Raw genomic sequence first — 69,374 nt, 5'->3', positions numbered from 1 at the left:
CCTCCTCTACATGAAAAACTGTTCCGCTTGTCCTTGTAGTTACACTTTCCTTGGACTTCCTGCCTGGGATGCCTTTTCCGTACTCTCGGCCTAACTAAATCCTGTTCATCTGCAAGGCTCCACTGAAGTCCTGCCTCATCTATCATTTTTAAACAGTTCTGCTTTGATCTGTCTCAGTGACTCACATTTTTTGCCTGCTCTCTCTACCTAGACCAAATGTCAAAATTCTGCCCGAACAGTGAAGTCTGGGTCAAAGATCAAGTGTTCCAGAACCTGAGAGCAGATCTTCCCTGGGATGGTGTTCAGGGCTTCTCATCAAGGAAGGTGTCAGCTGGCCAGTGAGAGAGTATTCAGATTCAATAGCAATTCATGGAATGGACTTGTCAAGAATCAAGATTGAGAAAACAGTCACTAATTTTCCACAGAGTGATTTCTGCACAGAGCAACCCATTTTCCTACTGAGTTTTTTTATTACACAGTTTCATAAGTTCTGGGATTTCCTTTACCTGTCCACAAGCAATATGCCTCTAACATATCTGCTCTACAAATGATATTTAATTTTAAATTTTTAAAAGTTTGCTACTTTTTAGTATTATCATTATATGATACATTTTTCCTTATCCATTCCCCATTTCTCTCCCCCCTTATTGACTTCCCCTGTATCATTAATTTAGTATAGCTCTTAATATACAAGATATGTTCATTATTGTGGGCATGGACAATGGCAGAGAGTCCAGCATCCTATTGTCAAGATATTCTAAAAAGCTTCAGTCGGAATCCATCTTTATCTGCAGTACTACATTGTATCCTCACATCTAGATAAGACAGTCTCCATTATACAGTTAATATACATCCCCTTAAATGAAAGCCACAATACAAAATCAGCAACCAGAAGAAAAAGATATTTAAGATGCCATGAAGTTAAATAGCATGCTACTGAATGACTAATGTGCCACTGAAGAAATGAAACAAAAAAATCAAGAACCTTTTTGAATAAAATGATGCTTCTGTAGGATCTATGAGTCATGAAGAGTCTAATGAGAAGCAAATGTTTTGAGAAGATGAAACTAATAACAACAAAAAAGCAAAATCCATGAGATATAGTTTCTGCTGATCTTTGCTAGTAAAACGCGTCTTCTGTAGGCATCAAATAGATGTGTTTCGTTTTTTAATCCAATCTACGAATCTATGATAGTGGATGGATGAGTTTAAACCACTTATATTCAGGGTTAATACAAATAAGTGTTAATTTGGTTCTGTCATTTTAGCAATGGGTTGTTCATTGATTTTGTCTTCTGTTGTTAATTTAGTGGGATGTTCTTCACATTTGCCTTTGGTTTTGGTGGGCGCTCTTTTCTCTCTGTTGGGAGAACTTCTTTAAGTAGCATTTGTAAGACAGGTTTGGAAGAGCCATATTTTCTTCAACTTTTTCTTTAAAAGATTTATTCATTTTTATTTGAAGGCTGATGTACAGAGAGGAAGAGAGGCGGAGAGGAACATCTTCCGCCTGATGATTCAAGCAGCTCCAAGCAGCTGCAATGGCTAGAGCTGAGTCAATTCGAGGCCAGGAGCCAGGAGCTTCTTTCAGGTCTTTAAAGTGGGTGCAGCTCCCAAATTTTAGGCAGTCCTCAACTGCACTCCCAGGGCACAGGCACAAAGCTGGATGGGAAGTGGGGCTGCCGGGATTAGAACTGGCGCCCATTCAACTTTTCTTTACTGTGGAAGAATTTCATTTCATTTTCAAAGACAAAGGAAAGTTTCTCTGGGTGCATTATCCAGGACCGACAATTTTTTACTTTCAGAATCTGGAAGATGTCACTCCATTCTCTTCTGGCCTGTAGTTTCCTGTGAGACATCTCCTGTGAGTTTAATTGGCATTCCTTTAGATGTCAGTTGATTTTTTCATGTGCACATGTAAGGATATTTCCTTATGCTCGATTGAAGAGAGTTTAATTATCATGTGTCTTGCTAAAGATCACTTTGGAAAGAACGTTGGGAGTTCTGTATCCCTCCTGGATGTTGTTTCCCAATTCTTTCTCCAGATTAAGAACATCTCCCTTATTATTTCATTGTATACATTTGTAAACCCAGCTTCTATTTCTGCACCTTCCAAGACTCCCATAACTCTTATATTTGGCCTTTTAATAGTGTCTTTCAATTCTTGAATACTTTTTTTTGTTTGTTTGATCCAGCTCTGCCTCCAGTTTTTTCTTTGTTTCCCCCTGGTGACAAGAAATATCTTTTAATTTTGAGATTGTTTCTTCTACCTCCTTCGCTCTATTTTGGAGACTCTCCACTGTATTTTTAATTTGCTCCACTGTATTCGTCAATTCTGATATATCAGCTTTCATTTGATTCATTTCCAGTGTGACATAGTCCTTAAATTCCTTGCATGCCTGCTTTATGTTCTTCTAGTGGATGATAAGAAGCTTTATAACCAGTGTTTTGAATTCTGTATCTCCCATTTTCTCAATGTCTTCCTCAGTGAGCTCTGAAGTTGGCAAAGGGTTTTGCTCCTTTGCAGGGGAGTCTTCAGTATTATTTACTGTGCCTTTTCTCTTCTTTTGCTCTTGGTGATTGTACTTCAGGTTATCAGATTCTTCCTTGGGGCAGGTTTCTAAGCTCTGCCACCCACATGTATACAGTTTGATTTTATTTATTGCAGCTGGTACATGGCTCTTTGTTTGCAGTCACTTGTGCCACTCTGTCCAGTGAGTTCCAGGTCTGGGTCCTTATGTTCGATTTCCACCATGTTCTCTGTCATTCCAGCTGCTAGCCCACCAGTCTCTACCTTCTGAAATGATACCTGCTGAGGCTGCACTCTTGTCTGTGCAACTTTTCTCCCAATTCTGGTTAGAGTATGTCCCAGGATTAGGGAGACACCAGGTGTAGAATATAGCTAGATTGTTGGTGGTTGTGATCTTGGCAGAATCTGTTGGCCATGAAATCTGAGGGTCACATGGACCTGTTTTAACCTATTTGACATTATAGTTGGTATTATATTCTCTTGGGACCAGTGAAATGCAATGAGCTCAGTATGTTCTGCCTGAGCTCAACACATGCATAGCTCACGGCTGTCCCTGCAGTCTTAAATTCATTGCCACAGCATACAAAATGGCACCTGATGTGCCACTACTAGCATTCCTAATCTGTTGGTCATCAGGTCTGAGGGGTACCAGGAACTATCTTGGATGGAAAATGTAGGTTGCCAGGTTGTTGGAGTTCATTATACCAGATATGAGTTCAGCTCCAGCACAGTTCATGCCCAGTCCTATCTCATAACCCTTGCCTTCTTAAGCAAAATCGCACCCAATACAGCTCTAGGTAGAAGGCTAAGTTGTAAAACCAACCTGTTTCTGTTCTGCCCATTTGGGACCTACTGCTATGTCTCTGCTCCTGGTCAAATCTAAGAGACCAACAGGACCAGCAGTGCTTTGTCCTGGTTGATTCCTAGCTACCAGGTAACATCCCTTTCCACATTTTTGCTAATGGAATTCCTGTTGCCAGTGGAGTTCAGATTTGAGTTCTCTGAATTTTCCTGGGTTATCAGTGACTGCAACACCACAGCATTGTTTTTGCTGCTTTCCTGTGTCTGTAAGTCTCTGGGTATTCCGCTGCTGTTGTTCTGTCCTCTCCTATATCCTGGAATGTGCCCGCTATGCTTAACACTGGCTAACATTTCTGCTTCTGTTTAAACGTGTTCATACCCTATTCTGTCATCTTGATATCCTTATAAATGATATTTAAAGCTGTTCTTTTAACACAGAAAAGGAATAACACCCATCAAAAGCAAAGGCAAATGTGAAGAACATCCCAGTAAAATGACAACAGAGGACTAAATTAATGAACAACCCATTGCTAATGTGACAGGACTGAATTAACACCTGTTCATATCAACCTGAATATAAATGGCTTAAACTCATCAATCAAATATTGTAGATTAGTGGACCGAATCAAAAAGTCAAACCCATCTATCTACTGACTACAAGAGAGACATCTCACCAACAAGATCAGTGGAACTATATCTCATGGAATTTGATGCCTTTTTTTCACTTTCACTTTTTCAAAACAGTTTTTTTCTCATATTAAATTCTTCACTGAATGATATGTTATACAATAGAATCATTTTCTTCAAGAAGGTTCTTGATGTTTTTTACTTCCTCAGTGAAACAGTACTGAAGCAGTATGTTATTTAGACTCGCGGCATTATAAATTTCTATTTTTCTTCCCGACTCAGATTTAAAGGGCATCAGCGGTATTAGCTCAGTCATAGGAAAAGAAGAAATGTGCGTCTTTGATGTCATGAGTCACTGAGTGATGTAGAGAGGTGTCTGCTATTCGCATTCCGCAGATATTGTATGCCTACCGCGTGGCAAGTCCCACGTGCTCCAAGAAGTCACAACAGTGAGCAATCATTTAATTTGTGCAGTAAAGGAAGACCACATGTAATGGCACGCATTATAAAGCATTGATTTTGTGTTCAGCTATCTAGTATGGTAAAATATGCTTCAGGGAAAGCGCTTTTGCTACGTTTTCTTTCTGTTCTCCTGTGAGGATGTTTGTAGGACAAAGTCATAAATGTAGAATGTTGGGTGGCAGGGCATGTTCATTTAAACACTGATAGATGGGGCTTGATTCCCCCACGACGGCTCTCCGCCACCTGTGTGCAGGAACAGCTGCCCCTGCTCGGCACGCCAGCCCCAAGCTTGTGCCAACTCGCCTTCAGTGAAGAACGGTGACAGTGGAATTGAATAGTGCTGCTTGTACTTTCTCATGGTGTTCCTGTAAATCTCAAAAGTGATGCTGTGTCTCTTTTTCCAGTCACTGATTTTATTTTTCTTTGAAAGTGTTTTTCTTTTCAGGAGTTGATCATGTTTACATGCAGGTACCATAAGCTTATAGGAAAATGTTTGTTATGAAAAACACCTCTGCATGAATTTAATGTTTTTGCACCGAAACAAACACAACCTGTACTTGAAGTTTTCTGTGAAGTTTCCGAGGAAGCTGCATGCTAATGAAATTAGATATTTCTCTAACATATGTTGCTAGTATCCCTCTAGTGGCTGATACAAAATCTAAATGTGAAACATAATCTTTGACACTGTAACACCTATTGCATGTGTAAAACATTTTTTTAAAAATAATGCAATCTGCGAGGTGAGTTGGGAATCCTGAGGCATGAAGGTGATGAACTTGGCCTGAAGCTATCCATCCATCAAATGAGGAAGCTAGCTGACCCAGGCTGGTGGTCTCCAGGACTCTGAGTGGTTCTATTCTTACAGCTACATTTATTTTTGTACTTTTTTTCTGATAATACCCCTCTTTCAGGCTCCTTTTACATATCTATCATAGGTTAGGAATGAGGTTATTTGCATGATGTGCTGATGTAGTAAAGTAAATGTCATTTCCAAGGTCTGTGAGGGGCTGCACTGCCAGGTCCCATGGTTGTAGTCTGTAGCTTAAAAAAATCAGCTTAGAATCCATCTTGTGTAATAGTAATGGTCATTTAATTAAAGCACGTGAATTAATATCAATTTCTATTTTAAAAAACAAAAAGCCGGAATAAACAGAAAAGCACCCAAGAGTGGGATTATTTGAAATGTCAGGTGAATTCGGATTCTCTGGTTGAAGTTCTGAGCTGAAACACAGGAAGTTACGGGTTGAGCCTGCCACCTAGTGCTAATACTGTGCAACTGCAGAAGCTAGCCATCTGTCTCAGCTATTCCAAGAATTCAGCTGTGTTAGGGTTTATTCCAATCATTTCATCCCCAAAACCAAGCCCATTGTACTGACTGGCCATGTCTCAATATTTATAGAGAATATCATTTGTCTAAACTGATTGCATCATAATGCAGAAGCTCTTTAGCTCAGCATTCCTAACTGTTTGTGAGCTAGGGCCATAGGCTCCATATGAGGCATCTCTGTAGCGCCCACACATGCTAGGCACACTCATTGCTCCGGCTTGTGGAGTGCCCTTTGCATTTCTTTCTACAGAACAAATCTCCATGACCTTGGAAAACCTGAGTGAAGCATTGTGCATGACCCTGTTTCCTGGCCTCCCCACAGCCTTTAGATGGGGTTATTTGGAGGAGGAATGCAATGTTTCTTCTTGCTGTTGAATCCCAGTTCCTGGGGCTGAGCACCTCACTAGAAAGCTGGCAGTCCTTTTTCTCAAAGGTTCTGAATCACATTTGAAAACAACAGAGGCATGGATTTAAAGTAGTAGTTTGGATGCTCATAATTTGTATGGGTGTAACTGGGTTTAATTCCTGGTTCTGGTTTCTGGTTGTAGGTTTTGTTAACAAGATCCTAGGAGCACAAGAGAGGCCTCTGGTAATTTGGTTCCATATGGCAAACCTTGATTGATTTCTCAGTGAATGGGACCAAGGGGGTGTACACATGCTCTCTTCTTACTTTCTGGAGTGACTGTCAACTGTCTTGAGGAAGGAGGTTGATCTAGAAGGCTTGCTGCCTCAATCTTTTATTGAAATGCTTGGGAATTGAAATGACCTGAATTGATGTGGCACAAATGTTGATAGCTACGTCTTGTGTTGATGTCCAAGACCCTAATGTCTAATGATCAGGAAGCAAAGGTTTGAACCAAGTACAGAAGTGATTGTTTCTGTCTCCAGGATGTCTTAAAACACACAGTCCAGTGACCTTGAGCCACTGCCCCACTGCAGACCTTGGTTCACAGGCCGTGGCCTTGGACTCGGACTTCTGCCTACCCACAGACCATTGCCTTCAGAGTTTGACCTCTGTGCTCTGGCACCAGCAGTCCGTGAACTCAAGATTCCAGACAGTGTGTCCTGCTCATTTTATCAAGTCGTGTTGAAGTCATGTTGCTGTTTTTTGTTTATTTACTTACAAATACCTGGTAACAAATGTGTTTGGTGTACTGCTGAGCTATATTCTATATTTCTTGACATCCTGTTGGACTTGAGGGAATAAGGGGACAGATTTCTGAGTCCAAAATGGTATGGAGAGATAAGAAAGAGTCAGCACCTACTTAAGCCTGCAAACTGCAAACATCTCCCAAACAAGTCCCTGTAGTCCAACCCCTACCAGGGCTGGGTCTCCGTGATCCTTTGGTCTCCTGAGGCTGGATGCATTTTACAATGTTTTTTCCTTCTTCTTTGACAGGAGTTTCTCGCTGGGGACTTTTCTTAGCGGTTCCTGGTGACCTGAAAGTCTTTTGCTCTGTATATTCCTCTCCCTCCTGGTACTGCTGCTGCCATCTGCATGACTAATCCCAAGGCAGAAGAAGGGGACATTCCTCTGATCTTCTTGGATAGTGCAATTCTTTTCAAAACACTCTAGTTTTTCAATCTTCTATGTGAGGTCACTGCACTTTCCAGCGTGGACCAAAGACCTGAATAAGATGAAGACGTTGCAGCAATCGACCACTTTTATATCGGCCAGAATGGTCTATTGCAACTCGGTGTCAGGAGCTTTCCATCTAAGGCCTGTCACAAGTCGTAGACTCCATTTCCAGAATCCCCTTTGCATACAACCTGAGGCGTGTCCGTTACCTGCAGATTTGGAAGGTGGAAGAGAAAGGACAACTGTCCTCCTGCAGACTTTCTCTGCCACATTCAAGGCTCCTTCCTTTGCTGCTGCAGACAGCTGTGAGCTTCCCTGAGCATGTCAGAATTCGACTTCATGACAAGCTCTTTGGACCCATTGTTGTCCCACAGACTAGGACACTGGGGTGCCTGCCCTGACACTTGTTCCCCCAGTGTTTCCCACAGGCTCTGTAAGGCTCTTATTCATAGAATGCATGAAAGTTTTGTTTTGCATCCTTTTTCTGTTGGAGGCAATGGGGTCTGTGGATGAACTTTATAGTTGGATTGTTCTCCAGCTCTAGGTGGTATCTGTCAGCTGGGACAGAACTTAGGATACTTACCTAAGTTCTATGCAGAATGAATTGTGTGGCATAGTTGAAACTGGGAGATCACATCAAGTTACAGTCGACATCCGAGGCATTCATGTTATGTGCTGTGTGGCACCTTGCTCTTCTTCCACACGGTCTCTGAGGCCACATGTCTGCCCTCACTCATTGTCTAGCTTGAATCGTTTCCCCTTGTTGGCTGGTTTGTTAGCAGGTGAAAGCAGAAGCAGCTTAAGGTCAGAGTCCAACTTGGCAGAGTATGATGTTTGTTTTGTTTTATTCAGCAAAGCAAGTAACAAGCCTGACAGAAGGTTGGGTACCTGGACTGCAGACTCCTCCTTTCATTGTGGAGGCTGAAAAAGTCACTTTGTACGGGCTGAGGCTGAGCTGTTGCAGTCACACAGCAATTTGCACACCAGCCACAGAACTGAGAGCAGGGAGAGTTTACATCAGTTACCTAAGACCAACATGCTGCTCAGACACAGGACCGGTATTTAATCCTGACCGACGCTACTGCCAGGTATGGTCTTTATCACTAACACATATTGATGGACAATTTCCTTGTTTATTTATCTCTCATGCCTTTCTGAACTACATGTTTGCATGTTCACTGTTCATGTGTCTTATGAAGGCCAAATATCAACTTCAATGTAATTCTAAGCTTGAAATGAATGGAATTCTAACTTAACCTTCCATAGCATTTTCTTTAAGGGTCATCACTTTAAAAGATATAATAAAATAAAAACAAAGCTAACACCATGACATTTTAGGCTAAGATTTTTCCTTTGGTGCTTATATCCCATCCCAGCTGTTCCATTTCCAGTCCAGTTATGGCCTGGAAAATAACCGATGATGCCTCAGATCCTTGACACCCTGCTCGCATGTGAAAGACCACGATGGAGAAGGCTCTTGGCTCCTGGTTTTGGATAAGCTCACCTCCTGTCATTGTAAACATTTAGGAAGTATACCAGAAGATGCAAGACCTTTGCATTTCTCCTTCTTTCTGTGTTCTCTCAAATAAAAATAAATAAATATTTAAAAGTAAAACGAAGTCAGATAACTTAGAAACTTATTTTAGTGTACATGGGTTTCATGTTTCATGTAAGACTGGAAGAATACAGTAAGTGGATGTGCGTATCATTGATCTTTCTGTCTCTTGGATCAGATAATGTAAACTCTATTGCACAGTGATCTACAAATACTAAGTACCTTTTATTCACAAAACAAAACCAAATATTTTGAACTCTGTGTACCAGAAAATGCTTGGCCATTTCTGTTAAGCTGTAAGAGTTTCACCTCCACAGGTTCTCCTGGCTTTTCCCTGAACTTTGTGTTCCTACACTCTGTGCTTTGTAACTCTTCAGACATTGACCTACTATCACAGTTTTGGCTTAGCTTTTTGTAGTGTTAGTTTTGAAATTCTTGGTATAAAGCTCTACCTCCCTAGAAGAAACCTTTGGACTCAGTCTCTGGTTTGCCATCCACACCACGGCTGTGCTCATGGATGGGAGCAGGGCCAATGTCTGTGCTGTTCACCACTGTCTACCTCCAACACAGTGCTGTAGCTTGGATAGAACTGAAGTCATGAACCATGCCCTTCTCTGTGTTTAATCAGGCAATGGTGCAGATAGTGACTGACAAGTAACTAGCTATGTCCTGTGGGTTGGCTGTGTGCCATGGAGGAGCACGAGGGTAGCCTTTTGAGGAGGCCTTCCTGTAAGCCAGTGAGCTCAGTGTCCCTGAGGAAGATCAGGCTTAGGGATACAAGTAGTCAAAGTATAAAAATATCAGAAAAGTAGGTACACTTTATTCTACAGGGCAAAATGAAAAAAGTTGCTATGAACATGAAAGAATTAAGTAAATGGATAGAAAGAGACGGCAGTGTGGGCTAGTGCTGTTGTAGTAAAAAGTATTTTGCTTATTTTTTTTGAAAGAGCTTCAGAGAGTGCGAGAGAGACAGAGTGAGGATGAGAATTCCTGTCCCCTGCTTCACTCTCCAGCTGGCCACAATGGCCAGGGCTAAGCCAGCCTGAAGTTAGGAAGCAGTCTCTCATATGGATCTCTTTATCTGGATCTCTCACATGGGTAACAGAGGTCCAAGCGCTTGGGCCATCCTTCACTGCTTCTCCTAGGCCATTGGCAGGGAGCTGGGTCAGAAGTGGAGCAGTTGGAGCATAAACCTGTGCCATTGTGAAATACCAGTATCACAGGATGCAGCCTGAGCAATGCTGGCCATTGTGGGTGTTTGATGCAGTGCCATGGTGCTGCCTGGGATGCCTGCATTGCATATCACATGCATGCTTTGAGTTCTGGGTGGCTGCTTTGAGTTTCTCTGTAGGAGATCTGAGTGGAGTTCTGGGATCTTGGCTTTACCATGGCATCATTCTCATTGTTGCAACCATTTTGGAAGTAGAGTAGCAAATAGACCAATGCGCTGTGACTCTCTGCCATTACATAACTTGAAAATAAAAAAGTAAAAATTCAAAAATAAACAAGAAGGCAACAGGGTTGTGGGTTGTGGATATAAGCCATTACTTTAGGTAGGGGAAGCCTCATTGGGTAGATGGCATTGGCATGGATTCTTTAGTGAGTTGAGGTAGCAGGCCTCGTGGAGCTCTTGGAAAAGGTGATCCAAGCAGAAAAAAGGATTGTAAAGTGTTCCTGATGTGATAACATTTTTGATAAGTTTGAAAAGTAACAAGAAAGCCAGTGCATCCAGAGCGCAGTCTGAAATAAGTAGAAGAGAGTTGAAAGTGAGCCTGGAGAAGCAGCATGTGTAGGGAGGTGAGAGGTGTGCAGGCAGACATTGGATCATCTAGGGTAAGTACTTCTATAGTAGTCAGTAGTCCTGTATGTAAATGTTCCGGTTGTCTTCCCATGATCACACAGTATGGCTGCACTTTGCAACCATTATACATCACATACGGCCAATACAAGATGAGAAGTGATAATGTCCCTTTTGAATAAATAGTCATTGTCTCGCTACACTGTGTTTCTTTGTGTCTTGGTATTTTGGTGTCAAAACATTTTGAAATCCATACATAGCTTATTCGCAAATACATCTTCTATGAACTATTTCAAGATTTTGGCTCTGCATGCATTTTAAAAGTTTACACATCAGAATAATACCTTTTTAATTTAAATTTTATTTCTTTTTATTATTATCATTATATGATACAGTCTCATAGATAGTGGGATTTTCCTTATCCTCTCCACAACTCCCTCCTCCGTAAGTGAGTTTCCCCGTATCATTACTGTAGTAGTTCTGCATATAGTCATATGTCCATCATTACAGCCATGGACATCCTACTGTCAAGATGTAGTAAGCATCCTACTGTCAAGATGTAGTAAGCAGTTTCACTGGGAATCCATCTTTATCTGGGGGTAGAGATGCAAACTGCATTGAATCTTCAGATCTGGATATGATAGTCTCCATTACATAGTCACCACAGATCCTCTTAAATGAAAAGCCACAATATGAAAACAACAACAGGAAGGAAAAAGTAATTCACAATGCCATGAAGTTAAACATAGCTGCTATATATGATAGTCGCCATTACACAGTTATCATACATCTTCCTGAATGAAAAGCCACACACACACACACACACACACACACACAAACATGAAGAAAAAAATAAATTAACAACACCATGAAGTTAAATCACATGCTACTAAATGACTAATAATGTGTTGCTGAAGAAATGAAAAAATCAAGAAGCTTCTTGAATAAAATGATCAATCAGACATTGAAGAATCTAATCAGAAGAAAGTATTTTGAAAGGATGAACATAACAAAAAAATTTTAAATCCATGATAGTTTTTACTGATCATTGTTGGTGAAATGTGGCTCCTGTAGGCAACAAATAGATGGGTTTCATTTTTAATCCATAATCCATGACGTTTGATTGATGATTTTAAGCAGATTGCATTTAGAGTTAATATGAATGGATAGCTCGGAATAAGTAGGAGCTATTTCTTTTCTCCATCAGGAGAGCATGTTTAAGTATCATTTGTGGGACAGGTTTGGAAGAGGCATAATCTTTTAATTTTTCTTTACTGTGAAAGAATTTCATTTCATTTTCAAAGACAAAACAAAATCTTGCTTGATATGTTATCCTAGGATCGACAATTTTTTACTTTCAGAATCTGGAAGATGTCACTCCATTCTCTTCTGGCCTGTAGTTTCCTGTGAGACATCTCCTGTGAGTTTAATTGACATTCCTTTAGATGTCAGTTGATTTTTTCATGTGCACATGTAAGGATATTTTCCTTATGCTCGATTGAAGAGAGTTTAATTATCATGTGTCTTGGTGAAGATCACTTTGGAAAGAGTGTTGGGAGTTCTGTGTCCCTCCTGGATGTTGTTTCCCAATTCTTTCTCCAGATTAAGGACATCTCCCTTATTATTTCATTGTATACATTTGTAAACCCAGCTTCTCTTTCTGCACCTTCCAAGACTCCCATAACTCTTATATTTGGCCTTTCAATAGTGTCTTTCAATTCTTGAATACCTTTTTTAGCTTGATCCAGCTCTGCCTCCAGTTTTTTGTTTGCTTCCCCCTGGTGACCAGAAATATCTTTTAATTTTGAGATTGTTTCTTCTGCCTCCTTCGTTCTATTTTGGAGACTCTCCACTGTATTTTTAATTTGCTCCACTGTATTTGTCAATTCTGATATATCAGCTTTCATCTGATTCATTTCCAGTGTGACATAGTCCTTAAATTCCTTGCATGCCTGCTTTATGTTCTTCTAGTGGATGACAAGAAGCTTTATAACTGTGTTTTGAATTCTGTATCTCCCATTTTCTCAATGTCTTCCTCAGTGAGCTCTGAGGTTGGCAAAGGGTTTTGCTCCTTTGCAGGGGAGTCTTCAGTATTATTTACTGTGCCTTTTCTCTTCTTTTGCTCTTGGTGATTGTACTTCAGGTTATCAGATTCTTCCTTGGGGTAGGTTTCTAAGCTCTGCCACCCACATGTATACAGTTTGATTTTATTTATTGCAGCTGGTACATGGCTCTTTGTTTGCAGTCACTTGTGCCACTCTGTCCAGTGAGTTCCAGGTCTGGGTCCTTATGTTCGATTTCCACCATGTTCTCTGTCATTCCAGCTGCTGGCCCACCAGTCTCTACCTTCTGAAATGATACCTGCTGAGGCTGCACTCTTGTCTATACAACTTTTCTCCCAATTCTGGTTAGAGTATGTCCCAGGATTAGGGAGACACCAGGTGTCGAATATAGCTAGATTGTTGGTGGTTGTGATCTTGGCAGAATCTGTTGGCTGCTAGGTCTGAGGATCACATGGACCTATTTTGACCTGTCTGGCGCCATAGTCAGTATTACCTTCCTGTGGGATCAATGCAATGCAATGAGCCTAGTGAGTTTTCTCCAAGCTCGGCACATGCACAGCTCACTGCTCTCCCTGCAGTCTTAAATTCTTTGTCACACCATACAAAATGGCACCTGATGTGCCACTACTAGAGTTCTTGATATGCTGGTCATCAGGTCTGAGGTCTACCCTGACCTATCTTGGGTGGACCCTGTAGGTTGCCAGGTTGTTACAGTTCACTGAGCCAGAAATGGGTTCGCTCCCAGCTCAGTGCATGTGCAATAGTGTCAAGTGCCCTTGCCTCCTTAAACAAAATGACACCCAATATGGCTCTAGAGGATGGACTACGTTGTGAAATCCACCCTGTTTCTGCTGCTCTGTCTCTGCTCCTGGTCATATCTAAGAGACCAGCAGGACCAGCAGTTCTTTGTCTGGGTTCACCTCCTGAGCTCCTGGTGAAAGTCTCTTCCTTCCTGATGCTGGTGTAATTCTGGCTGCCATTGGAGTTCAAATAGCCATTTGCTGAATGCCTCTGGGTTATCAGTCACTGAAACACCACACCATTGTGTCCACTGCTTTCCTGTGTCTGTCAGTCTCCGGGTATCCCTCTGCTGTTCTTCTGTCATCTCCTATTTCCTGGGATGTGTCCTCTTTGCTGACACTAGGTAATGTTTCTCTGTCCATTTAAAAATATCCTTATCCTATTTCGCCATCTTGATTCTCTACCAGAATGAACTTTTAATCACATTTTTCTGAGAAGTTTTTGAAGAAGTTTCAAAGGAGAAGAAGCCACTGCTTTAATGTTAAATGACAAATTATAATTCTTTATGCCTCCACAGTATTGACCTTGACGTCTGTACCTATTTGTTATGTGTGACCTACTGATATGTAATTCAGTCTAAAGAAAAAACAACTTCCCCATATCTGATGCACCTCAATATCTAATGCAACATGTCATTTCTCACCCCTGATATTCAGTGGTCTTGGCCTATCTTCAGCAAGAATCTCTCAAGTTGGTTTAGTCGTAACTGATGATCCTTCCAGCTAGGTGCCTTTAAGTCCCTGTTTGTCTTGTCTGCTTTTCTCAGGCTGAGGTCTCTTTCCCCTATTGGAGTTGTTCCCACGTAAAACCCAATTTCACCAGCTTAATTGCTGTTGAGCTTTGCTTTTCTTGGATAGAACTGTTCTTTGAAGGAGAACCATGCACCAAATCAACACCAGGTGCTAGGAACATCTTTAAGATTCCTGACACAAATTCAGGTTTCAGGAATCTGGTCCATCCTCTATTACTTTTCCATAAGGAGGGAGCTGGATAGAAAGTGGAGCAACAAGAACTATATCTGCTGCTTGTATGGAATAATGGTACTGAAAGATGGAGGATTAGCCTATTGAATCATGCTATAGACTCAAACATCCACACTTTTAAAGATGAGGAAACTGTGATGCATCATATAAAGTATTTTGGCCAATTTCCCATTGAGTCTCTTGTTTTGGTGATTTTATTGAGAAAAAAAATGACATGGAAAAGAATCCTGGACATGCTGGAAGTTCAGACTTGATGAGTTTCAATCATGGCTTGCTTTGCAGAAATGCAGCTTCTCAGAGGATTATAAGCAGGGGTACAATGGTGAGACTCATTCTTTTATCCAGAATAAAGGACCAGAACAACCTCCCATATACTAAAAAGCCACACAATCCTTGGAGACACAGTGTCCCAGCTAGCTGAGGCTAACTCCAGACATACATTCTCCTTTCTCTGTCCTTTGCTCTGTTTCCAATTCTCACAGTGTCAACAGCATTATGTTTCTTTTTATGTCTAACCAATAGCGAAGTAAAGGCCTATGGTGTTTTATATTTACTTGGTTCTGAGCTATTTCAACTAACTAGGTCTAAGCACTTTAACATGATCTTTTCAAGTGGCTGAAAGAAGCTTAACAGGGTCATACTGTTTGCTTGTTTGCATTAGGGGTTGAAGCAGAACATCATGAGCCATCAGTGTTTTTTGGTCCTCCCTATTATGGCTATTGACTGGCCTGAGAGATCATCACATGCAGTAGAACTGAGAGGACTCTGAGATTACTGATTATCTACTGGCAGTCTTTAAAAAATTATTTATTTTACTTGAAAGAGTGAAACTCTTCCATCTACTGGTTCACTCCCCAAATGATATCAAACCTCAAATGGCCTCCATGATAAGAGCTGCTTTGGTCTGAAGCTGGGAGCCCAAAGCTTTTCATGGGTTTGCCATGTGAGTGCAGGAGCCAAAGCACTTGGGCTATGTTCTGCTGCTTTCCCAGGCCATTAGCAGGGAGCTGAATTGGAAGTGGAGCATCTGGGAATTGAAACGGTGCCCATTTGGCTTCTCAGTGCCACGGGAATAGAATTTGCCAGCAATGCCACTGTGACAGCCCCAGACAAGATTAGCCACCAAAATCTTGTAATGTAGTTGTGAGAAAAGAACACACTTACTGCACAGTTCAGTGCCCTGAGTAAACTGACTCAACAGTGCTCACTTTCCTGCCAGTCAGTGGGAACTAATACTTGCTTTATCAAATATTCATTCTGAGGCTCAATTAAGGTGAAGCATGCAAAATGCTACTAAACCGGAGAGGCAACCTCAATAATCTCCGTGGCTGTATCCAAGTTCCACATTCCCACTTTCTTTTTTTTTTTTTTTTATTGTTGCTTACATTATATTATGTAGTACAGTTTTATAGGCGCTGGGGATCCCCCCCACCCCTCCCATACCCCTCCCCCCATGGTGGATTCCTCCACCTTGTTGCATAACCATAGTTCAAGTTCAGTTGAGATTCATTGCTTGCAAACACATGCCTAGCATAAAGTTCAGCGTCTTATTGTCCAGATAAGTTCAGTGGCCTCTTGGGGAGACCTTCTATGGTCTGAAGATAGGTCTAACAGAGTAAAGATCCAGTCAGTTAAAAGCCCCAACAAGGCCTCAGTATCATTATACAACATTATGGAATTAATTGACATAGTATTGGGTAAACAATATGTTAAAAATAATGCAAGTTCCATCCTTCGAAACATCTGGGTTGAGACAGTATCAATGACAGGTTCAAAAAATAACAAACCACCAAACAAAAAATTACAGGTTAAATCAAGGCAAACATGTGGTATCTAATCTTTTGGGATTCACTCATTTCCCTTAGCATTATAGTTTCCAGTTGTGCCCATTTAGCCACAAAGAACTGCATTTTTTTTTTTTTAATAGCTGAGTAGTATTCCATGGAGTAGATGAACCAAAGCTTTCTTATCCAATCTTCTGCTGATGGGCATTTCGGTTGCTTCCATGTTTTCGCAATTACTGATTGTGCTGCAATGAACATAGGGATGCATGTTGGTTTGTCGTAAAACAGGTGTTTTGGATATATTCCTAGGAGTGCTATTGCTGGGTCATATGGTATGCAGATTTTGAGTTGTTTGAGTGTTCTCCAGACTGATTTCCATAAAGGCTGTACCAATTTGCAGCTCCACCAGCAGTGGAGTAGGGTTCCCTTTTCCCCGCATCCTCGCCAGCAAGCGTCGTTGGTGTTCTTGTTTATGTGGGCCAATCTTACTGGTGTTAGGTGGTACCTCATCGATGTTTTAATTTGGATTTCCCTTATTGCTAGGGAGCTGGAACATTTTTTCATATGTTTGTTTGCCATTTGGACTTGTTCCTTTGTGAAATGTTTGCCCATTTCCCGTGCCCAATCCTTGAGTGGCTTGTTTGTTTTGGTTTTTTGGTTGTTTTGAAGTTCTTTGTATATCCTGGAAATTAGCCCCCTATCGCCTATATCGTGTGCAAAGATCTTCTCCCACTCTGTGGGTTGCTTTTTTACTTTGTTGATTGTTTCCCTTGCTGTACAGAAGCTTCTTAGTTTGATGAGGTCCCATTTGTTTATTCTGTTCTCAACTGCTATTGCTTTTGGTGTCCTTCTTAGAAAGTCGGTACCTACTCCTAGGTCTTGCAGGGTATTTCCTACATTTTCTTGCAAGAGTTTGAAGGTTTCTGGATGTAGGTTTAGGTCTTTTATCCATGTAGATTGGATCTTAGTGTATGGTGATAGATGTGGGTCTATCTTTTTGTTTCTACAGGCTATCAGCCAGTTGTCCCAACAACATTTACTAAAGAGTCCTTCCCACTTGCTTAAGCTGTCATTAGTCTTTTTGTCAAAGATTAATTGGCTGTATCTGTGTGGATTCCCTTTTGGTGCTTCTATTCTATTCCATTGATCTTCCTTTCTGTCTTTGTGCCAGTACCAGGCTGTTTTGATTACCACTGCTCTATAGTATGTCCAGAGGTCCGGGATTGTGATTCCCCCTGCTAATTTCTTATTTTTCAGGATGGTTCTAGCTATTCGTGGTTTTTTGTGTTTCCAGATGAACTTTTGAATCATTGTATCCAGTTCCGTGAAGAATGTTTTGGGCAATTTGATTGGAATTGCGTTGAAAATGTATATTGCTTGTGGTAGTATAGACATTTTAATGATATTGATTTTACCTATCCAGGAGCACGGGATGTTATTCCATCTTTTGAGGTTTTGTTCAATTTCCTTTTTAAATAGTTTGTAGTTTTCTTCGAATAGGTCTCCTACACTTTTGGTTAGATTTATTCCCAAATACTTCATACTTCTCTCTGCTATTTTGAATGGTATCCTGTTGGTTAGATCTTCTTCCATCTTGGTGTTATTTGCGTACACTATGGCTGTTGATTTTCGTTCGTTAATTTTGTACCCCGCCACTCTGCCAAACTCTCGTATAAGTTCTAGCAGTTTCTGTATTGAGTCTCCTGGTTTTTCTATGTATAGGATTATGTCATCTGCATATAGTGAAAGCTTGACTTCTTCGTTTCCTATACGTATGCCTTTGATTTCTTTTTCTTGTCTTATGGCCTCTGCAAGTACCTCTAGGACTATGTTGAATAGCAGTGGTGATAGTGGGCACCCTTGTCTTGTTCCAGATCTCAGTGGGAAGGGTTCTAGCTTTTCTCCATTCAGTATGATACTGGCGTTGGGTTTTTCATAAATTGCTTTAATTATGTTGTGGATTTTCCCATCTATGCCTACTTTGGCTAGAGTTTTTAGCATGAAGAGGTGTTGGATTTTGTCGAAAGCTTTTTCTGCATCTATTGAAACTATTATGTGGTTCTTGTTTTGCAGTTTTTGGATATGGTTTATAACATTTATGGATTTCCGAATGTTGAACCATCCCTGCATTCCAGGGATGAATCCTACTTGATCCGGATGAATGATCTGTCTGATGATTTTTTGAATTCTATTGGCTAGGATTTTGTTGAGAATTTTAGCATCAATGTTCATCAGAGAAATAGGTCTGTAGTTTTCCTTCTCTGATGGTTCTCTATCCGGTTTTGGGATTAAGGTGATGTTGGCTTCATAGAATGAGTTTGGGAGGGTTGCTTCCTCCTCTATTGTTTTGAAGAGCTTGTAGAGGATTGGGGTTAGTTCTGTTCGGAATGTTTTGTAGAATTCTGTAGTGAAGCCGTCTGGGCCTGGGCTTTTTTTCGTTGGGAGATCCTTGATGACTGTTTCAATCTCTACCTCGGTTATGGGTTTATTTAATTCTGCAGTTGCCTCCGGACTGAGTTTTGGTAAATGGTGGGAGTCCAAGAACTTTTCTATTTCTTGGTGGTCCTCAAATTTGTGGGAGTACAGTTCTTTGTAGTAATTTCTAATTATTTTCTTAATGATTGCAGTGTCTGTTGTTATGTTGCCTTTTTCATCTTTAATGCTGTTGATTCTCACTTTCTCTTGTTTTTTTTTTTGGTCAATCGGGCCAGTGGAGTGTCTATTTTGTTTATTTTCTCAAAAAACCAACTTTTTGATTTGTTGATTTTATGTATAGTTTTTTTGATTTCTATTTGGTTTATCTCCTCCCTTGTTTTGATGATTTCTTGTTTCCTATTGTGCGTGGGACTCTTCTGCTGCTGTTTTTCCAGATCCTGGAGGTGTGAGGTTAGTTCCTGTATTTGGCGTCTTTCTTGGGCCTTGACATGCGCTCCAATTGCGATGAATCTACCTCGTAGCACTGCTTTGGCGGTGTCCCACAAGTTTTGGAATGTTGTATCAGAGTTTTCATTGGTTTCCATGAATTTTTTGATCTCATCTTTAATTTCTTCTCTGACCCATTGTTCGTTTAATAGCATATTGTTCAATTTCCAAGAGTGCCTATACTTCCTGGGGAGTTTTGAGTTGTTGATTACCAGTTTCATCCCATGGTGGTCTGAGAGGGTACATGGTATGATACTAATGTTTTGGAAGTTGTTTAGATTCGCTTTATGTCCTATCATGTGGTCGATTCTGGAGAAGGTGCCATGCACCGCTGAGAAGAATGTATAGTCTGTGGCCTTAGGATAAAAAGTTCTATATATGTCTACTAAGTCCAGTTGTTCTATTGTTTGTGTGAGATCTGTTGTTTCTTTGTTGAGTTTTTGTTTCGTAGACCGGTCCATTGTTGTTAGAGGTGTGTTGAGATCGCCTACAAGAATTGTGCGGGTGTCTATGTCTTCCCTTAAGTCTGTAAGTAATTGCTTTACGTAACAAGGTGCATTAAGATTCGGTGCATAAACATTAATGATGGTGATTGCTTCTTGATGGATCATTCCTTTCACCAGTATAAAATGGCCTTCCCTGTCTCTTTTGATGTTAGTTAGAATGAAATCTATCTCGTCTGAAATTAGGATAGCTACCCCAGCTTTTTTTTCTCGTCTATTGGCATGGAATATCTTTTTCCATCCCTTCACTTTCAGTTTCTTTGCATCCTTTCTGGTTAGATGCGTTTCTTGTAGGCAACAGATGGTTGGGTCTTGTTTGATGATCCATTCTATTAATCTCTGTCTTTTGATTGGTGAATTTAGACCATTTGTGTTGAGAGTTAAAATTGAGAGGTTGCAATTTTGCCCTGCCATGTGATTGTGTTGTGTGTGTGTTGTTGCCTATGTAATTGTCTTGTTTGTGCGGCCTTTAGTTTGGAGACCTTCTTATTTGCCAACTTTGTTTGTGATTTGCCTCCTTTTTGTCCGGGACTAGCGCATTTCTAAGGAGACTTTGCAGAGCTGGTTTTGTATAGACATATTCTTCTAGTTTTTCTTTGCTATTGAAGTATCTGATTTCGTTCTCATATACAAATGAGATCTTTGCTGGGTAGATTATTTTTGGTTGACAGTTGTTTTGTTTCAGGACTTGGAAGATCTTTGTCCATTCTCTCCTTGCTTGTAGGGTCTCTTCGGAGAAGTCAGCAGTGATTCTGATGGGTTTTCCCCTGTATGTGATCTTTTCTCTACTTCGTACTTGTCTCAGGATTCCTTCTTTGTCTTCATTGGAGTAGAACTTGAGCACCGTGTGTCTGGGTGAAGATCTCTTTGGATCATGTCTGTTGGGAGTTCTCTGTCCATCCTGTATGCGGGGTGGATTTGTGTTCCAAGTGTTTTGGAAGTTTTCCTGTATAATTTCATCGAGCACTGCTTGCATCCCAGATTCTCTTTCTACTCCCTCGGGGAGGCCGATGATCCGAATATTCAATTTTCTAAGGTAATCCTTCATCTCTTGCATCATTTTATTAGTTTTGCTGAGGTTTGTCTCCAGCTGTTTGATTCGCTGGGCACTTTCATTTTGTGTGTCTTCTGTTTCAGAGATCCTTTCCTCTGCCGCATTTATTCTGTTGATGAGGCTTTCAATCTTATTATCTTGGGCGTCCAGTTTGGTTTTGATTTGTTGTATTTCGGTGATTATGCGGTTCTGGTAGTCTTCCAGCTTTGTGTCCACGTCTCTGAGAAATTTTAGCATTATTTTCATCAATTCCTTTGCTGGTAACACTTCCATGTCTTCATCTCGCATCGCCGATATTGATAATGGCTTTTGGCCCTTGTTTGGTGGGGTGCTGGCTCTTTCATCTGGAGCACAACTCTTTCTGGTGGTTTTTCCCATTGCGTTGGTGTATTCTGGTGGGGCAAATGGACCCGTGTGTTGAGGGGCTGTCAGGTGCTTTCCTGTAGAGATTGGAGCCTGCAGGCGTGGAGTTGCCGGGCGTGGTAATTTTCAAGGCACCGTTGGTGCGTTCTCAGGGCCCGGGGCTGTAGAGCACCACCTTGGGGGCCCAGTGGATTCCAGGCACACTCTGGGCACCTCTTCTACAGGTGTGACACCCCAGGGCGTGGAGGGATGGAGGCGCTCTCTGGGTGTGCCCCCTGTGCGGGAATCCCCAGGGCTTAGAAGGTTTTATGTGCTTTCTCCCTGCGTTCTCCATGTCAGGGACTGCAGGGTTTTTCAGAGCCCACCTGTTGCGTCTCCCACACACGGGACTGTGGGTGAGGCACTTTCCAGGCGTGGCTCTTGTGCAGTGAATCCACCACTCGTGGTGTGTGGGTGTTCAGAGCCCCTGCTCCCGTGTGGCTCCCCCACACAGGCCCTTAGCGGAGGAGTGACCCAGGCGCCCTGTTATAATGACTTCACGGCAGGTTCGCACAGTGTCAGTTTGGTGCAGGAGTTTTCAGGGCTCTCCTGGTGGGTCGCCCACGCTCAGAACTGCAGGGTGGGAGGCGAGAAGTGAGCAGTTCACTCTATGGGAGTGGTACCTGCGTGTCAGGGACACACAGCGCTACACTTCCCAAATCTGAGCTCTCCTGACACCTGACACCTGCGCTGCGGAGGTGCTGCTGCTGCAGGCGGGGCGCCCAGCCTGCTCGGTGCGGCGCGCACTCACCAGTGCGCTCGGTGGTTTCGTGCACTCACCAGGCAGGATGTGGGGGACTCCAGACCCTCGCCAGCTGCCTCTGCGCACCGAGCCGCACTGGTCCCCTCAGCGCAGGAACTTCCGAGGCGCCTTCCCGCGGCCCCCCTCAGCCACCAACACAACACCACTGTGCGTAGTTCCACACAGACCCAACAGTTTCGGCCGCCTGCTCCGCCTTCTCAGAGGCTGGAATCTCAGCAGGGGGCGAGAAATGCGGAGGCTGCCACGTCAACCCCGAGCTCACCAAACGTCCGGCTGCTGCAGTCTGCCTCCACCGCTGCCGAAGGCCTCCCGCCAGCGACGATCCCCCTGATCTCCCTGCCTCCGAGCTGGCCGCGTCTCCCGTCAGGCCGTTTTCAAAAGTGACTCAGCAGGTCTAGAGTGGGATGTCGGTTTCTCTGACTTTGCCCTGCTCCGTTCTCATTGTTCTTCCGAGTTGTGTGGATCTTTTTGGCTCCACACTGTCCCAGGGAGCTTCACGGACCTCTCCCTGCGGTTCCCTGCTGTTCCTCTTTGCTGCTTCTGTAGCGTTCTATCCCTCTCTCACTAGACGCTCCCTCACAGCCTTCCTCCTACGTCGGCCATCTTCGCTCTCCGGCTGTTGATTTTCGTTCGTTAATTTTGTACCCCGCCACTCTGCCAAACTCTCGTATAAGTTCTAGCAGTTTCTGTATTGAGTCTCCTGGTTTTTCTATGTATAGGATTATGTCATCTGCATATAGTGAAAGCTTGACTTCTTCGTTTCCTATACGTATGCCTTTGATTTCTTTTTCTTGTCTTATGGCCTCTGCAAGTACCTCTAGGACTATGTTGAATAGCAGTGGTGATAGTGGGCACCCTTGTCTTGTTCCAGATCTCAGTGGGAAGGGTTCTAGCTTTTCTCCATTCAGTATGATACTGGCGTTGGGTTTTTCATAAATTGCTTTAATTATGTTGTGGATTTTCCCATCTATGCCTACTTTGGCTAGAGTTTTTAGCATGAAGAGGTGTTGGATTTTGTCGAAAGCTTTTTCTGCATCTATTGAAACTATTATGTGGTTCTTGTTTTGCAGTTTTTGGATATGGTTTATAACATTTATGGATTTCCGAATGTTGAACCATCCCTGCATTCCAGGGATGAATCCTACTTGATCCGGATGAATGATCTGTCTGATGATTTTTTGAATTCTATTGGCTAGGATTTTGTTGAGAATTTTAGCATCAATGTTCATCAGAGAAATAGGTCTGTAGTTTTCCTTCTCTGATGGTTCTCTATCCGGTTTTGGGATTAAGGTGATGTTGGCTTCATAGAATGAGTTTGGGAGGGTTGCTTCCTCCTCTATTGTTTTGAAGAGCTTGTAGAGGATTGGGGTTAGTTCTGTTCGGAATGTTTTGTAGAATTCTGTAGTGAAGCCGTCTGGGCCTGGGCTTTTTTTCGTTGGGAGATCCTTGATGACTGTTTCAATCTCTACCTCGGTTATGGGTTTATTTAATTCTGCAGTTGCCTCCGGACTGAGTTTTGGTAAATGGTGGGAGTCCAAGAACTTTTCTATTTCTTGGTGGTCCTCAAATTTGTGGGAGTACAGTTCTTTGTAGTAATTTCTAATTATTTTCTTAATGATTGCAGTGTCTGTTGTTATGTTGCCTTTTTCATCTTTAATGCTGTTGATTCTCACTTTCTCTTGTTTTTTTTTTTTGGTCAATCGGGCCAGTGGAGTGTCTATTTTGTTTATTTTCTCAAAAAACCAACTTTTTGATTTGTTGATTTTATGTATAGTTTTTTTGATTTCTATTTGGTTTATCTCCTCCCTTGTTTTGATGATTTCTTGTTTCCTATTGTGCGTGGGACTCTTCTGCTGCTGTTTTTCCAGATCCTGGAGGTGTGTGGTTAGTTCCTGTATTTGGCGTCTTTCTTGGGCCTTGACATGCGCTCCAATTGCGATGAATCTACCTCGTAGCACTGCTTTGGCGGTGTCCCACAAGTTTTGGAATGTTGTATCAGAGTTTTCATTGGTTTCCATGAATTTTTTGATCTCATCTTTAATTTCTTCTCTGACCCATTGTTCGTTTAATAGCATATTGTTCAATTTCCAAGAGTGCCTATACTTCCTGGGGAGTTTTGAGTTGTTGATTTCCAGTTTCATCCCATGGTGGTCTGAGAGGGTACATGGTATGATACTAATGTTTTGGAAGTTGTTTAGATTCGCTTTATGTCCTATCATGTGGTCGATTCTGGAGAAGGTGCCATGCACCGCTGAGAAGAATGTATAGTCTGTGGCCTTAGGATAAAAAGTTCTATATATGTCTACTAAGTCCAGTTGTTCTATTGTTTGTGTGAGCTCGTTGTTTCTTTGTTGAGTTTTTGTTTCGTAGACCGGTCCATTGTTGTTAGAGGTGTGTTGAGATCGCCTACAAGAATTGTGCGGGTGTCTATGTCTTCCCTTAAGTCTGTAAGTAATTGCTTTACGTAACAAGGTGCATTAAGATTCGGTGCATAAACATTAATGATGGTGATTGCTTCTTGATGGATCATTCCTTTCACCAGTATAAAATGGCCTTCCCTGTCTCTTTTGATGTTAGTTAGAATGAAATCTATTTCGTCTGAAATTAGGATAGCTACCCCAGCTTTTTTTTCTCGTCTATTGGCGTGAAATATCTTTTTCCATCCCTTCACTTTCAGTTTCTTTACATCCTTTCTGGTTAGATGCGTTTCTTGTAGGCAACAGATGGTTGGGTCTTGTTTGATGATCCATTCTATTAATCTCTGTCTTTTGATTGGTGAATTTAGACCATTTGTGTTGAGAGTTAAAATTGAGAGGTTGCAATTTTGCCCTGCCATGTGATTGTGTTGTGTGTGTGTTGTTGCCTATGTAATTGTCTTGTTTGTGTGGCCTTTAGTTTGGAGACCTTCTTATTTGCCAACTTTGTTTGTGATTTGCCTCCTTTTTGTCCGGGACTAGCGCATTTCTAAGGAGACTTTGCAGAGCTGGTTTTGTGTAGACATATTCTTCTAGTTTTTCTTTGCTATTGAAGTATCTGATTTCGTTCTCATATACAAATGAGATCTTTGCTGGGTAGATTATTTTTGGTTGACAGTTGTTTTGTTTCAGGACTTGGAAGATCTTTGTCCATTCTCTCCTTGCTTGTAGGGTCTCTTCGGAGAAGTCAGCAGTGATTCTGATGGGTTTTCCCCTGTATGTGATCTTTTCTCTACTTCGTACTTGTCTCAGGATTCCTTCTTTGTCTTCATTGGAGTAGAACTTGAGCACCGTGTGTCTGGGTGAAGATCTCTTTGGATCATGTCTGTTGGGAGTTCTCTGTCCGTCCTGTATGCGGGGTGGATTTGTGTTCCAAGTGTTTTGGAAGTTTTCCTGTATAATTTCATCAAGCACTGCTTGCATCCCAGATTCTCTTTCTACTCCCTCGGGGAGGCCGATGATCCGAATATTCAGTTTTCTAAGGTAATCTTTCATCTCTTGCATCATTTTATTAGTTTTGCTGAGGTTTGTCTCCAGCTGTTTAATTCGCTGGGCACCTTCATTTTGTGTGTCTTCTGTTTCAGAGATCCTTTCCTCTGCCGCATTTATTCTGTTGATGAGGCTTTCAATCTTATTATCTTGGGCATCCAGTTTGGTTTTGATTTGTTGTATTTCGGTGATTATGCGGTTCTGGAGGTCTTCCAGCTTTGTGTCCACGTCTCTGAGAGATTTTAGCATTATTTTCATCAATTCCTTTGTTGGTAACACTTCCATGTCTTCATCTCGCATCGCCGATATTGATAATGGCTTTTGGCCCTTGTTTGGTGGGGTGCTGGCTCTTTCATCTGGAGCACAACTCTTTCTGGTGGTTTTTCCCATTGCGTTGGTGTATTCTGGTGGGGCAAATGGACCCGTGTGTTGAGGGGCTGTCAGGTGCTTTCCTGTAGAGATTGGAGCCTGCAGGCGTGGAGTTGCCGGGCGTGGTAATTTTCAAGGCACCGTTGGTGCGTTCTCAGGGCCCGGGGCTGTAGAGCACCACCTTGGGGGCCCAGTGGATTCCAGGCACACTCTGGGCACCTCTTCTACAGGTGTGACACCCCAGGGCGTGGAGGGATGGAGGCGCTCTCTGGGTGTGCCCCCTGTGCGGGAATCCCCAGGGCTTAGAAGGTTTTATGTGCTTTCTCCCTGCGTTCTCCGTGTCAGGGACTGCAGGGTTTTTCAGGGCCCACCTGTTGCGTCTCCCACACACGGGACTGTGGGTGAGGCACTTTCCAGGTGTGGCTCTTGTGCAGTGAATCCACCACTCGTGGTGTGTGGGTGTTCAGAGCCCCTGCTCCCGTGTGGCTCCCCCACACAGGCCCTTAGCGGAGGAGTGACCCAGGCGCCCTGTTATAATGACTTCACGGCAGGTTCTCACCGTGTCAGTGTGATGCAGGAGTTTTCAGAGCTCCCTGGTGGGTCGCCCACGCTCAGAACTGCGGGGTGGGAGGCTAGGAGTGATCAGTTCACCCTATGGGAGTGGTACCTGCGTGCCAGGGACACACAGCGCTACACTTCCCAAAACTGGGAGCTCTCCTGACACCTGACACCTGTGCTGCGGAGGCGGCTGCTGCAGGCGGGGCGCCCAGAATCCTCCTGGTGTTCTCGCGCATCCACCAGGCAGGATGTGGGGGACTCCAGATCCTCGCCAGCAGCCTCTGCGCACCGAGCCGCACTGGCCCCCCTCAGCGCAGGAACATCCGAGGCGCCTTCCCTCACCACCAACACCACTGCGCGTAGTTCCCAAGGCACAGACCCAAGCGTTTCAGGCTGCCTGCCCCGCCTTCTCAGAGGCTGGAACCTCAGTAGGGGGCAAGGAATGCGGAGGCTGCCATGTCAATCCCCCCCCCACCCCCCCACCCCCGCTCACCAAACGTCCGGCTGCTGCAGTCTGCCTCCGCCGCTGTCAAAGGCTTCCCGCCGGCAACGATCCACCCGATCTCCCTGCCTCCGAGCTGGCCGCGTCTCCCGTCAGGCCGTTTTCAAAAGTGACTCTGCAGGTCTGGAGTGGGATGTCGGTTTCTCTACCTTTGTCCTGCTCCGTTCTCGTTGTTCTTCCGAGTTGTGTGGATCTTTTTGGCTCCACACTGTCCCAGGGAGCTTCACAGACCTTTCCCTGCGGTTCCCTGCTGTTCCTCTTTGCTGCTTCTGTAGCGTTTTATCCCTATCTCGCTGAACGCTCCCTCACAGCCTTCCTCCTACGTCGGCCATCTTAAAACTCTCCCACATTCCCACTTTCATCCCATCTTTCACAACATCTTGCACTGAGGCCTTAAAAATCCTTAAAAGTTTTATGTTTATTCCACAAGGAATGGTTATGTGGTTTAGAAGCAAATCTGTTTAAGAAAGGAGATGGAAAGCAAACACATTACAATCACAACTTTGATGATGCACTTTGTGAATTATAAATCAATTTATTTGCAATGAGTCTCACAAATACTTTCTTTAGCAAGGGCGTATTATGCCTTTTTATCTCTTGGATGAAGAGGTATATCATTTAGAACACGAATGTTTATCCCTGGGTTAATTTAAAAAAGTAGAGCTGGAATTTGGATCCAGTTCCGGAAGGGAGCAACTTCTCTCAACTTCTTTCATCTTTCACAGGCACTTTCCTTAAGGCTGCTCACATCTGGGCAGGCACAGTGGCTTCACAGCTCATGTCACTTTTTTATTTTTGACACTGTTATGCCCGTGGAATGGCACAGAGGCGGTGGCTCACAGGGGTAATGGCGAGGCCCATTTTGCACTTTAAGCTCAGTGTCTCATTGCTTGGGGGCTTGAAGGTAAATTTTTGCATGAGGGAAGTGAAGAAAATGAACAGCTCAGTCTTGGCCAACTGTTCTCCAAGGCATGCCCGCTTTCCTGAAAGACAGAAACAGAAGAGTTACCTTGTCAGGTGGTGTTGGTGCCTGACAGGGATTGTTGTCCTAACCCTCACTTTAGAAAGGCTTGATCAGAGGAACAGTCTGCAAGGTATCTGAGCCTGGAGGTTTAGTAGCTTATTTGCACGTGGAAACCATCTGGGTTCAGCAGAACACAGAATGAGTAAGTTCAGGTTCACACAGTCCATGTGTCTGTGGGCTGATAGGTGAGGTACTGTAAACATAATAGGACAGTAAGTAAAAGGACAGCAGAACTGGGTGGCCTGCCTGACTTCCCGTGTGCATCTAGCCTGTAGGCTGTCATCCATCAATTAACAAACAACAAAACTATGCATGAAATTCTTCAGTCCATAAAAGGAAATTGTCTCAAATATAATCAAGTATGTATGAAACCAGGGTTCCTAAAGTTTAAGTCATCCCTTCCCCGCAGACACATTTTCCTCCCTCATCATGGGACACCACAGTGACACTGAAGGGCTTCGATAGTGGAACTGCTCCAGCCTCCCTCCCCATTCTCCCTCTGCATCTAACACTGAAACAAAGCCTCAACTCTAAAGCTCTGAGGCAGACTCTATCAGGTCCCCATCTCTCTCCCTTACCTTGAATTTCTTCTCTCCACTCTGATGACTACAAAGAAGCCAACTCCTTCCTAAAAACTGAATCACTAAATTAAGGGAATGGGGAGTGGTGCCTGCTCTAGGTGAGTCCAACAGACTGCAGATAACAAGACCAGCTTTCAGTTATTACCTCTATAGTTAGAATCCTAATGCTACACTCCATTCAGAGAAGCTTTACAGCAGCCCCAGACGTCGAGCAAACCAATGGCAACCATCTACCTTTAGTCCCCAGAAGACTGCGTCCAGATCTCCAAAATGGTCATAAAAGATGCTTATAATCCCATAGTGCAAACTAATCATTGCTAGCAGCCTGGCATTTTTTCTCACTGTGCCTGTGGGGATTCTCTTGGACACCACACTGGTCTTACTCTCTGTAGCTAATCCTACGTGTTGCCTCTGCTGCTTTGTTTTCCTCATGGAATTCAACATCTTAGGGTAACGTGTTAATGTACACATGCCTCCATTTTGCCTTCTGTCTATAACACATTGTAGAGGAAATAAAATTAAGTAATGGTTGCAAAGATATTTAGTAAATATATTTTCAAATTTTGTCATTGTTAAATTAATTTGTGCCTGTGATATATTCATATGTATATCATAGAAGATGTTATTTATATATATTATGTATGATATTATATATTATGTGCTTAAAACTTTGACCTCATCTTTATCTTTTCACCTGTCTTAATAGCATCCTTAGCAATTTGTTGGATGATACCAAATCAGCTGCGTGGAAGGAAAAGATTCTTTTGGATAGAATTCAAGTTTAACAACAAAACTGAACCCGGGAAAATGAAGAAAATTAAATGGACTGGTTTTGAAGCATTTTCTCCAATTGCCTGAATCAGGAATCAGCTGTGTGAATGAGCTGATCATGTCTTTTCGCCGAACTAACCCTGTGAAACATATGAAATAACAGGGGCCTGGTGTGGTGACTCCCTGCTTGTCGCCTGGGAAAGCAGTGAAGCATGGCCCAAAGCCTTGGTACCCTGCAATTGCGTAGGAGACCCAGAAGAGGTTCCTCACTCCTGGCTTTGGATCGGTGCAGCTCTGGCCATGGTGGTCACTTGGGAAGTGAGTCAAGGATGAAAGATCTTCCTCTCTGTCTCTCCCCCTCTCTGTATTCTGACTTCCCAATAATAAAAAAACATATCTTATAAATATGTGAAATAATCTTTCTTGTTTGTGACATGAGTACACTTGATTCCAATGAGACAGATGTATGAATTTTAAAAGTATGAAAATAAGTATTTAATTACACAGGTTTATATTGATTAAATAAAATTTGAGTTGCTTCTTGCTGCTATTAATTGGCTTACATTGACCAACAGGATGGTGGGCTTATTAGTAAAATGAGAGAATTTCCTGGGTCTTTGACTATATTCTTCCCAATATTCTAACATCCAGTTATTTTAGTTACAAAATGCATAGCGGGGTTGAGCATTGGCTCAACTGGTCAACCCTCTACCTCTGAAATCAGCATCACATAGGGGCGCTGATTCATGTCCTGGCTGCTTCACTGGTTTTTTGTTTTTATTTTTTTTAAGACTTATTAATGTATTTTCTTGGATAGTCAGATTTACAAGGAGAAGGAGAGACAGAAAGATCTTCCATGTGATCATTCATTCCCCAAGTGGCCAAAACAGCTGGAGCTGAGCCAAGATTTGGGACCATTCTCAACTGTCTCCCAGGCAAAGAGCTGGGAGCTAAAAGGAAAGTGGGTCAGCTAGGATAGGAACTGGTAGCCATATGAGATACAAAACAGGACTTCAGGCACTAGGCTACTGCATTGGGTCTAAGATACTTCTTTTGATCCACCTGCCTGCTTGTGGCTTGAGAAAGCAGCAGAGGATCACTCAAAAGCTTGGGACCCTTCAGCTGTATGGGAGACCTGGAAGCAGCTTCTGGGTCCTGGCTTTGGATCAGCCCTGCTAGTGATTGCAATGTTTTGGGGAATAAAGCAGTGGATGGAAGCTCTTTCTATCTCCCCTTCTTTCTGTAATCTCCTTTTCCAGTAAAAGTAAATAAACCTTTTTAAAAAAAGAATATAATGAGGTCTCTCTCTTTTGTAATCACCTACTGATTTGATGGAGCAAAGAAAATGAGCATGAATGAATAAAATAATAAAAATTTATACGCAATAATATCAATCTTTTTTAAGATTTACTTGTTTTTATTGGAAAGGCAGATATACAAAGAGAAGTAGAGACAAAGAGGAAGATCTTCCATCTGGTGGTTCACTACCCAAGTGGCCGCAACAGCCAGTGCTGCGCTGATCCGAAGCCAGGAGCCAGGAACTCCTTTCCGGGTCTCCTGCACAGGTGCAAAGCAAAGTCCCAAGGCTTTGGTCCGGCATCAACTGCTTTCCCAGGCCATAAGCAAGGAGCTGGATGGGAAGCAGGGCTGCCGGGAATACAACCGACACCCATATGGGATCCTGGCATGTTCAAGGTGAGGACTTTAAGAGTTACGCTATCGCGCCATGCCCAATAATATTATAAACTTATGTGGATATGCATTTGGAATTATTTCCAGCTGATTAAAATTTATAACAGAATGGGATCACCTGTCCACACCTAATTCTTAGCAGGTCTGTTTTAGAATGTTCTAGATGAGTAATGATGAGAAGCAACTATATGACAAAGATTAAGAGTGTGACAAAAAATCTAAACAGCTGCACTGACATCTTTTAACTCACTGGATGTTTCAGGTTTCTACCTCCTGTTCCATTTCACTAGCCTTCACTCTACCATGACTTCTGTGGAATCCCTGGATAAATTGCTTGTCTCCTCTGAATTTCATTCATCTCAGTCAGCAAGAGATGATGAGAGCAGGGCAACTTTAACTTCCCATTACCCTTGGATCCACATCATTTGCTCCATGACTTCAAATCCCTTCCCATCCAAAACTGCAGTCATTTCCCCTCCTTTTGAAATGGGAATTGTCTTGTTACTAGCACTGCCCAACTGCGTGCCCGTTAAACCCTGGACATTAAGTTCTCCTTTGTGGGAACTCACTGCCATTATGTGATCAAGCCAGACCATCTTTAGAGACAATGAAAGATGACAAGAAAAAGAGCCTTGATCATCTCACATCAGCCTTGAGCTATCTGACCTTTCAAACATGCAAGGGAGCCCAGCCAAGGTAACATAATGGTTTGTGAACATGACACATACGTATTGTTTTAAGTCACAGAGTTTGGCACATCTGCTTTACGGCAACATGCTAATACATATGATGTGGCATCAGTGAAATGGGGAATTAAGTTCCAATTTAGTTGCAGTGGAGAGACCACTAGATTAAAATCATAAGAAACTTGAATCTTAGGCCCTGTCCAGCCAATTCCTTGGGTTTATGATCTTGGATAAGAAACGAATCTCTCTTAATCTTAGTTTCTTTATATTAAGAAAGGAAATGCCACACTGTTGTCTCTACCACTATTAATAATTGGTTTTCTATAAGGATTAAATAGCATAATTTGCTTGTGCATGATGGATGTGATTAAGAGGTTGTATTAAAAGCTCAGGAGCAAAGTTCCAGAATCCTTCTGTATAGTTCTTTTTACACTAGAGATGACGAAGGGGAGAAACATTTTAAAGCAGGGAGACTTATTACATAATTGTGAGGAAGGGTATTCTGCAATGTGAAGGAGAAATATGAAGACATTACTTAGCCTTTAGGATCTTTCTTCATGAGAAGCCCAAGCCCATCTATTGGGAGTCCACTCATCCAAGCTGAAACAGCCTTCCTTAGGTGAAGCATTTTCTTTTTAGAATGAATGGGGCCATATTTTTCATCTATCAGCATTTCAAATACAAAAGCCAAATAATAAGAATACTTTTAATAACTGAAGTAGACAGTTGACACTGTGTTGTAACAGAAATCTCGAAACTATTGCAGAAAGGAAGATGAGTGCTAACTTTCATATCAGAGGTGATCCCTACCATGAGAGCAGATGCAGCATAGAACCAGATGAAGACAGACCCAGAGGACACAATCAGAATGAGCTGAGACACACTCATGGTAGTGGACCGCAGTCTGCAAGCATGAACTGTGGAGTAATGCAGTCAGGAGATCAAATTCTATTTCCTCCATCTCAGAGCCTTAGCAATAGCAGCTGCAAAAAGACACTTTCAAAAAATCATGTTTGCCTTAAGCTCACAGAAAGCAAACCATAATGCAATTTCCACTTGGGGAACTGTGTGGAGTTTAGTTATTTTACACTTATACAAAGAACAAACTTTAGATTTTAACAATCTGATCAGCGTTGATTCCTACCTCTGCCACATGGTTTATTGCTTTAGTTTCCATATTTTTAAAACCTCCAGTTTCTTTTGAAAAGATATTTTAAAGTCAGAGAGAGTGACAGAGACACAAAGAGAGAAAAGGACTTTTCCCCACTCGTTCACTCCCCCAGATGCACACAATATCCAGGACTGGTTCAGACGGAAGCTGGGAACAAGGAACTCCATCTGGTCTTTCACATGGGTGACAGGAGGTGAAAGAGTTGAGCCATTGTGTGCTACCTTCTGGCACATGAACAGGTAGCTGAGCTGGAAATGGAGTAGATGGCTCTCAGTCCCAAGGCACTCAAGTATGGGTGCAGAGATTCCAAGTGACAGCCTAACGCACTGAGCCACAAAGCTTTCCCAGCTTCCTTATCTCTGAGCTGGTGCCAGTAATTCAAATTCTGTCGGGTCATTAAAAAAGGAAATAGAAGACCTTGAAAAATGGAGAATGAAACCATGTTCCTGGATTGGCAGGATCAGCATTATCAAAATGACCGTATGACCAAAAGCAATATGCAGATTCAAACAATCCCAATCAAAATCCCAACAACATTCTTCTCACAAATAGTAATGGTGATACAAAAGTTCATCTGGGATCACAAAAGACCATAAATAGCTAAAGTTATACTGAATTTAGAAATCAAAGTGGAGGAACCACAATTCCAGACCTCAAGACATACTTTGGAGCAGTGGTTATCAAAACAGTCTGGTATCGGTACAGAAACAGAGAAGAAGACCAGTGGAACAGAATAGAAACTCCAGGATGGAGCCCATACATGTATATTCAACTAAGCTTCGGTAAGAACACTGAAAACAATCCAGGCAAAAATTCTAGACTATTCAACAAAAACTGTTGGGAGAGCTGGATAGCACCTTGCAGAATTATGAAGCAAGACCCACACCTATCACATTATACAAAAATTAGCTCTAAATCTACATCCAGAAACCATCAAACTATTAAAGGAAAACATAGGAAGCCACACTCCAAGATATAGGAACAGGGAAAGATTTTTCAGAAAAGACACCAAGGGCCCGGTACAGTGGCTTAAGTCCTTATCTTGAAACCACCAGGATCCCATATGGCACTGGTTCTAATCCCGGCTGCTCCACTTTCCATCCAGCTCCCTGCCTGGAGGCTGGGAAAGCAGCTGAAGACAGCCCAAAGCCTTGTGACCCTGCACCTATGTAGGAGACTTGGAGGAAATTCCTGGCTCCTGGCTTTGGATCAGCACAGCACAGGCTGTTACAATCACTTGGGGAGTGAATCATTGGACAGAAGATCTTGCTCTCTGTCTATTCTCCTCTCTGTATATCTGACTTTGCAATAAAAATAAATAAATCTTTAAAAAAAGAAAAGACAGCAAAAGCAAAGGCAATCAAAACCAAAACAAACAAATGAGACTACAGCAAACTAAAAAGCTTCTGAATTGCAAAGGAAGCAATTAAAGTGAAGAAGCAACCAACAGAATGGGAGAAAATTTGTGCATACTACACAAGTGAAAAGGGACTAATATCCAGAATTTGCCAAGAGTTTCAGAAACCCAGATACAGAAAAAAAACAAAAAACAAACAAACGAACAAATAAACAAACAAACAAAAACCCAACCTTGTGACAAACTGGGCAAAGGAAATGAACAGACATTTTTCAAAAGAATAGATTCAAATGGGTAACAAACATATGGAAAGATGCTCAGGCTCCCTAGCCATCAGAGAGATACAAATGAAAACCACATTGAGATACCATCTAACTCCAGTGAGACTGGCCTACATTCAGAATTCAACTAACAACACCTGCTGGCGTGGATGAGGGAGAAAGGCACCCTCCTTCACCACTGGTGGGGATGTAGGCTAGTGCAACCACTGTGCAATCAGTATGGAGAGTGCTTGGAAAATTGCAAATAAACCTGCCATATGACCCAGCTACCTAATAAAAGTGAAATCTACATGTGAGAAGAGGATCTATAATCCTATAATTGCAGCAGCAAAATCCACAATAGCAAAGACATGGAACAATCCAGATGTGCATCCAAAGAAGAGTGGTTAAAGAAACTGTGGTACATCTACTCCAAGGAATATTATTCAGCTATTAAGAAGAATGAAATTATATTATTTACAAATAGGTGGTCCCAACTAGAGACCATTATGCTCAGTGAAATGAATCAATCACAAAAAAACAAATACCATATTTTCTCTCTTATATAAGGAAGCCAGCATGGAAAGTGCAACTTCAATAATCTGATCCATACTGTTTTTTGTTTGCTTGCTTGCTTGGCTGTATCCCATATGTTTTGATGTTTTTAATTTTAGTTTTGTTTATTCCACATAATCTCCTTTCTCTTGTTGAATTCATCACTGGCTCATGGATTACACAGTGGCATCATTTTTCCTAAGAGTCTTTTGTGTTTTCTTTTTGTCACTCATGTGTTGGTTACTCAGTGGCGCATTTTTTCATGGTACTGTAATTTGTTGTTTTTGTTGTTGTTGTGGCACTTATACCAGTTGTTGACCTTGTTGCATGACTTCTCAATTACAGAAATGTATAGTGATGGAGTATTGGGTTCTATCATATCCAGATGTGGGGGTATAATGGAACATGCATCCCTGGTATCAGATGAAAAATGGATTCTGGATGAAGCTGTTGTACATGTGTCCAGTGGGATTATGGACTATCTGACATTGTATCAACAATGTCGGGGTACACTTAAATAAGAGACTGATAGAATTATGATTCCTTATGAAGGACTACACCATTGTAGTAAAATGGAAAAAAATCTGTCTGGGGTAGGAGTTTGAGGGGAATCCAAGTGTATATAAAATTGTACCACATAATTCAAACTTCAAAATAAAAATATAATAAAAAAATGTTGTCAGGTTAGAACATATACTTCATGAGCAAAGTGTTGTTTTCTATTTCTTTCATTGTCAAATCTTCAGGGATAAATGCTTAAAACACAATAGATACTCCATAAATATTTATGAATTAAGGATCTGGAAAGGTATTGATATAATTCAATGCTTACAATATGCTAAGAATTTTAAAAATGAGTTTGTGGCATTATGAACTAAAAATACTCTTGGTAGCCAATAGCTTAAAAGCAGGTCCAGAAATTGTCACTACATCATCTTTTCCACTTTTGAAGCAATACAACTTATAAATGTGCCAACTATATTTTTAACAGGTAACTAATTTATTAAAGGATAAAAAGACCTCTAAAGAGAGAACTTACATGTAAGACCCAGTCTAATGAAGGTGGTGGTGTTTATAGAATTACTGCCTGACGGCCATATTGGTACTCAGGCTCACCCTCCTGCTGACAGCTTTTTGTCATCGTTAATGTGCATCAGCTGTATTCCTGTGAAAGTTAGCATCCTTAAGAATAACTTGAGATAATTAAACACTCTGTAAAGATGCCAGGTGCCTCCAACTTGATTGTGTGCAAAAGGCAGGTATAAGTCTCTGTCCCCAGTGTTCTGGAGCTCAGAGAGAGACTGAAATTTCCATTAGAAGTAAGGGAGGGTTTAGGAAATAAGAGCAGACCAGAGCAATGCCCAGCCTGAGTAGTCCTGCCTTTGTAACAGACAGCAAGATGGTGTCATGCGGGTGGGGCTGTCGGGAGACATTCCAATTAGGGCAAAGGAACAGGGAGAGGAGGAAAAACAGAGAGAGGTGTTCTGCACTCTCACACTGTTACTCATTATAACTCACCTATTGAGAAAGGCAGAAAGGATTCCCTCTTCTTAAATTGTCCATTCTCCAGAAAATGCTCTGGATTGAAGGTGTCAGGAGTGGCCCATTCTTTTGGATCCTTGTGCAGTGCAGTCAAATTGGTCAGGATCAGAGTCCCCTGGAGAAGGCAACCCAGATTCAGGTGAGGCTACAAGCCATGCAATGGGGATGGTGATCCCTGGTCTCCCGCACCAAAGCCTTGCCAGAGCCTGATCACCTGTTCCTTCCCAAACACATCACCCTGAGCCTACTGCCTCAGGCTTCTCCCCTTTGTATAGGAGAGAATGAGGGACTGCAATTGCAGGCTTGAGGTTTTCCCAGAAGAATGTGGATAATCTTGATGGTATCAAGGTCATTTCTACAAGGAGAGGTCAGTGTAGGACTTGGGAGGTGACATGAATTCAAGACAGCTGTGCCACTAGACCAGCTGTGTTAACATTAGACCATGATCAACCCAACTGCTCAATGAAGTGATGACTATGGCAACGCTAATCAATGTCTCGGCCATTCTCTTCCTTGCACAGATTAGTGCATGGTGCTTATTCCCACAGTGAGTAAAAAGACCAGGTAGCCTAGTATAAGCAATTCTTGTCCATCTAACTATCGAGTGAGAAATTGAGAAGTTACCCAGAGTGAGCTTTCCCTCCTTTGCCTTCAGGTAGCCAATAAATGGGTCTGATTGATGGCACTTTAAATTTTGATCTTATCACATCCACATCTACCACTATCACATCAAGTACCTAAACTCCTGTAATCGCTGGTTCTCTATGCCGCAATCCTGTCATACTCTTAATGTGCTCCAACCCTGAAAACAGAATGGATTTTGAACACTACATAATCATAACATGTTCCCATTCACTTCAAGTTTATAGTCTGTAAATTCCCATTGCTCTTAGAATAAACACATGTTTCTCCCTTTCTGGTCAAATTCCTTCTCTGTATGTACTACCACAATATAGGCTTACTTCCAGCTTCTCTTTTTTTAAAATTTAAAATTTTTATTAATAAAGAGTACAGATTTCATCTATTTCATAGATAAAATTATAAGAAGATAATCATACTTCCCTCCAGTTTCTAATTGCATGTTCCCACTTATTGCAAAGCCCTTTAAATGCCCTTAAAAATTATTTGATTTGAAAGATGAGAGAGACACAGCAAAGAGGGAGAGAAACGGGAAAGAGGAAGGGAGGGAAAGAAGGACAGAAATAGGTAACAGGAAGGAAGGGGGAGAGAGAGAGACCTTTAATCTACTGGTTTAATCCCCAAATCCTATAACAGCTAGCTCAAGCCAGGAACCAGAAACTGTCTCCCAGCAGTGGCAAGGCCTCAATACTTGAGTCATCTGCTGCCTCCCAGGGTGCACATTACCATGGAATCTGATTGGAGTTGTTGGGCTAACCAGGTTCTCTAACATGCGATCTGAGATCCCAAGTGGGAGCTTAACTACTATACTAAATGCCTACCTAATACCACCTCTTTTAAACACTGATCATCTTGTCAACATCACTTTATCACTGAGCTAACTAACCCAGCTGCAGCATCTGCCTGTAGCTTCCTGCTAATGCAGACCCAGGGAGGCATCAGATGATGACTCCACTAACAGGGTTCCTTCCAGTTGCAAATTCCTGAGTTCCTGACTTTGAATTTCAACCCCTGATCCTTGAGTGTTGCATGGATTTGGGAATTAAACTATTTGGGAGATTTCTGTCCGTCTCTCTCTCTCTCTCTCTCTCCCTCATACTTTTTTAATGAACCATTAAAACTGAGAACTTAATTTATTCATCTATAAAATGGAAGCTCTGAGGATTATATAACATGCACAGAGTCACCCAGAGAGAGGGGATACAGCTAGATATGAATCTATCCACATCAGGTCTATCTGAGCTCAGTCATGGCTCCTAGCCTCTGAAACATATAGTTAACTAGATTTATCACTTATCAGAAGGGTTATTAAGAATGACACCAAAGTAAGAGGTAATAAAAGTCTGTTAAACTCAGCTGAGTCACTGCAGTTACATTACTTGTTATAAAAATACAAACAGAAGCTTAGAACTCAGAGTTTGGCATCCACCCAGAAGACTGTCCGTTAGAAAGGCACCAGTCAATGCAGCACCTGCTTCTCCTGGCTCTGGAGGGACAGGATTCAGAGTGTCCAGTGGGAAAGTTCTTTTGGTTTTATCTCTTGAGATTGTCCCTAGGTAAGACATATTGTGAGGGACTTAGATAAAATTCTATAGGTCCACAGGGGCTGGCCAAGCTAAGTCACACATAAGGAAAGGAACTGCAACTGTGCAGTGTGGGGAGAGCACCACGTGGGGCAGGAAAGCTGCCCTTTAGAGTGGATGGATAAGGTGGAGTAAGGGAGGATTCTGCGAAGACTGAAAATTTAACATGAGAGAAGTGAGAAAATCTGGGGGGGGGACACACTTCTAAAGTTAAAATAAAACAATTCCTGTAGCAGGAGGCTGTTTCAGCAAAAACTATCAGAATGAATCAGATTCTAGATTTCAGTTTTGGCCACTTATAATTTGAGATGTTTTATTTAAACTTAACTTCTTTGCCCTTGATTTCCTGATATATGTAATAGGAAGAACACAGAACTCATGATATTTTTATGTGTTATTACGGAGTCTTCAACACACAACGTTGCTTATTGAGTGTTTGCTCTTTACTCCCTTTCTAATGGTAAATGTTTCACACACTTGGATTAGTTTCCTTTTGAAATATTAAATTCCTCATCATGGAGATCTAAGAATAAGCTATTGCAGCATATCAGAGAAAACATATGATATATACATATATATATTTATGTATATATATATTTGTGACTGATTTATTTCATTGAGCATAATGCTCTGTAGTTGGGACCATCTGATTGCAAAGTTGTAATTTCATTTTTTTTTTACTTCTTTTTATTATTATCATTTTATGATGCAATTCCATAGGCCATTGCGTTTCCCTTATCCCCTCCTCAGTTCCCTATCCCATCAACGAGTTCCCCACTATAAATAATATAGTTTTTCATACACAGTCATATGTCTAATATCGTAGGCATAGACAATGGCAGAAAATCCAGCATCATGTTGTTGAGGTATAGGAAACAGTTTCATTGGAAGTCCAGCTTTGTCTGGAAGTAGAGATATATACTGTGATGTATCATCACATCTGTCTCCATTACATAGTTACTATACATCCCGTTAAATCAAATGCCACAAAAAAATTAACAACAGGAAGGAAAAAAAGAAATTAACAAAACTATGAAGTAAATAACATGCTACTAAACGACTAATGTGCAGCTGAAGAAATGAAAAAGAAAATCAAGAACCTTCTTGAAGAAAATGATGGTACTGTATGATCTATGAATCACGGAAAAATCTAATGAAAAAAAGTGTTTCGAAGAGATGAAACTACCAAAAAAAAATCAAAATAAATGATATAGATTCTGCTGATCAATGTTGATGAAATATGTATCCTGAAGGCAAGAAATAGACAGGCTTTATTTTTTAATCCAATCTACTAATCGATGACTTTCAAAAGATGAGTTTAAGCCATTTACATTCCGGATTAATATGTATGGGTGGTTATTTGGTTCTGTCATTTTACCAATGGTTTCTTCATTGATTTTGTCTTCTGTTGTTAATGTACTGGGATGTTCTTTGCATTTGTGTTTGGTTTTGTTGGGAGCTATTCCTCTTATTTGTCAAGAGAACATCTTTAAGTAAAATTTGTAGGGTAGGTCTGGAAGAGGCATATTCTTTTAACTTTACTATGGAAGAATTTCATTTCGTTTTCAAAGAAAAAGGAAAGTTCTTCTGGGTTCATTATTCAGGGCCGACATTTTTTACTTTAAGAATCTGGAAGATGTCACTCCATTCTCTTCTGGCCTGTAGTTTCCTGTGAGACATCTCCTGTGAGTTTAATTGACATTCCTTTATATGTCAGTTGATTTTTTTCATGTGCAAATGTGAGGATATTTTCCTTATGTTTCATTGAAGAGAGTTTAATTATCATGTGTCTTGGTGAAGATGATTTTGGAAAAGCGTGTTGGGAGTTCTGTGCCCCTCCTAGATGTTGTTTCCCAATTCTTTCTCCAGATTAAGGTCATTTTTCCTTATTATTTCATTGTATACATTTGTAAACCCAGCTTCTATTTCTGCACCTTCCAAGACTCCCATAACTCTTATATTTGGCCTTTTAATAGTGTCTTTCAATTCTTGAATACTTTTTTTAGCTTGATCCAGCTCTGCCTCCAGTTTTTTGTTTGTTTCCCCCTGGTGACAAGAAATATCTTTTAATTTTGAGATTGTTTCTTCTACCTCCTTCGCTCTATTTTGGAGACTCTCCACTGTATTTTTAATTTGCTCCACTGTGTTTGTCAATTCTGATATATCAGCTTTCATTTGATTCATTTCCAGTGTGACATAGTCCTTAAATTCCTTGCATGCCTGCTTTATGTTCTTCTAGTGGATGATAAGAAGCTTTACAACCAGTGTTTTGAATTCTGTATCTCCCATTTTCTCAATGTCTTCCTCAGTGAGCTCTGAGGTTGGCAAAGGGTTTTGCTCCTTTGCAGGGGAGTCTTCAGTATTATTTACTGTGCCTTTTCTCTTCTTTTGCTCTTGGTGATTGTACTTCAGGTTATCAGATTCTTCCTTGGGGTAGGTTTCTAAGCTCTGCCACCCACATGTATACAGTTTGATTTTATTTATTGCAGCTGGTACATGGCTCTTTGTTTGCAGTCACTTGTGCCACTCTGTCCAGTGAGTTCCAGGTCTGGGTCCTTATGTTCGATTTCCACCATGTTCTCTGTCATTCCAGCTGCTGGCCCACCAGTCTCTACCTTCTGAAATGATACCTGCTGAGGCTGCACTCTTGTCTATACAACTTTTCTCCCAATTCTGGTTAGAGTATGTCCCAGGATTAGGGAGACACCAGGTGTCGAATATAGCTAGATTGTTGGTGGTTGTGATCTTGGCAGAATCTGTTGGCTGCTAGGTCTGAGGATCACATGGACCTATTTTGACCTGTCTGGCGCCATAGTCAGTATTACCTTCCTGTGGGATCAATGCAATGCAATGAGCCTAGTGAGTTTTCTCCAAGCTCGGCACATGCACAGCTCACTGCTCTCCCTGCAGTCTTAAATTCTTTGTCACACCATACAAAATGGCACCTGATGTGCCACTACTAGAGTTCTTGATATGCTGGTCATCAGGTCTGAGGTCTACCCTGACCTATCTTGGGTGGACCCTGTAGGTTGCCAGGTTGTTACAGTTCACTGAGCCAGAAATGGGTTCGCTCCCAGCTCAGTGCATGTGCAATAGTGTCAAGTGCCCTTGCCTCCTTAAACAAAATGACACCCAATATGGCTCTAGAGGATGGACTACGTTGTGAAATCCACCCTGTTTCTGCTGCTCTGTCTCTGCTCCTGGTCATATCTAAGAGACCAGCAGGACCAGCAGTTCTTTGTCTGGGTTCACCTCCTGAGCTCCTGGTGAAAGTCTCTTCCTTCCTGGTGCTTTTGTAATTCTGGCTGCCATTGGAGTTCAAATAGCCACTTGCTGAATGCCTCTGGGTTATCAGTCACTGAAACACCACACCATTGTGTCCACTGCTTTCCTGTGTCTGTCAGTCTCCAGGTATCCCTCTGCTGTTCTTCTGTCATCTCCTATTTCCTGGGATGTGCCCTCTCTGCTTCACACTGGCTCTTATTTCTCTGCCTCTGTAAATGTGTCCTTACCGTATTCCACCATCATGACCCACTAATATTCATTTTTGTTAATGCCTTGGAAGTATTCCACAGTGATCAATAACCCATTCAATTCTGTTTTTCCTACAATTCATGGGTGTTTTATTATTATTTTTCATTCTTAAACATACTTTTGTCTTATTAATTTTGTTGATTTGTAGGTAATATGTGTACATCGTTTTATCATGGAAGGTTTTTAAAAATTTTTGTTTTAGGCTTTTCAGCAACACAGTGATCACTCAGTAGCATGGTATTTAACTACATTGTGCTGTAAAATTAAAAATTTTGTTTTATGACTTTTAATTTAAGGGCATATACAGATATAGTAACTGTGTATTAAGGACTATCACATCCAGATGTGAAAATAAAACTTGGTATATATCTCTACTTTCAAATAAAAATGGACTTCCAGTGAAATTATTAAATATAATTTGATCATAGTATGCTGGAATGTGTAGCATTATCTGTACCCATAATATCATGATATACTTAAAGAGCAGAATGATGGACTAACGACTGCTCATAAAGGAATGTACTATTGTAATGATCCCAGAAAATTAGTGGCATGGGTGGGAATTTTTTGCAGGGGGGTAAAGGAAGACCTGGAAACTGTGAAATTGTATCACTAATTAACAAAAGAGGAGAAGTTAAATATCAATTCTATTATGTTATAAACACAACCATTGATGTAATGGTGGCCCAATTGGTTTCAAATGTTCTTTTAACATTTCAAAACAAAATCTGGATTACATAAACAGAATTTTCCAAAATCTGTTTGGCAGGTTCCCAGTTCCTCAGAAATGCTTTTCCAAGAGAATAAAAAAACATTCTGTGGGAACATCCAAGAAGTAACTGTGACCTGTTGTGTGTCTATAAATATTCATGACACACTGTAGTGGAAATGAGAATATAAAGTTCCAAAACAAAGCAAGGACAGTCTAGCATTGGCATGAACATGTTACATTTGGAAATTTCCCCTTCTCCATGCCCCCTAGCCCCATTAAAATATATAGTTAAACTAATATTTTAAGGACAGTGCATGAGGAAAATTCATATTAGATGATAAGTAACATATATCTTTTCCCATTTAGTCTATTCCCCAGAACAAGAATATCTGTCACTCTTCAAGTTCAGGCTCCCATCATTTTATAGGGGGTTTGCAGATCTGAGATTGGGAGTGCTTAATTACCTTGGGCAGGTGGTATCCGGCCAAATTGGTATCAACTGTCACTTCCCTGGCCACATTCAGGGGAATGATGTTACCCATTCTCTGAATCTCATGGATGACAGCATTCGTGTAGGGCAGGGATTCTCGGAAAGCCATGCTTGGCTGCTGCCACCGGCCAATCACACTGTCAATCTCAGCATGTACCTTTTCTGGAGAGAAGAGGAGATTCCATTTCTGTAAAGGTTTCATATATGTCCCAAAGATCTCATCTGCTATGGTTCAATTAGTGATCAACTTTGAAAGAATAAAATGGTTCTCAACTCTTCAAAAGGCTGATTAGAAAACTGTCCACTCCATTACTTTTCTTGAGTCTGGTTAGGCTTAGGAATAGAATAAACAGAATTAACACGGCTAACCTTGTCTCAGTGAATTCAGGCCACTAAATCAAACTACAAAAGACTGCATGGTTGATAGACTATAGGAATTTACTTCTCACAGTTCTAGAGCCTGGGAAATCCAAAATCCAGGTATCAGGATGTTCTGTTATTCAATTTCTAGCTCAAGGATGGCTCCTTCTCATTGTATTTAATGTGGTGAAGGAGCGAGGCAGATCTCTGGGATGTTTTTGGTAACGTCATTAATCCAAATCATGAGTTAATCACTCTGCAAAGGCTCTACACCCTAAAGAGTAATAGGGGTCATGAGAATTCAACATATGAAGTTTGTGGGTGAGTGTTAATTTCTCGGGCCTTTGCACATACATACATAATTTGTCAAAGTGATACACAAGCAGTCTTTGTAACATTTGTGGACAAATGAAAATAAAACAGTGCAAATCCCCAAATCCCCTAACCTAAAACAGAAAGTTAGTCCTTAGACAAGATCAATCTGATTGCTCTCATGTTATACAACATTGCTGTTGTAAGCCATTCAGATTCTTCAGGACTAGGTTTCCTCATTTGATCAGGGAGAATAAATTTACCTTCATCTTAAAAATTGCCATATAAAACTTAGATGAATTGATTTTTGTGAGTATACAATAAGCAAAAGAAATTTCTAGCCATACTCAATACATGTTTCATTTTTTTCTGTAGTAAGATAGATTTTGGGCTAGAAGCCTGGGTGTCCAGCTGAAGACTGTTTGCATCTTGCAAAATTGAAACTCAATGATATATGTTAAGTAACTTCCTATATTTCCCATCCTGAGTCTCTGGACACAACCATGCTTCCTTCAGTTTCCATGAATTTGATTATTTTAAATTATTCATGTGACTGGAACCATGCAATGTTTGTAGCTGCATGTCTTCAAAGATCACCTATATTACAGCCTTTGTCAGAGTTTCCTTCCTTATTAAAACAGAATAATCATCATTTATCTATCTACTCACTTTTGAAGGGTCTTTGGTTTGCTTTTACCCCTTGATTATTGTGAATAACACTGTTGTAAACATGGGTGTCAACGTCTGTCATTTTATTCCATTGTTATTTTGGATGGAACATTCAAGAATCCACATACATATGCTAAGATAGTAACTTTAAACCTTTGAAGAAGTATTCCAGTTGGAAATGCACTTCAAATCATGACCCAGGACACATATACATAAATGTAAACACATTGAAGGCATGCATTTTCCCTCACATATAAAAGAAGTAAAATTTCCATGACAGTCACCTAATGTTTCTGGTTTTCTCTTGGAAAGAGAAATCTGGTCTTGCTTCACCAATTGGATTTCATGCCTCATAAACAAACTGTTAACACAGTTTGTAAAACCATGCAATAACCACTTTCATCCTCCATAATCTTAAGCTGTTCTGAGAAGTAGAGGAAGAAAAATGATGAGATCCATCATTGTTTAGACAGGGGTGCTCTGTCAATTCGGATGATCCCTATTCAGAATATTTTTTATTAGAAACTGCACTTTGAATTTTGGTCTTCCCCTAGCCTGCCACAACTCTCTCTTGGCATGTTGGGCAGCTATATAATCACAGGAGAGTATACCCACACCCTACTGCAACCTCACTAAGTGTGAGGTTTCATAGGTGACATACATTTTCTACAGATACTTCAATCTGTAATGGGATTATAGGATTCCAACAACATTGTAAGTTGTGGACCATATGCAATGTGCAGCAAATCCAGTTACAGCTGTGCATGAGGCTTTCTCTGGGGGAAGGGACTGTACTATGTTCCTAGATAGAAGATCAGGGAACCATCTTAAGAAGAAAGTGTTTGAGCAGATTCTTCATGATTGAGGGATTTCCCATGTAGAAAATTTGGGAAAGTGCCTTCGTGATAGTGAGAAGAGCAGATGTCATGAATAAGAAAACAAGTGTAAGGAAAATGATGTATAATGTGTATAAACCACCAAGAAGGAGGAAGATATTGAGGCCAAGCATGCAGAAAAGGGCACATCAGAGATTTTATACTAGAAGCAATTTGGGCATTACCCAGAGGAAAATAGAAATGCAATGTTAATCAAAAATGAAGGGTATGAGTAAATTTTTCCTTTCAGTTTGTCAAACTAATTCTTTCCTGGATTTAACCACAAGGTTAATGTATTTTATGGCTTCCCCATCTCTACCTCCCTCCAAACCTCTTCCCAGACTCAGCTTCCAGGGAACAGAGCTACTCTGCTATGTTTGTATTGCCTTGACTCATGAGAATTATGAGGAAATTTGAAAAAAAAAAAAAAACCACCACCACCACCAACAACAAGAACAAAACAAAAATATCTTGCTCACTCGTGCACATAACGTCATGGCTGCTTTCTCCCTCCTTCCACTCCACCAGCTTATGTCTGGGCCCTTTCTTTGTACAAAATTCACCCTGTTTTCTTGGTCCTACCACACTCCCTGACAGGCTCACCTTGGACTTCTGGATACATGGCCATGTACAGCAGACCCCAGCGCAGTGTTGTAGAGGTTGTTTCTGTGCCAGCCAAGAAGAGGTCCAAAGTACAGCAGACGAGGTTTTGTTCAGTGAAACTTGAAGTAGCGTTAGACTTGCATGAAAAATCACAGTGTTTAATGGCTTTTTAAAATTTGTCATTACCACAGCTCACAAAGGCTTCATTCTAGGACCAGTGGTGGGTTTGGAGGGAAAGGATCCCAGAAGAAAGGATTTCCCTTAAGTTTGTTTATGAAAGAAAGGCTTTTTACAATAACACAATCGCTGTTGTTTTACTCAAAGATCCCGAGCTAAGAAAGATGTTCCAGCACTTGGTGGGATAAAAATCAAGGCAACCATTACCTATGTCTATAATTTTGCAAGCAGCAATTATTATAGGAGACTGAATGAGTTGTAAATAAGATATGTTTCTTCCTTATCACTGTATTGTTTACCTGCTAGATGATATAGACAAAGTGATTTAACTCATGCTTATTTGGCTCATTTAACAACTTATTTAACTCTGTGCTTTAGTCACATTTCATAAAATGGAAGTAACAGTACACTCTCATTTTGATGATAACTGTTAGAAATCATGTGGGATGAAAAAGCAACCTGGGACACACCTCACAAGGGTATCTACAGACATCAGAATGCAAAAAACAGAAGTCCTCTTTTGCACAATTTTCATGTCTCTATCAATATCTTTTAGTTTACATCCCTCTGATTTCATCAGCAATTCACTGACACACTCCCTTATTTTACCACCATCATCTTCTGGTTGCTTCTGATTGTCAACAGTGCTCTAAATGTAAATGCACGCACACTTACACACTATGGGATAAGTAAACTCTTCTCCTGTAAAAAGAAAGCAGCGCTTCTATTATCTGTCGATGGCACTAAGGTAAAGAGAGATGGAAATAGATTCATCAGTCTGCCCAGTACTGGACAAGAAGCCAATAATCTGAAGTGTCAGAGCTTATAACACCATGAATTTTGAGGCATAGATGGTTCATGGGAACCCATACATCCAATTTGTTTTTTACCTGCTTCTAGGTATTGACAGAATCTCATGCTCCCTAGCTATTGGGAAATGTAAGGAAAACCTAAGTCACTCCTCTAAGGTATTTTTGCGGAAGTAATGGAACACATTACCATTGTCATTTCCTTGAGATATGCGTCAATGAAGTCTCTCGGTTCTTCAGGGTTCCAATCTTTCTTGTGGTTTTCAATCACACGAGAGACAAATAACTCCAATCTTTCCCAGTTGCTGAAGAGAGTTTGGTGAGGACCAGGAATGAATTTCATTATCCATGGAAAGATATTGTAGAGCTAATTGAAAAAAAGCAAATTGACCATGGAGACAACAGAGTAGCACTGCTCTGTTTTTTTTAATACCACAAAAGCAATTCCTCATCGTTTTCTCCTTCACCCGTTTTCTTACCTTACTAGCAAAGTATTTCAAAGGTTTTTCAAAAATCATGGGCAATTTGCATTTTATGCAAAAACCATGTGCAGAGATCAACCTTATGACAAAAAATCAGCAACAAAAAGAACAACAAAAACCATACAAACTAAGTATATCTCACAGGATCTAGTGTGTTGCACTAGGAAGAAGACAGTCTTAGTAGCGTTCCTTTCAGAGAATGTCAATTCTGCTAAAATGCTTCAAGAAAAAAACATACAATTGATAGTGAAGTGACATCTGGGTGAAAGAATGTCAAAATCACTGAGGTTTTATAAAACGTTCATGGGGACAATGCTCCAAACAAGTCAGCACTATAAATAGAAAACTCACTTAAGTAAAGATAAGACAAGACCAAAGATGAAGCCTTTACTGGCAGACCACCCATGTAAATTTAGACTGAAGAAGAACATAATACACAGGAAGAACCAAAGCCAACTCCATAGGTATCTTAATTTGTTCCGCTTCAACAACTTTGGCTAAAACAGTAAAACTGAACAAATGTGGTGCTCAATGAATGATCAAACTATTGTTCCCATGTTACCTGCAAGCAAGAACAGGTGGCAATTTTTTTAGAAGGAGGATCAAGATCCTAAGGCATTTATTTGAAGAACTGTAACAGGAGGTGAAACAAAATTTTATCAGATCGAATTAGACTAGACCAAGTAAAAATCAGAAGGTCAGGAGCAAATATTATGTCAGCCCTTGATTTTTTTTTCTGGATGCTATAGCCTTCCTGTCTGTTTACTTTCTGGATGATAAAGCAATATCTGTTCATGATGAAAATATCTGGAGAAAATTACTTAAAACATTAGCAGAGAAATGACCAGAAAAGTCTTGCCAGATACTCCTTCTCCATGTGACAATGTTCCAGTTCATGATTCTGAAGAAACAATGGCAATCTAGCAAGAGTTTTTGCAGGAAGTCATTAGTGATCCACCTATGGAACTGGACCTCAACCTGGGAATTGAACTCAGGAAGCAAGAGACTGAAGGAGTGCTTAAATACCAATTCAAAACCCTACACCAAAAATACCATTTGAAAAGTTTGTATTTTAAGGGCCAGCATATGATGCCATGGGTTAAGCTGCTGCCTGCAATGCCAGCATCCTAGATCAGAGTGCTGGCTCAAGTGCTGGTCACTGTCCTTCTGATACACTTTCATATAACCTGGTTCCCCGAGAGCTGTGTGTGTGTCCAGAATAGAGATCTTGGCTCCAGGCTTCAGCAAAGGCCCAGGACAAACCATTTGGAGAGTTAACAAGTGGATGAAGATGTTTTTCTGCTTCTCTCTGTTTCTCAATATCTCTCTATTCCGTCCTTCAAATATATACATACATCTCCCTGAAGAAGTCAGAACTTATCTGTCTCTGAATCATCCTCAATATTCTTAGCCAGAAAATGTAAATTTAGGGAACAGTCTTACCTGGCACTGAAATGTAGGTTCCAACTGCATGACCCCATCTAGTAACTTGAGCAGCTCCTGAAACTGACTGTCATGGTACTCAAACCGCTCCCCAAAGGTGATGGAGCAAATAATGTTTGAAACGGCATTGTTGATCTTGAAGTGATTGTCAAAAGGCTGTCCTGGAGGAGGAGGAAGGGAGAGAGGTAGTCTTAAGATTGGCTCATTTTCACTCCAGCGTAGTAGCCTAGCGGCTTTAGTCCTTGCATTATATGCATCCCATTTGGGTGCTGATTCTGATCCCGACTGCCCTGCTTCTCATCTAACTCCTGCTTGTGGCCTGGAAAGCAGTTGAAGACAACATAAAGCCTTGGGACCCGCACCTGCGTGGAAGACCCAGAAGAGGCTCTTGGCCCCTGGCTTCAGATGGGCACATCTCTGGTGGTTGTGGCCACTTGAGTAGTGAATCAACAGACAGAAAATATTCAACTTGTCTCTGCTCCTCTTGCATATCTGACTTTCCAGTAACAGTAAATAAATCTTCAAGAAAAAAGATTGGCTCATTTCTGTTTTCTACTGGGTTCTGAGAGACTTTGGCCACAGCACTCTACAGAAGAATGACACACAGGAAGTACTTAGGCAATACCATGACACTTCAACTGAAGACCAAGGTTTACATTCAGTCATGTGTTCATTGATGGTCTCCACGTTCTTAATTCTAGAACTTGAGGTCAGGCTCTACCTTTGGTCCTTGGCACAGTGCTTAAAGATAGCACAACATTTGATAACATCTTAAGGGTCTATTTAGAGTTTGCAGGGATCCCAGTCTCTGGACCCATGCTCTGCCATGCTTACCACCTTCCTTTTCCATTTCTTCATTGAGGTGTTGGGCCTCTTCCTGAATGCGTTCCTCCAAGCTCTTCTTTCCTAAACCAAAGTTCCTTAGTGTCATCAGAGCAAATCTCCTTTGGTCCTTCCACACCAGCCCACTGGACATGACCAATCCTGGGAACAAGAAAACCAAGGCTATAGTACCCTGATTTTTTTTTTTTAGAATCTTAGTTGATTAGGTTACAAAGGGTCAAGGGCTCCTAGAAAGTGGGTAAGACCATTGTTGCCACACTAATTTTTCCCACTATATCTGGGGTCAGGGGAAAAACAAAAGATGAAGCCCCACCCAGCCTCTGACCCATCCCAAGTCCCCGATATAAGGCATGCTCCGGGGTCCTGCTCAAGCAGTTTTGATAGTTCAACAGTTCTGAATTGCTGCCAATCTCACCGTTCCAGTAACGATAAAATCTGTTCAGAATCCACTGGCTGACACAGCCTCTTCATGATTGGGGTTTGAGATCAGCAGTTTAGTTGGAGAAATTCCCAAATAAACTTCATCTGAGATGATCCCTGACCCGATTCTTGTGTGTGCTTGATAGTACAGGTTCCAGCACAGTCTTTTGCCCCAATCAGCTTATGTACATGCTGGTCGTTGCAACTGCTGGGTCAGTTCTGTTTCCAGCCCTGTCTTCCACATGGGTTGATGGGTATTGCAGTCCAGCCTGATCCTGCCCACTTGACAATCAGGCAAACCAGTGGGAGCTGCAGCCTATTGGGGCGCTTCCCCATAACCCTATAGTATTCTGATTTTAAAGCTATCTGACAAATAATACAAGATTGCGTATCTGATGGTTGAAAGTAAGTGCATTAAGCCAGCTGAAAAATATATGGAGAAATAATCTCAAAGCAAAAGCGCAATGGCTAACATTTTCTGATTGTGGGTAATCTCAGGTGCTTTAACTATTTTTAATGATTTATATAATTTAGTACTCACAGAAATCCTATGCGACAATTACACTTATGCTCCTCTCTCATTTTACTGATAGGAAAACTGATGAACAATAAAGCATTAAGTAAATTTTTCTAGATCACACAGTTTGTAACCAAAAAAACAGGTATTTAATTTCAATGGTAGCTCATTCCAAAAGCCACATTTAGAGTATGAGTTATATAACCATAGTTACATGTAATTATATTATGCTATCTACCAGTGATACATCATGGAAAATAGACAGTGCATACTCTTAAGCAACCCAAGAGAGGATTCCAAGACGTCTGAGTAAGGAAAACAACATGCCAATGTGAGTAGGGGAGGATAAAGCATGAAAGACAAAGTTGATGCCTCCCAAGGGAGAGTTTGACTGAAGAATGCAGTGGAAATCCAACAAAAGGATTAGAGTCGTCATGGAGCAGCTTAGGAAGTGCCAACACACAGTAGCCACTGGGTACACTGCCAGAGAGTCTTGCAGCCAGGGCCACAGGAGATGACAGCTTCTGAAAACAAGGTGAGAGCAGTATCAGGTGGCCTACACTGCTGTTAATGCCTGAAGGAGAACTTGTGGGCACAGTTTGGTCCAGGGCCCAGAGAGGGGCGGTATAACCCCCTACTACCTTGAATGCTAAGTGCATGTCTTTTTCGCCATCTTCCCAGAAGTGTTCCCGGTGACAAGGTGACAAACAGGAAAGTGACATCATCTTGACATCAGCAGACTGTGTTGGCTCAGCAGTGTGCATGCATGGCTGGGAATTTCATGAGAGAGAAAGGTCTGATTTCCCCACAGACTTTAGATCCAGCCTAGATGGTTGGTAGGCCTGGGTGCCTGCTGGACACTGGAAGTCATTCCCATCACCCCATCCAATCACAAGCTCCAGGACTCAAACTGCCAAGGTTTAGTATTCACAGGAGTTGCTTCTGGGAGTCTCTACTCTCTTGGTGTACAAGGGGCTAATTGGATCCTTTGTACCCCAGGAATCAGGAAGCCTTATGTGGTATTACTGGGAATTCTGTGGCTTTGCTACAGGACATTGAGTCTAATGGTCTTTGGTAAATCACTGTGTCTGACTTCAGACACACAGAGATCCCTACCTGACTAAAGTGTTTTGTTGTAGAGATTCCATGCTCTTACTAAAGACTCACCAATTCTTTTTGTTACTTTTGAGACAATAAGGGTGAGAGTTGTATGCATTGTGAGTTAACCCCCAGGCACTGATCAACTTAGAAAGAGGTGGTAAGTCTGTGATTATACCAACAGATATGAAGATACCTTCTCTCTTTTACTGCAGTTAAGATCCAACATGCGCAACTTGGTTGAGACTGGAATCTAGCCACTACCAGAAGCACAGACTATAGCTGGCCCCACCCAGCACATAAGTTTGTATATTCACTGAAGGACTAGGCACTTCACTAAGCCATAGAGACATAAATCAAAGATTGAATCCATCAGAGGAGAAAGCTACAAGTGTTTCCAAAATGCCTAAAAATAAACAGATAAATAAGAGTAGCAAGAAGAGAGGAAGATTATATGACACCCAAAAAGGTACACAACAATTCTTCAATATTAGATTATGAAGACAAAGAGATTGAAGAAAAGTCTGAAAATGAATAGGAAAAAAATGATCACAGGATTACTTAAAAACACAGAAACAAATTAGTGAGATAAATCAATACAAAATATAGCTGAAAAGTTATGCAAGAAACATGGGATATTGAAGAGAAATCAATCTGAAATATTAGAAATGAATATTTCAATATGTCACAGTCAAGATGTTATCAGAATCTGGCAGCCCTGGATATTGTATCCAGCAAAGCTCTCATTTTTAAATGAAGTCAAAATAAAGACTTTCCAAAATAAATTTCCATGACCCATACAACCTTGCAAATTATACCAAAGGATGATATGGAAAAATAAAGAATGTTAATCACCATATTGAAAAAGAAGGTGCACCATTTCCTAGTAAAATATAAAGGAAATCTAAAACAAATAACAGCAATATTCATGGAAAAATGGCAGGACCAAGTTTCTACCTTTCAATAATAATCATGAAGGCAAATTGCCTGAATGCTGCAACAAAAGATGCATACTGGGTAGGTGGATAAGAAAGACAAATTCATTTCCTGCAAACCAGAAAAAAACTAACCAATAATGTGCATATCCTGAAAGTGAAAAAATGGGAAAAAATAAAGATACAAGAAATTAAGCAGGTGTAGCCATTCACTTTAGTGTAAAAACTGTTGAGAGACACAGGGACCAATCCAATTGATGGTAATTGTAAAGATTCATGTCAAACTTTTCTAACAGAGCCTGGAAGATTTGACCTTATACAGCAAGTCTTTTTGGCAGAGCATAAGGACAAAAAGCAGGCACAGCAGAAAGCAGCAGGTCCATATCCATTGTCCTAAGGAAAGAGGTTTAGGATGAGAATGTGAGACAGATGGAGCCACTGACACTCCTGCTGTAACTGAGTTAGGTGATACTTCCATCATCAAAGTCGTCAAAGAGAGTTGTGCAGAGCAAATGGTACTTCCCATATCTCTCTGAGGGTTAATTTCATTAAATCCTCTTATGAGTCCCTTTCAATTGGAAAATCTCAGTATCTAGCTTCCATTCACAGCCAAAGTTTGTTATTGAGGCTGATTGTGGGAGTCTTAGAAAATTATAGTCACAGAAGCATTTTTCAAAATCACACCGAAGTCGTAAGAATAACAAGCACCCATTTCACGTTAGCCAAAGACTTACCATTTTTCTTGAAGACACGTTCTCGAATAGGATACAAGGGGCGGTCCAGAAAGTTGTTGTCCAGGTGAACAAGGGCTTCTTTTATTAAGGGCAATCCAGTTAAAATTACCATATATATGTCACCCAATTCCAGGCGAACAACGTTCCCATATTTCTTTACCATCTGTAAAATAGTTAAGCACATTTAAATACAAAAAATCTGTGTCAGAAATAGATGGAGTACGTGTGTCTGAAGAGCTCACAGTGAGGGGAGTGTGTATGTGTACACGAACACGTGTTTCTGTGTCTGTATGCATCAGCCTTTGTTTGACAGGAGTGATTCCCCTTCCCTTCTTCTTCTCTCATCTGAACTGTTTCAACTCATTGTGAAGTTGGAAATTACCTTATAAAACACTTGACTCGTACATAGTAGTCAACATATTTACTGTACATCCCCAAGCATTGCCAAAATAAGGCACAGTATATGTGACTGTCATAAAAAATCAAGCTCTCTGAATTAAGCATCTTCGAGTCTAGAGAAGACAGAGATTACAGTATATCTGACCTGCCTAGGAGCTGAGATCTGCTCGGCATTGGTCTACTGCAGAAAGCAAGCTTTTCTTAGTAAACCAGAATTTCTGTTAAAGCAGAAGGCAATGTCTGCTTCTTCAAATCTTCCTGTAAGAATATGTGATGAAGAATAGAAAGTGCACGATAGAGCACGGTCAGGTATAAAGAAAAGCAGTGTAGCTCCACGTTATATGAAAATCCTGTCACTGCAGTGTGCTAGGTGTGAGGTCTTGGGAAATTGCTCCAGGTTTTGACTTTCAGCTCTCTGGCTATAAAAGGGAAGAAAGAGGGTAATGATATTAAAGCCACTTTGTTTTCTATTTCAGAGCACGCAGGCATTAAGTGAGCCTTTGGGGGAAATGAATGATTGTGTATAGATGTGTGTGTATGTATGCTCATGGCAACACAGGACAAGCAGAGTCAGAGAAAGGTGTTATGGTTGCAGCCAACCCTGTCTGTGAGATGCTCAGTTAAGCATGTTTCACATTTTATCTCATTTATCTCATGACTACTTGGTGGTTATAGGATATTTATTGCCTTTCAAAAAAGCTAAATGGGTTATAGCTGAAGATAGACAGCTAAAATGACCAAGGATTGGATGACAGTGAGTGGTCACTAATCAAAGTGCTTCCACATTGGTCTTGTGTTTACCCAGGGGTGTCTAGCCAAAGCCAATGCTATCAGACAGGGGGATTCCTTTTTTCCTGGTGCATGTGCTCTCTCCACCCAGTCCATCTCCATCTCTAGGTACTCACTGGTTACAATTCTGCTCTTGAAACCTCAGCTTTGTATCCCTACCCATCAAAGCACATGCAATGGATTAAGTGTCATTTTATCATTTTGTTCACAGATTAAGAATCAAGTTTTAACCCAGTCATATCGTTGTGTTTCCAGTCCAGGCTCTCTCATTAAGTATCCATTTCTAGCATTGTATGTGCTGGCTTGCTCTTTAGGGCAGGGATAAACTTGAATCTCAAGCTACTCTGCCTCTAAAATACCAGCCATTGCTTCCAAGAAATGGCAGCCATGAATCCATACAAATCCAGCAAATTCTTAGATTTCATACAGCATACTGCCTTGGTGAACTTTTTCAGCCTTACAAGGATTTCCGCACTAAGTTGAAATACTCAGCAATCAAGTTTTTGGAGCAGCTCAAAATCTCATTTACAATGAATATCAGTGTTCTGACTCTACCAGCTCTCTATGTATATTCCTAGCTCAACAGAATTGGATCAAAACTTTATGGTATCATCACTCTATACATATGTGTAAGTTAAACAGCCCCTCAATGCTGAATGTGGTGATGTCTAATTATCCTTAAACAGTGTCATCAGGCCAATTACTTAGCATACAACCAATGATCCACAGAGCAGAAGAGAAGGCTTCATAATGCACAGTACACTTTTAAGTGTGTATCTTTGAACAGGAAAAGGAATTGAGAGTGAGGGAACACAAAGATTATAACAATAAAATTGTCCAGAAACCTAACGCAGGCTTAAAATACGAAATGAAAAATAGAAACCAGAAGCTTGAAACAGAAGCTCTAAGTGGCAAACAAAAGCATCAGGAGACAAGAAATGTAACACTAGGAATAAAAGTTCCAAATGCAGGAGCAGGCAGTCTAATGGTGAAGACACTGCTTTGGACATCCACATCCCATATTACATGCCTGACTTCAAGGTTCAGCTCTGCTCCCAATTCTTGTATACACATTCAAGTACATATCAGGTGAAGGATCAAAGGGCTGGGTCCTTGCCACACACATGGATTGGATTTCTTCAGCTCCTGGTTTTTACCTGGCCTGGCCTAACTGTTGCTGGCAAAGGGGAGTAAATGGAAGATTATTCCCTCCTCCATTCCATTACTCCCACTCGAAACAAACAACACAGTAATAAATAAAGTATAATAATTCCAAGGGTAATATTTAATAACAAAAAACAAAATGGAGCAAAATAAATGTTTAGAATAAAGAAAAATGTGAGCATAATGAGACGTGATTAAGTATGATGATGAAAAGAGTAAAAGTTGATAGAGACTCAACTTATTCTACATTCTCAAGCTTAAGAACGAACAGAATGGAGACACAAGGAGAGAGTCAGGAAAGAGTGTACCATTCACACCACCATCAGCAGCAGGGGTTTGTTCCCAGGAATCCCCACATCGTGTTGGGTCTCGGTGGCTCATCACAGAAACAGTATCCACTACCATGTTCCCTAGGATCTAACACCCCCTCCATCTATATAATGCATTTTTCAAAAGTCATTTGTATCTTTCAAGCATTTTGTATTGTTGTGTTCAATTTTTTATTAAGGATACAGAATATGTCAAATAAAAAATTAATTGATATTTTATTTTTATGTGCAAATCAGGAAGACTATCTACCAAAGTCCTATAGAGGTACTGATGAGTTTGCGCATGAATGTGAGTGTGAGTGTGTGTGCATGTATACTGGTGGCTGGTCACACATAAGGAGGAATCAGATTCTCTCTCATGATTTTGCTCTTCTGTGTTGTATTCTCATTGCATACATATTGCTTTTGGAGTTAAGGATTTCTTTCCAATTAGTGCCTTCATCTTTTTTTATTATTTTTTCATTTTATGACACAGTTTCAAAGGCTCTGGGATTCCTTAAACCCCTCATCAAGCCCTCTCCCCATATTGAATTCCACCATATTTCTACAGTAGTACAGTTCATAACCAGTCATGATCTTGTCATTGTGGGCACAGACCATGCAGAGACTCCAGCATCTTATTGTCCAGATAAATTCAACAGTTTCATTAGGAGACCATCCTTGGTCTGAAAGTGGAGTTGGCGGAGTATCATTTCTTCCAATGAAAAGCCACTGTACAACTTCAACAACAATTTACATCATGAAGTTAATTGGCCTGGTATTGAGTGACCAATATGTTAGAAAATGCAAGTTCTTAACCGCAGCCTGTAATTACTTCAATAACATTTCAATTTTAGGTTATATACATCCGAGAGCCTTCATCTTTTCTGGGTCATGGAATCCTGCATAAATATTATGCAGGCCATGCATCCACTTTCCAGTAAAATCCCGTACAAAAGAATACTGCTTCACATAACTATAAACAATCTGAGAAAAATGGTTTCATAGAAAGCTCCTAGCTGCCTGTGCAAGTTTCTGAACACAACCTGGGGTAACCAGTTCAAATTAAACTCAGTAGGATTTTATGAGATGCTCAGGAATGTCATATACATTCTAGCATTATTATGTTCTTGGTGAAGGTAATAGAACCAGTAGTGGGATGTGGTGTTTTCCTGAAGTGTCAAAGTCTTCAGCAAGGCTGACTGGTGAGGAAAACAATTGTAATATATAGTATTAGTTGACATATGCTAGACTGTCAATAAAATGTGGCAGGGACCGTGGGAAAATGAAGTGAATTTCCACTGCAGATATCAGAAAAAACCTCTAAAGAGGGAATGCGTTCACATCCTACATGAAAGCCAGGCTGGAGCAAAAAGCTCCACATGAAGAAAGGCCTGGCATTTTAGGTTGTGACACAGCTTATGCAAGTGCGAAGGCAGGAAAATGCGGGTTTTATGTAATGAGACAACTACTGTCTGAGAAGAGAATAGGGTACATTATTAAAGCACACAGATCATGCGGTAGGCCTGGCCAGGTGCTGGGAGTTCAACAAACCCTTCACTTCAGTTCTTTTGATGACCCTTCGGTGCAATCAACTATTTGATGTGGCAGTTAGGAAGGGCAGGGAGACTAGGGGCCACATGCCTTCTTTACCACACTTCCCAGCCTCTCTAGACATGGCCAATGACTGCAAGAAGCAGCTCTATGTGCACTGTATGGGATTCCATCCTTCAGTGGGAACCACTTGCTTTCCCCCTTTCCATGGGTCAGGCACATACACGATGGTGCTTGTGGACCAGCAGAGCAAGAAGATAGAAGCAACAAGAGTTTGAGGTGACATTGTGATTCAAATAGCTTCCCTCCCCAGGACTTCCTGTATCCCTCTGAACTCCATTGCTGAAAGAGACACATTTCAATCTCCATGAATACATTTGGATCACCTTGTTCAAGTAGCTTGCTTAATACTTTATCTGCTGCTTTTCCAGTTCAGTCCAATGGGATTTTCTCCCATTCAAACAAATGTCCTTATAACAAGCCACATAGCTATGTAGAGAAAGTTTAGAAAAATTGAAAATTGGGAGAGGAAGAACATTCCCAAATGCCCAGCCAATGGGTCAGTGTCACCCTTCTCCCTTTGGCTATTACCATGTGTTGCCTATGCAATTTCTCTCCCCTACAGTCTCCTGTCCTTCTATTCCACTAAGGCACAATCAATCTTTCAAACACAGTCCAATTTCTTCTCAAGAGTTATAAAAAGTTTTCCCAAATCATCCCACTCACAATGATCTCCTCTCCTGGCACTCTGGGTACTACACTTTTCAGCAGACTGTCTTGTACAATGCCTACGGCATAAAGAACATTTAATAAGTGTCCAACAAATGAGGTCATCAAAGCAGCTATCCTCCAACTACCTGAAGAAATTACAAGTAGTATTAAGTAGAGATAAAGTGTAGGCGTCAAATACTCCTGGGTTCAAATTCTTGTTTTGCCATTATTTAACTCAACAAATAGGGTAAATCACCTCAGTATTTGTATTCAGCCAGTTTATTCAGTGTCAATGGAAATGCTGTGAAATGGATACAGTTTACTTGAATGGCTATCATAAAGATTGAAATTTAACATAAAAATCATGATACAAAGCCTATCAGTTAGTACTTACTATTTACCAACTGCAAGAAAGTAGTCACAATTCACCATGTAACCTCATTTATTTTACACCCACAAATAAAGATGAAAACCTACAAAAAATAAAACATATAATGACAACTCTCTGGACCAGTGATAATATCTCAGCCTATTATCACTACTTAGTTTTGTGACGTTAGGAGAGCAGTTAGCAGTTAACTTCCCATGTCATATCCAACTTGTTGGTAAAGCAAAAGCATCTCAAGCTTCTTACAGTAACCAGAATGAATAAAAGCACTCCAGTTTTATTTATTTATTTTCTACGCATTGACATATTTGTTTATTTTTAATGCATTAAAAAAATAAAGAGTGAGATGATTCAGGGAGGAGTGCAGAGATCATCCATCTGTTGACTTGCTCCATAAGTGGCCCCAACAGTTTGGCTTGAGCCACACCAAAGCCAGGAGTCTGAAACTCAATATGGTTCTCCCACACAGTGGTAAAATGGAGATAAAAATGCCCCATCTATAGGTATCTACTACATATATCAAATGAAAATATTGGTTAGAGGCTGACAGGGTGATGCATCAGGCTAATCCTATGCCTGTTATCACCAGCATCCATATGAGTACTGGATTCTGTTCCTAGATGCTTCACTTTCAGTCCGGCTCCCTGCTTATGGCCTCAGGTCCATGAGCCTATGTGGGATACTTGGAGGATCTCCTGGCTCCCAGCTTTGGACCAGCTGAGCTCTGCTCCAATGCAGTCACTTGGGAAGTGAGTCAGAAGATGGGACATTCTTTATTTCTCTCTCTCTGTGTCTCTGTCTCTCTTCCTTTCACCCTCTCACCCTTTCTCTTTCTTTTTCTCTTCCTCAATTCTTCATTTTGCATAACTTATTTCAGGTAAAATATAAATATTTTTAGTTACAAAATAATTAGTTTCAAACCTAATGATAACAATGGGTTAAAAGTAAAAGTGCTCTATTAAAAGAGGTAATTTAAAATTTAAAGAGCTAATTTTTAAAAAGTTACAAGGTATTCAGGCAAATAAAATGACTAGAGCTACAGAGAATATATGAGAAATTTGGATATCTACTATGCAGAAAAACAAAGCTTCCCAACACATGAAGAAAAAACTGTCATAACTAAAGGGAGAATTGACCAACTTAAAGAAGAAATAGACCACTAACTACAAGCGTGGCTGGAAATGTTAACAAGGCTCTTTGAACCACTGACAGACTCTTTAGATATGAAGCTGGCAAATATATACAGACAACTACAAATATCTTGTGAGATCTACTTGCAATTTTTGGAAAACTCCATTCAACAACAGATGACACATTTTTAAAAGTATGCAAGGCATATTTATCACGATGGAGTATATTTTGTTTCATTAGATAGGCCTTGTGATCTAAAAGAATTGAAAGGTTATGCGCTGTGAACATACGACCCACAAACTGGAGCTCATAACTGGCAGAATAAAAGGGAAATTCCAAATGCTTGGAAGTCAACACTTTGCCATAACAAAGGCACAGACTTAGGGGCTGCGAGTTAGAATTTTGTGACTAATGTTGCCATTAGTATTACCAATGTGCTGTTTCTCCTGCAGATTGATAAAACCTTGTCCATATGTTTGTAAAGAATACAGGCAGGAAGTTCCAGAAAGGGGGCCAAAAGTAGTATCCTCCTTGGCTGGTCAGGTGGGAGTGGGGGGACCTGAAAATTGTAAGCAGATAAGGGAATGAAACCATCACTTCAGTGAGCATTCTGCATCCAGAGCAGGATGAGGGGCTCCCTCGGTGGTGGGGATAACCCAGACGGAATGAGGGTTAGGTGGCAGGTCAGCATGTCACGAATGGGAGAAAGAAAAGTGCAGCATTTTAAAGAAAAACCACAGAAAAGAGGACAAGAAGATCACTATAAAAATAAGATGTTCCGATAATGTTTAACAAGATAATATAAAATTAAACAAGTGGAGGAGCAGTAACATGCCACTAGCACACTTAAACCTTGAAAACTTAGCTACAGTCCACCCCTAAACAATCGCGAGTGGGGTCAAGGCCAGCAGAGAGATAAGGAAAATAGCTGTGGAATCTAGTTTACGCAACTGATTTACACTGGCCACTGAGCTTCCTCTCTTCTGGCCCTGCTCCCTGGAAGATTCCTGGTCCTGCACAGCAGGGTTAGGGACCGGATCAGCCGCACCATCGCCCACTCCTACCTCCTGAATCTGTACTGGCAAGTGTTCCACGTGGAAACTGAAAAGGTTACCAACAAAGGGCAGGCGCCTTGGACCAGGCGGGTAGTTCTTGGGACGCCGCTTTTTGAGGAAGTCGGCAAAGAACAGGAAGGCGACGGTCCCCAGCAGCAGGGTCCTGGGATGGAGCCCTGCCCAGAGGGCGGACACCAGGGATCCCAACATGGAGAGCATGGCTCTGTGGTCCTCCGGTTCTGGGGCTGGCTGAGCAGGAAACAGTCTCTGTCAGTCCCTGACACTTCTTCGGCCACGCCCCACCTGCTCTGACTTAGCTCACCCTCCGACAAGCTCCTCCCCCGACTGTCTCCAAGGCCGCAGTGCAGGGCCAGGTCTGTGTGTCTGCACCTCAGCGCCCAGGCCCTGGGGACGCCCCGCCCCAGCCAGCGTCTCTCCTCCCAGTCGCATAGTTCCGCCCTCCTTTTGTCCTGCCCCCGGCCAGGCTGGCCACAGTGCAGAGGCTGGACTGCTGGGGAATGCTGTCTGACCACAGAAAAGGGCCCAAGCGGTTTTTGTTTTGTTTTCTTCTAGAATCAGAACTCCTGTCTTACTCAGGAGTATTTGGATTCCAGGGTTTGTTGGGGCTCCTGGGTGTAGCTTCCCTCAGGGCGTGGCACTGTGCCTGGTAATGGAAAGGACAGCACCGAATGTTTCCTGGGAATCTACCATGTTACCAGGCAGCACTGGCACGGCTTCCCACATACTATTTGTTTTTGATAAAATTATGTAAGAGATGCTCTTGATAGTGCTGCCAACATAGATCAAATACAAAGTACAGGCTGAATGGCTTTGGATCCACAGGTCGAAACACAGCGGTAGAACACCCTGTATGTAAAAGTGTTTTGAACATGAAAAAAGCATTACAGAATCCTAGTACCTATAAAACTGTGTCACATAATACAATGTTATTAAAACAGACAAACAAAAAAAATCCAAAAGTTTTGGCATTAGCATTGTTCATGATAGTAACCCAATTAACATTTGTTGAGGCATCTCTGACTCCTTCCCCTCCCACCCTCTTTCTTGAATTCCCTGTTTATATAGAACCCCCGCCACCCAAACTAGCTGGAGGAATTGTCACCTAACCCCTATCCGCAAACTGGATCACCTCACCCTCTGACATCAGACCAGTTTTACTGACACCAAAGTGAATGAAGAATGTAGCAGTATATTTTGCAATGCACACAGCAAGGAGTTGCACAGGTGTCCTTTCAATTCCCCCACTCCCCAAGAGACTGGAAACTGAATCTCAAAGATGAAAGTGGGGCAATGGTGACCAGTCCATGAGTAGTTCCTTGGAGATTCCCTGTTGGCCCCCCAGTGCTCCTGGCCTTCTCTGGATTGGTCAGCTATGGAGGCTGGTGTGTTCTTCTGAACATGCTGTGCTGGCTAAGTGGCCACCAAACCTTCTGAAGACTAATGGTGGTTTGCTTATGGCTCTGCTTGACCAGGGCTTAAAGCATTTGCAAAATATGTCCAAGTAGATTAGTGGTAGGATGTGGACCACAGAGTTGACAATAGAATTCCAAGTCTGACAATCCAGAGTCCCACAGAGCCAGCCTGAGCTTTGCATGATTCCTGGACTAGACTTCATCTTAGGAGCTGCCTTGTAATTACCACAGTGCAGACTCAGGAACTCCAAGCCAACGACGAGAGATGGGGTTGAACAAGTCTGCATGGAAGACGTTAGCTGTGGGTGTGCACCTTCACTGCAAGTCACCGTGTGAAATGCTCTTCTTCCCACTTTCCACATCATCATGTGGCACTTTGCTGCACTTTGCTGTGCCTCCTACTGTGTGATATTCAACATATCAAGGTACTTCTGGAATAATACATAACATACTCACACACTCAGCAAAGAGATACATATTCTGCTTCTAACATGTTATTTAAAAGGAGTAAAACAGAGTTAAAACCTCTGCAGTTGTTGAAAAATCCAAATAGATATGAAAACATTTCCCAAGTTTATGGAGAATTTAAGGGTATTTCACATTGATGCAAGTGTTATAAAAATTCATGCGTGCCAGGGGACTTCAAACATTTCAGGCCGAGTCCATTCTCAGTGCACATGTTAGCCAAGCAAGAAGAGTTTCCCTGGATCCCAGCTGAAGGCTATGGAAGTTCCTAAGACAGAAAGGTGGCCGGCATTTTACATGGCCTCTCCCCACAAGTCTGAGCTACAGAAACTCTATTCATGACAAGTGTGGTTGAAAAGTCCCAGCATATGCTCTACTCCATCCAAGACCCCACTTGCAGGACAAGGCAGAAACATCATCTTGGCCAACATATTGAGAACCTGGGCCACTCCTGACTTCACTACTTTTTGCTCACAAACCCAGGGCCCAAAGTGCAATACAACAGGTCCCGAAAAATAGACAATAGAGATTTCTCGCAGTAAGTAACAAGCGGGAGGCTGGTAGCTATGTGAGATTATGATGTTAAACAGTAGCCAAGTGAGACGTTTTCTGGGTCAATCAATCAAAGAGACAGCCAGGGTCAGAACAAATCGCAAAGACTAGCCCCAGAGCTTAGCTGGGAGGACCCTCAAACTTCATTGGATTAGATTATGAATTGATTGGTGATCCACTTGTTTTACAGAAAAATGGAGTGCAATCTTCTGGATATTAATGGGGATTGACAATTGAGTATAATAGAGCCAGACAGCTTAACAGAAAGTAGGGAGAAAGACAAAGATATCTGTGCAGAAAAAAAAAAGGAAAACCAAAAGACCAAACTAAATAAAAGCAAATGAAAACATCCAATCCAAGATCATTGTATTATCAAGTCTGTGTCCTGGGAGTAGTGACATTAGAACCTTTATGCTACAGGACACCAGGGCAAATAGAATTCACCCAAACTGTCAGCTCAGTGGAACTGCTCATCAAGTGACAGTGCAGAAACAGGAAGCCCTAGGCAGGTGGTAAGTGGTGGGGGCAAGGATTTAGTAATCAGATTTTCTGTCTTAGCTAAAAGGTACAATGTTCATGCAAAACACTATGATAATATTTGAAACAGAAAATACTTGAGAAGCAGAGAAATGTGACCCAAACAGAGAAAAGAAAGCAGTCAACAGAAGCAGCCGAAAAGTCCAGATGTGAAAGGTAGGACTCCAAGTGTGTCAAGCATTCTGTCAGTGCGTTAGAAGAACAAAGGAAGTCACACATTGATTAAGGAAGTAAAGGGAAGCAGAATAACAATGTTTTAGCAACTGGAGAATCATCATCATCATCACAATAAATGTCCAAATGGAATTTTTGGTGTTGAGATGTACAACAAAAATTGTTTTTGAAAAAATCACTTGAGGAGTTTAACAGCAGTTGTAAACCGGAAGAGAAAAGATTTAATCAGTTTGAAGATGAAGGGGTAGAGATTATGAAATCTGGTAAATAGAAAAAGAATTAAGAATGGTGAGTGGAGATTCAGACAAACACAGACACTGAAAAACACACCAGCACGTGTGCAATCAGAGACGTAGAGAGATGATAAGATGGAATGAGCAAAAGCATATCTGTAAAGGTATAAGTTTCAAGTTTTCAGGGGCCCGGCGCCATAGTGTAGTTGTTAAAGTCCTTGCTTGCACGTGCCAGAATCCCATATGGGCGCTGGTTCTAATCCCGGCGGGCTTGCTTCCCATCCACCTCCCTGCTTGTGGCCTGGGAAAGCAGTCAAGAATGGCCCAAAGCCTTGAGACCCTGCACCCAACATCAGAGACCTGCAAGAGCTCCTTGTTCCTGGCTTTGGATGGTCTCAGTTCCACCATTGCGGTCACTTGGGTAGTGAACCATTGGAAAGAAATGTTTCTCTCTGTCTCTCCTCCTCTCAGTATATCTGCCTTTCCAATAAAAATAAATAAATCTTTAAAACAAATCTTTTCAACAGGCTGTATAGCCTATACAATACATACAGAGGAAGCCCAGCAAGGGGCCGCAGCTGTATGCAACTGTGTAAGTTGCCTTGTACCTCAGCAAGTTTTGCACTGCTGGAAGAAAAGCAGCCAATACTTAGAGGGCTTCCTGGGCCTTGTTAATGCCAGCTTTGTGTTAACTACAGCAGTGTGCCAGCATAGTGACCTATTGTGCTTATTTTGAAGATATGGGGGAAGGGAATGTGTGTAGATGCCTGCACACCAGCAGACAAGAGACTGGGGACCCATGAGCAGGCAGGGCCCCCGGCTGGCAAGACATACCACAGAAATACCAGGCTTAGGAACCACCTCACACTCTGCCACAATGCCATCCCAAGGTCCCTGATGAGGAGCATGTTCTGAGGGTGCTGCTTAAGTGGTTTTGATAGTTTTGAGATGCCACTGCTTTCATTGCTCCATGGTTAAGGAAAAGGTTGAGGAAATCCTCCCAAGGTCTATTTGGCAACATGGTTCACCTTAAAGTCTCAATTCAGTCAGATACTCACCTTCAAACCATAGTTCAGGGAGTGCCGGGGACCAGCTCCGGCTGACTGTGAGCTTGCAAAGGATGTGTGGATCGGCGAGATGATAGGAAGAGATAAGACATGGACCACTATGGCTTGATGCTCACAATGGACAACTCAGAAAAGTTGCCTTCTTTATTTATACATAAATCATCACAAGTTTTTGCACAATATCCAATTGTTTCATTTTTTCTTACATCATGGTTATGAAAATGCAAGAAGCAATCCTAAAAAATATTTTTCTATTTCAAAGAAAACATTCTTAGCAAAGCATTACTCATTGAAACATGCAATCACCTGGCTGAAGCCAGGAACTCCACGGTTGGCAGTGCATGCGGTTACACAATGACAAGTAGTTTACTTATACTCAAAATCAATGTTTACTAAACACAAACTAATATTGATTAAAATATTAAGAATACAGAATTAAAAGGTCATAAATGAAAGGATTTTATAAAAGCATATAACATAGATTATTTGCTAAATCTTATAATCAAATCATGCATTAATTACGGTCACCTTCACCTAGTGCTGATTCAATTGTTTTTTGTTCTTTTGTTAAAGGGCAGTGAAAGGGATCAAGGCAATTCAGCTAATCTACAAACAGAGGGCCTTTACAAGAAACTTTCTTTCATCTATATAAACCATTTTCTTTCCCTAAATATAAGTGCCAATATAAGATTGAGATTTTAAGCCAATTTGAGGGGGTTCACATTTATTTCCTTATAAAAGATGCCCCATATATTTTTGCTTTCTGTAGTAAGAAACTAAAATGTGTCATATCATGTGTTGCAACAGTTTGAGGTGCATGGTAAACAAACTCTTTGTACTTCCATGATTGCCATCTGTTGCAAGATATTATCAAGCCATTTCTTAAGGAAAACATTACTTATACTAGGGCAAACTTTAGGACAAAAGTGGGCACGCAACAGGATGTTTGGAAACATAGTGGGCTCAATTGTACTATTGTATACTTTTAACTGTGTGTCATAGCCTTACGTTACTATAGGTGTTTTTATCATAACATGATTGATCAATTTGCGGTGTCATACCAGTTACAGGAATCACTTCACATTAGCTGAAAAACAACAACAACATCCTCAGAAGAATTCTATGAAACATCAAAGAGGTGATTGAGTTCCGTACAACGGGTGAGGCAGCAATGAGGTGATCAGAGACATTCTGCCGGGCCTTGCCTCGCAGCTAGAAACTCCTCACAGCCTTGCTAACTGAGGAGGGGTGCTCATTACACACCCATGCCATCCGACCCAACTGCATGGCTCCCCACAGGGGAGACTCAAATTTTTCTGCCCTTCATTGTTCCTGCTCTGCAGGGCTCAATGAACTGGTTTTCACATTTGCGTGAGCACTTTGCATTCCATCCACTCCACAGGCCTCAGCAATGGTGGAGACACAGTTCTGACACATGCACCCCATGATCTTGTGATTTTCACTGTGGGTCGAGTTCTGAGTCAGTGATCTAAGGAGAGTTGGGTGTCCCCAAAGAAACACCACCAGAGGTGATCCAACAACTGACTCTTGTATGTGCCAGCCAGTGCAGAGTCTGGCTCAGTCCACATGAGCCTACACTTAGTGGCTGTAGTTACCTGGATAATTCTGTCCCCAGCCCCATCTTATACACAAACCCATGGATGCTGTGGCCCAGCCTAACTTGCCTACCACACAGTGAGCCCTCGTGCAAACCAGCAGGAACTGCAGCCTAGTCAGAGTGAACCCTAATAACTCCTATCAGGTCTACCCTAAGCACTGGTTCCTGTACATGCTGGTATGTATATTACACTGGTCCAGTCTGTCACATATCCCATTCAGCTCTTGTATACTCAGCCCAACTGGACCCACTATCCAACCCACACTCATACTCGCAGGTCCCATTGCTTGTGCAACCAGGTCCACCAATGGTATCTATGCCCACTTCAAGCCCTAGATCTTGCACTTTGCAGATGTTTCTATCACCTCGCATGAGAGTACTTGTCCCCAGTCCCAACACCTGCTGGCTGATGCTACAGCAAAGCCTAAGCAGCCTGCACTTATTTTGGCTCATTATGCACCAGTGTGTATGGTCACCTAGCCCAGCCTGGCACTCCCCCAACCGAGCTCACATGCAGGCCAACAGGCTTCTTAGTCCTTCCAAACATGGCCTGCCCGCATTTCCAACTCTCATGCTCATCAACGGAAACAGTTATCCAATAGGGAAACCCTTGCAACTCTCCTACTTGGCTTGCCCCAGGTCCTGGATTTACATGTGCTGGTGAGAGGTATGGTGCAGACTAGCATGGCTCATCACACCTTATTCACCAGTGGTGTTGTAGCCTGGCTAAACCCGGCCTGCCCTTAGTACCAGCACATGCTGATAAGTGCTGTGGCCTAGCCCAGTCCAGTCCAGCCCATCCCAAGTCCTGGCCCTAATATGAGATGGCTGGTGTTGTAGCCCAATCCAGTCTGTAGTGTACCCCATCTAGGTTTTCATATCTGCCAGTGGGTGCTGTGAACTGGCCCTGCCTAGCCAACTCCCAGGCCTGACACACATGTATGACAATGGGTATTATATTTTGGCTTGATCTTGGCTGCTCCAAGCCTTGGTTCTCGTGCTAACCTGTAGGAATTGTATCATGACAGTGGTGTTTTCCAAGCTCTTCTATCTGGTCACCTCCCAGTGTCCCAGTAGCAGATCTTATGCACACCAGTGGATTTTTGGTCCAGTTTGACTTGGCCCAACTCCTGCCCTGGCAGGTGCAGTGGCATTGACTGACCAGCCCACACCCATCCTGCCTCTTTGTCTTGGCTTCTAAAACCCAGCCCTGCCTGGTTCATCCTTAGACTCAGCTCTCCCATGGTTGAGCAGGTACAGAGACCTAGCCCAGCCTGTCCACCACCACTCTGGCTCTTGTGAACATCAGTAGGTCCTAGAGCCTAGCCCAGTCTGGCACATCCCAGACGCAATCAACACCCATATCAAGGGATACTATAGCCATGTCTACCCCATTTCTTTGCTACCCTATTCTGGTTCTTGTGCTCACTGGTGGGCACAGCAGTCCAGTTGGGAAATCCCCTTTGCCCCCTAGCCAGACTTGCTCCCAGCACAGATTTGTGCAATCTTGGTAGTTGTTCCAGCCCAGCCTGATGTAACCCATCCTTCATCTTGGCCTTTGTCATCAGATACTGCAGCCTTATCTAGTCTGGCCCAATCCCCATTTAAACTTTCACTGGTGGGCACTCCAGCCTAACCCTGCTGTCTGCCTCCATTCCCTGGCTTTCATGCAAACTGGTAGGTATGATAGCCTAGCCTAGCAATGCCTGTACTCTTTCCTGGTTCCTGCACATGCCAGAGTGCTAAGTTTTGGCCTGACCCTGCCTAGTTTGATCCCCAAGCCCCAGACCCAGCCTATTAATTCGCTGATAAATGGAGCTGCTTCCCAGTCTGACCGACACCAATACTGACTCACATTCACACTAGTGGAAGTGATAGCCTACCAAGGATGGTCCCCAAGTTCTCCCACCAGGCCCGCTTCCAGAGTTAGATCTCACACATGTTCTAAAGTGTTAGGTCTCACCTACTTTCCCCCATTCCTTCACCCTCTTTATTCTGATTGTCTACATAGGCATGGATTCCTTTCTGCTATGTAACCATCATCAAAAATAAAATTAGTTATTATTAAAAAAAAAGGA

At 41.7% G+C, this 69,374-nt stretch overlaps 1 protein-coding gene across 4 annotated transcripts; it reads right to left on the bottom strand.

Moving 5' to 3' along the window:
• Positions 1-27,257: 27,257 nt before the first annotated feature.
• On the bottom strand, positions 27,258-61,608 carry LOC121155241 (cytochrome P450 2J1-like). 4 transcript variants are annotated; one of them, XM_040978462.1, is made up of 10 exons: positions 61,227-61,608; positions 53,719-53,881; positions 50,006-50,155; positions 49,172-49,332; positions 47,437-47,613; positions 46,804-46,809; positions 46,261-46,396; positions 43,416-43,603; positions 36,460-36,598; positions 27,258-27,827 (listed from the first exon to the last, which is right to left on the bottom strand). In XM_040978462.1, the coding sequence occupies exons 1-10, from the start codon at positions 61,434-61,436 to the stop codon at positions 27,649-27,651; spliced, it is 1,509 nt and encodes a 502-aa protein (XP_040834396.1). In that variant the 5' UTR covers positions 61,437-61,608; the 3' UTR covers positions 27,258-27,648. The 4 variants fall into 4 exon arrangements, with proteins under 4 accessions (XP_040834396.1, XP_040834395.1, XP_040834398.1 ...); XM_040978461.1 differs by lacking the exon at positions 46,804-46,809; XM_040978464.1 differs by lacking the exons at positions 36,460-36,598; positions 46,804-46,809; positions 47,437-47,613 and adding exons at positions 47,871-47,875; positions 48,040-48,043 and having other exon boundaries at positions 27,652-27,827.
• Between the last annotated feature and the right edge of the window lie 7,766 nt (positions 61,609-69,374).

This window comes from Ochotona curzoniae, unplaced genomic scaffold, assembly GCF_017591425.1.
Source record: "Ochotona curzoniae isolate NIBS_2020 unplaced genomic scaffold, NIBS_Ocur_1.0 contig_291, whole genome shotgun sequence".
NCBI classification, from domain to species: Eukaryota; Metazoa; Chordata; class Mammalia; order Lagomorpha; family Ochotonidae; genus Ochotona; species Ochotona curzoniae.
This window is presented reverse-complemented; position numbering and strand designations above follow the sequence as displayed.

Bases quoted from the DNA above. Each gene is read 5' to 3' on its own strand.
- LOC121155241 (XM_040978462.1), bottom strand. From the start codon at position 61,436: ATGCTCTCCATGTTGGGATCCCTGGTGTCCGCCCTCTGGGCAGGGCTC. The intron at 50,156-53,718 runs GTAAGTCTTTGG...TCTTGTTCCCAG, and splicing joins ACGTGTCTTCAAGAAAAATG to GATTGGTCATGTCCAGTGGG. The intron at 43,604-46,260 runs GTGAGCCTGTCA...TCTTCTCTCCAG, and splicing joins CATGTATCCAGAAGTCCAAG to AAAAGGTACATGCTGAGATT.